Below are 72,089 nucleotides of genomic sequence, written 5' to 3'. Positions count from 1 at the left end.
AAACTGAAAGCCATCAAAAGGCATGGCATGCCATCAAGTGCAGGGACATGGGCCAAAGCTTGCCCAGTTGATCCCCATTGAAATCGCAAGATTTTGTTTCCCTTCCCGCCTTTTGGACAGGGAAGCGAAATCTTGCGCAACAGAAAAGAAAGACTTACAAACACTCTGGAAAGGAAATACGATCAAATGAAATGCAATTGAAAAAAAAAAAAAAAAACAAAACCCCAGAAAATAGGAACATTTAGTGATTACAAGAAAATGGTCTGGGAGGAGATGATGTGCAGTGCAAAGGCCCAAAACATGCCAAAACTGACCTCACAGATGCTGCAAAAGCAAGGGAAAAAAATTAAGGGGGAAGACACAACTTGGAGGGGAAGTTATGAGTGACATATCATGGATACTAAAAAAAAAAAAATCTCCGCCAAACTGAAAGCCGTCAAAAGGCATGGGATACCATGAAGTGCAGGGAGATGGACCAAAGCTTGCCAAAACTGATCCCTATTGAAATCCTGGAAACAGAAAAGAAGGATTTACAACCACTCTGGAATGGAGATACGATCAAAGAAAATGCAATTAAAAAAAAAAAAAACAAGAAAATTTGGATATTTAGTGACTACAAGAAAATGGACTGGGATTACATGAGGTGCAGGGACATGGACCAAAACATGCCAAAACTAACCTCACAGATGTTGCAAAATCAGGGGAAAAAAAATCAAGGAGAAAGACAGAACTTTGAGGGGAAGACATGAGTGACATGGCATGGATACTTAAAAAAGAATAAATCTTTGCCAAAGCAAAAGCCATTAAAAGGCATGGGATGCCATAAGTGCAGGGGCATGGACCAAAACTTGCTAAAATTGATCCCCAGTGATATAATGAGATTTCATTTCCCTTCCCGAAAGGAAATTTGGGGGCTATAAGACATGTACATTGAGAAAATTGTAGTTTCTGCCACAGCTGTGTGGCTCCCCACAGACGAAGGAATGAACAGAGCTTGTTAACATTAGTACAGAAGCCATAATATCAAGTTTTATTGAACTGGACTAATCTGCTTACAGAATAGCTTTGCCCCAAAGAAAGGACAGCTCTGTGTAAACCACACTCTGCTGTTACTGCTCGAGACAATATGCACAGACAATCTATTCCAGAACTTCACCATTCTCCCTTGTAGAATTTTTCTTACACCAGGGTGCATCTTGCAATTCAGATGCTCATTTAAGTATACACAAAAGAACCATCTGCATTTGAGCAGCTGTTATACTCAGTGAAAATCTAGTGAATAGAGTCAGTAGAGTACAGGGACTTAGTCAGCTGAGCACAAGTAAATGTCAAGTTTTGGCTAAGATGAAGAGCTCTCTAAGTTCTGAATCTGAATGTGATGGTAGCAAAGCACCCAGCTGAGGTGTGGATGCCTGTTTTCACCACTGAAATGTAAGTCTGTGAAGCAGAAGTTGACTCTTACCCCTTCATATCTTACATAAGTCAGCATTTCTGAAAATTTCTGAACCACCTGTTTCATCTAAAGTAACCACAGGGAATAATTTCTTTCCAGTATTTCTCACATTATTTTTAGAGAGTTGCAATTTATAGTTTTTTGGGGGTTTTTTTCGCCTAACCTAAATAACCTGAGATTGCTTAGTATCTCCATATATTTTCTAAAGTTCTAGTTCTTCTTCTTGCTCTCTTCTGGAGTGTGTCCAACATCTTTCCACCTTTCTTGAAGTGCATTTACTAAACCACATAAAGTGCTTCATCTGAGGCTTGACTGTGGAAAGAGTTTTAAGTAGATGTCAGTCCTCTTTATTCAACCTAGTATGACAAATGAAATGCTTTGAAATTAGTTCCATGAATACTTTATTCCCCATGAAGCAAAATTACTTCACTTGAAGTATCTTTCTTGCTGACGTGCATTTCAATATAGTGCATAATCTCATTTCATTATTTCATTTACTTTGAGAGTGGTGATTCAAGTTGTAGGTCCTTGAGTATGGCCAGAAATTTGAGCTACATCTCCAAAGGTGTTGAACAATTGGACCGGAGAAGAACAAGTTTATTTTCTGGCCATGTTGAAATAGGAAGGGTCGGCTTTTGCTGCTACAATTTGAGCTGAATACCTTGACCAGAGGGACAATTTGCCATTCAGCTAAATAAGACACTTAATCTGAAGAGACGTGAAAGTGAACACATGCTCCCAACATGTCCTATCATCTGTACTAACATAATTTATAACATTTCCTATCATCCTAGGCACCTTCCTGTACAATCTGGGTGATGTGAAGTTCAGTGTTGCTTAAAAAAAAGAACTAAAGTGAGAAATACCAACACACCAGAATCTAAATTATACGTCTGAGTCTTGTGTTTCTTACTGAATCAAATATTTGCCTTTAATATTATACACATTTTAAGTATTTTAGTAGTCAATGGAAAATTCAATTAAGTAAAGGTTGGCCTGCTGTCATGCTGACAGTCTTCTGTCTGATAACTAAGACTGCTACAAAATCTGTTTTCAGCAGCTGATATGCCATGTCTTAGATGTAAAGACCATGCTCTTCTTGGGGTATTTCTAATGAAATCCTTCAAGCTGTAGCACTGATTTCTATCTAACTAGAAATATCCATTTGGCATCTGTTTTGGTTCTATTTGGTGCCCCATGATGCCTTTGCATATATAGAAATATGAAAGGAATAAAGAGGCAAAACCAGAAGCTATATGCAGAGTCAACATTAGAATGAGAAACACACAGTAAACAAAATTGAAGCTGAATGCATTGCTCTGTCTATACATCAGCTTTCTTATTCAAATATAGTAAGTGGTTTTCTCTTGGATATATTGTATCTCCTGTGAAATACATGGATTTAAGGTTTACTTTAAAAAGTTAATACCTTTATCAGAGAGGAAGTTCCATAAAACCTTTGAAAGTCTTTCATGGTTATAATGGAAATGAGAATGTGTTTAGTGTAACCAATGACAAGCAATTTAGCAATTAAAATACAGCTTCAACAAATGGAATGATACATTGCTAACAAGATTAAAAAGCCTGAGCCATTTTTCATATGCAGAAATGTGAAAAATAATTTCTAATCTACAAATTGCATGAAGGCTGTATTTATAGAAAAATAAGGAATAATGGTTGTGTATTTGCAAATATGTATCTAATCTCTTACAGCCCAGACTCTACAGTCTTGCTGTAAAAAACCCCTACTCTTTTGGTACTGAATATGAAGCATTTTTATTCATGCTCACTCTCGGATGAATATGTGCATATATATAATTGTCCATAACAGATATAAAGAAAGTTATCTACAGCCGTTTTCAATACTGTGATCAACATGCATTTGATTTCTATGTTTTGGATTTTCACTCTTTGTGGTTTAAATACCATATTTATTAGCAAGCAATTAATCAGGACAAAACATCTATTTTTCTCAAGAGCTGCCTGAGGGGGCAGAAATTTTAAGTGTTTAAGAGGTTTTAATGAATTTTTTAAAAGAAAATTATGGCAGAAGAGGTGGATTGTGAAAATGGATAGTGCTGACCCACAGTACAAATGTCAAGAGAGCTCCCAGTCCCATCCATGTTGTTTCTGTGGGAATTGTAGTTTTAAGAAAAAAAGGAATTGGCATCTAAAAGGAAGAAAATAAGGAAGGTGGGTGGAATTTCTAGGGGTCCATCAGTACTATTATTTGCAATATTTCGGCTACTGAACAGCCACCATGTTGTTATCTTCTCCATCTCATTAGGGACTCAGAGTAACCTGGTCTAGTAGAAGTTTCCCTGCCCTGCCATGACAGGTGGCTTGAAGATACAAGGCCTTTTTGAACAGTAATCATTCCATGATTTTGTGATTTTATGACTGTTTTAGCACCATGCCTAGAGATCTTCCCTACCAAGGAAAATATAACAAGAAAAAATTAATAACATATGTTGGTGATAGCTTCTCAATAAAAACTAGATTCCTGTTGAATATTTCTGCTAAATGCACATTAGCATTAAATGTTGCTTAAACAGAAAATAAACAACTTTTCCTTCTGTTTCAATAGGTTAGAGTATTGAAGTTAGCTTGTTCTTAGGATATATTTCTTGTATGAGAACTTCAGTGAATAGCATTTTCCTGTGGTCTGCTTTAATTATTTCAAACCATTAAAAGCTGTGCTTGCTCATTTCAAATTTTTCATGGGGAAAAAAAAAATCAATGGCTGCCTTGCAACGCATTTAAAATTTAGTATTTTTGCTGAAATTCATAAATCAGATATGAGTCAGCATAAAGGTTGTTAAAGGTTGATAGTTGATCTTGGTGACTCTATCTTCACATAGTCATATGTCACTTCTAGGAAAGGGAAAGTGTCTGAAAACCAAGCTGTGTGCTAAAGGACTAAAGACTGTCATATAAGTAAGGACAGGTAATTTACAAATTATTTCTTTCTAACCTTCCTGATTCTAGAAACCAGTAGCAGAACTCCCCGTTTACTATAATGGGGTTATAAAAAATAAATAGTTACTTCTCTAACACCCTTCCATAATTTACATGAACGACAACTTCTATTTACAGTCATGTCTAGATACAACTAGATTTCATAGCACATCAGATTCTCACTTGTATCCTGATTCCTGGTTCTCCAGATCTGAGACTGGGCTTCACCATGGTTTCCTTCCAATATTTGATTTCTATGGAAATCAGTGGATAGAGCCATGCAGGATGTGTGACTGGGGCTATGTATTTTAGATATTTTCCTTTTACAGTTTGGAATGAAGCTGACCCGCACACTGGTATTCAGATGCAAAGTCTCATCATTTTAGTAGTTTAAATGCAACTCTTCCCACATGTGCAGGTCCTGTAAATTTTTTCTCTTTTTATTTTATGATTAAAACCCACCCTCACTGGTATTAGATTAGTTTTTAAAATGTCCCACCCTCACCTGGAAATGTTTTATTATTTGTACAAGGCAAAAGTTTTTCAGGCCTTATGACTGAAGAGCTTTTCTTACTTATTAAGCAGCATCTGTTTTATCAGCATTACTGTACTTCCAGCATAAATTTACTTTCTTCACTATCACTGGGCAACATTTTGCATATTTATTAAATCATGGGCAAAATGAAATTAAACGTGCTTGCAAAAAGATCATAAAACCAACCAGGAACTAAGATTTCTAATAGCGAAATGGAGTGTATTCAATGAATTAGAAAATTAAAAGGATCTTATGCTCCAAAACCCACCAGAAGCATATTATGGCTCTAATCCAACAAATATTTGTGCACATATCTAACTTTCCTCATGTGAATAAGATTAATAACATATCTAATTAGGATTTGCAATTCAGGAATCTCTGGGAAAGAACTCTTAAGAGACAAGGCAAACAAAGATGACAGTAATATTTTCTGGGATATCACAATCTTTGACTCCTTTATGCTTATATTCACCTAAAAAGATACACAGTGAGGATTATATTTTGCTTAAAACTCTACTGGAAGATTGTCTTGGCTCAATAATACAACTTCTTTCTTCCTTACAATTTTCATTTTTAGATCTCTGTTTTCTGTTTTTGTCATAGAGAGCACTTATTCTAAGATCTGTGCATAATATTGAATAATTTCATTATTTGTTCAATTTTCATTATGTTTGATAAATCCCACAAAGTGAAATTCTGTGTTCTTATTTAAAGTATTGCAGAGTAAAACATACTAGAAGTTATGGTGTTACAGTTCAAAGATAATATTAATGTTTTATAATCCTTAATTCAAACTAAATCCTAGTATCCTCTTGGAATATGTACTTCTGCAAAGAGAAAGTATAAGGCAAGAACTACCAGATAAAATTCAATCTTTATGTTATATAAAATAATCAGACTATATAACTGAACAATCCATTAAGTTTTAAGGATTTACATTTACTTACTTATTTATTCACAAATATCTGTGTTTTTTTTCTAGTCAGTCAAGGCTGATAAGTGACTTGATAAGGCATCTCAGTACAACCTGGAAAGAAGAAATTTGACTGTTTCTGTGAACACTACCATAGAGTGAACAGAATAGTGTATTGTCAGATATCTTTATGTCATCCAAGTAGTTGAAAATTATGATTTGTTTCCAAGGTCTCAGCTAATGCTTTTGCAAAGGTATTTCAGCTCAGAGATCCCAGCTGAAATTCTTTCTTAAAGAATTCTGGTAATAAAACTTATCCATAATAAATAATGCAGCAATGGATTTATACAAATCAATAAGAAATTGTACATATGTGTCCGGATCTGTTCTAGTGAGCAGATGACCTGATGGTTTGTAGGAGTGATCTCAGAGTGCAAAAACCAACACGGTACAAGGGGGTTTGCAGTGATAATCAAAACAAATGCAGTTTTATTGAAATAACCACAGCAAAAATGCAATAGAGGGATTAAGGGAGAGAAAAAGATAGAGATGGAGAAGGAGAGAGGAGAGAGAGAGGGAGGGAGAGGGGATATAGCTACCAACGCAGAGACGAAGTCCTTTGGTCCAGTCCAGTCGAAGATCCACCTGTTACGCTGGGGAGATCTCAAAGGCTCTGGCTAACTCAGAGGTTTTTATTACTGAAAATTGTGAGGAGGGGGAAACAGATACAATAGGGAACAGATGTAACAGGTAGTCCGTGTTCTCAGCAGTAAGCGAGAGCCATTGTTTTCTTGGTTCAGTGGTCACAACCTGCAGGCAAACATCTCCCTTTGGCCAGCTTGCCTCCCCACACACCTCCCCCGGGCTGGGGGTTTCAGTCCCAGTCCTTGGAAGGAGCAGAGGGGCCTTTTCACATTGCAGTTTCACGTCTCAGTCCTTGATGGAGAGACTTCTTACATCCCAGTCTGTCTGTCACAGTGGTTATAAAACAGGTGAGGGTCTTCTGTGGGAGACCACCTGAGACTCAGGAGAAGTCCAGCCAGGCCGAGAGGTGGGACAGCTTCCAGAGCCGCTATTGTTGCAAACGGGGCTCGGTGCCCCCTTCTTAGCATACAGCAAACACTCGTGTGAAAACAAATAGCTTAACACTGAACTTTCAGGTCTCAGGGCCTTTGGCATGTGACTTTTCTCCTTCAGAGCCAGATATTCTAGACAGGGGGGGTCTTCTCTTCAGTGGTCCCCCAGTGACAATCGTGAGGCAGATGAGGGAAAATTTGGACAGACACTCACAGTATGACCACTAAAAATAAGTAGGGATTTCTTCTCATCATGGATATAGATTTTTTCATGTACACATCAAGAGTCCTTTCTAGGAAAATTTAGCATGTTTTGCATGAAATATAGGGCCAAGAATAATCAGAATACAATTTCCAGAAAAAGCCTAATATAAAAAAAAACAAAGCAAGTAATGTTTCTAAAGTCAGACCCTTAAGATTACAATCCAACATGCCAGGCAGCTAGCAGAAACCAGGGACGGTGCCAGCTGAATTTTGACTGTCACCACCTATATGCAAATTTTGTTTGCTTTCTGTGAATATCTTCATCATCTTGAGACTTTTCATGACACATCCTCTGGTGAAAAGCTAACCAAAAAGGACTTTCCTCAATGAAGAGTTTAACTGGGTAGTTCTAGGGACCAATTGCTGGAAAAGCATAGTGGAGCTGACACTGAAGTCTTCACTTTTGCAGCTGACAGGTCATTTGGATGTATAACCCCATAGGATTTTGGAGTAACCTTGCCTATCAAGCATTTTTATGAATGTGAAAACTTGTATTTGTGTGGAGGAAACTGTCTGTATTCAGAAAAGTTAATGGGTATGCACCAAAATGAGGAATGGGGTGACATAAGAATGGAAAAGGTGCATCAGTTCCAGAAGCTGATCTTCATCCCAGCTTAGGAAGAGAATTATTGCATTATTTTTTTTTTTTGCTTAAATATTTCCTATTTTCTGCACTTGATCCATAGCTTATAAAACTTTATAAATATTTTCAAGTCCTGTTGAATAAAGAGGAGCTATGTCAAATTAATCCAGCTGAGAATCTGGCTGCCCTGTGCTCATCTGTGTAAGAAAGGTGGACACAGCCTTCACCCACAGGGTTTAAATGTCTGGCTGCATTTGTTGGGTTCCTCTAACATACATGTGCCTTAAAATAGCCTCTCTCCCTCTTAATGAATTATGTTGCACTCTTGTTTGGGGTCTTTCAAAGATTTTGTTTTTTTAATTAAAAAATCATTTTTTAATTAAAAAATCATACTCAAAACCAATTTTGAAATAAACTTTGAAAATGTTGACTTCAGGTTCTTGATATCTATTATAGTGGTCTGTGTCCTTATAAGCTCAACCATCTGTGAAGACAAAAAGGGACAATAATTTTGTATAATAATCTTGGGTTTATGTACTATTAGTGACACATCATATTTATTGCCAGGTCAGCTAACAAAAGACTGAAGATGCAATATATTTAATTTAAAAAAAATGTCTAGTATGAAATACAATGCTGTGTTACTGAACATTATGTTCAACTGACTGATTAAGGTGCAGCTTGATAGTTTGCCAGTGACACTTTAATTTCTGTATCAGTGTACTTTTGAATAATTTTTAGCCACTATAATGCATTTATTCTGTGTTTAATAGGATCATTACTATTTTTCAGCAGATATAATTTCAAATTATGGACAGTCAAAGGATTACCAAATCACAGCATGTTCTCTATCTTTCTTCATATGTGAGAATTTCAGTAGACATATTCACTGTGGTGGTCAGATATTTTATGATAATAAATGACAGCACTGGCTACCAGAAATTTTACATCAATAAAAATCTTTAATTCTTATCGTTTGCATTATGATATTATTTTGCAATGTAAATAATTTGATTTTCCCTTGCATTAAGATGTGAGATGATTTAGAGAAGCATACAGAAATGTCCTAGTATCACACTTTAACCATTTGTCACCTAAAGAACAGAATTTTTTTCTATTACTTTTAGTAATGACGTGCCAACACTTAATTTGAAAGTGTGGTGGATAATGTAATACTAGATAATTTATGTAAAACTGATGTGTACCTATCGGCATTTATTTTATTTTAGGGAGGACATTAAAAGAAACAAAAGAAAGCATCAATTCAGGAAATGCTGTAATGATGGTTTTCTGAAAGGAGTTCATTATTCTTCCTGTATGCTTGCTATAAGACATAATTTAAAATTATGCAATAGTTAGGAATTGATAAGAATTCTGCATTTACTTAATTTTCAAGAGAAGAAAAATTATGTCATTTGTCATGGTGCAGTGATTGGCCATGAATCTCTTAGCAATTTGTAACCTATTATCTGAAGCAATATAAAGTAATTCTTTTCCTTGAACAATACATGTACACACACGCACACACACAACTATATAATTTGTATATACATGCAGAATTGTGCAATATAAAATTCACATGACAAGAGTCTGTTAGGAAAAAATGTTTGGAATTGTAAAATCAAGAAAGAGGTATAATATTCCTTTATTTGATATGTTGTGGAGAAAAAAAATCATAATTTTTAAGCAACTGCAATCAGTTTTTAATTAGATGGAAAATCTAAAGTTGAGCAGCTACTGTGTTACCTTGCCAGTGATTTGCAAAACCATCTTCCAATAGTTATTTGAGTACAACATACTCAAAATGGCAACATTTCACTTTTTTAAATTGTTTCATAATAACTGAGAAGAAAACTCAAAAAAAAAGGCCTCCTGGTAATGAAAAGATACTGGTAATTGGCCAACTGAACCCACCACAGATACCTATGTCTCACTTTTGTCTGAACAAAATGGTGATATTTTGCAGAATGGCAGAATGGCTTTCTGGTTCTACTTCCTAAGTGTCATGTCACGTACATATGTGCTTAAAGACCAAAATGTTTTTTTTTTTTCCCCATTTAACTATGTGTCTTTTTTTTTTGCTATCATTTCATAAAAGGAATTTTATTTTCAAACAGAACTGTGGAACAGTGGAATCAATCAAAAATTTTTATCTCATTTGCTATGAAATAATGGGGTTTTGGATATTTAAATAGTGCTAATAATGACTTGATAATATACATTGCTAGGCATTAAAGACCAAATTCAGGGTCCCCAACCCAGGAATGACATGGATTTGTTGGAGTGAGCCCAGAGGTGGCCATAGAGGTTCTCAAAGAAGCATGTCTCCTCCTGTGAAGACAGACTGAGAGAGTTAGGATTGTTCATCCTGGAGAAGGCTCAAGGAAGAGCTTTAAGTACCCAAAGGGGCTACAAGAGAGTTGCATAAGGATTATTTACAGGAGCATGTAGAGTTAAAACAAGGCAGAATGGCTTAAAACTAAAAGAGGATTGGTTTAGATATTAGGAAGGAATTCCTCACTATGGAGTTGGTGGGACACTGGGACAGGTTGTCCAGAGAAGTTGTGGATGCCCCATTCCTAGAAGCATTTGAGACCAGGTTGGATGGGGCCTTGTGCAGCCTGGCCGAATGAAGCAGAGGGTTTGGAACTAGATGACCATTCCAGGTGCTCTCCAACCTAAAACATTCCATGATTCTATTAAATTCACCTTGTGTATTGTGAAACCAGAGTAGATATATTGATTTCAGAAAAGTTTATTCATATTTATGAAAGTAAAAATGAAAATATTTTTCCCTCTGAAAGCCTTGTGAGACTGACTAGAAAATTAATGAGGGTAGGATTTGGTCTACTCTGTGAAAAAAAATATTTTGGAATTCACACATTTGTAATGGAAGAGGAAGGAGGTATAATACATGAAAATAAATTTGATAGTTTCTGTGGCAGGAGGAAGAACTAAACAAGATAGCTAATGCATTCTGTTGATAAAAAAAGAACAGTTCTGCAGAAATGTCATACTGAGATCAATGTGACAATTTAAATATCAGCATTTTTGTGTGCTTGGCACATTATAAATAATTGCATATGGTAATCTTTGCTTTTATGTGCACCTCAGTGCTGTAGTAGTGCCATCTAATGTTCTAATTAATCTGCAATATCTCCCAAGTCAGACTTTCAACAGCAACAAAAAAATGCTTCCAGGAACGATGAGGTTGGCCTTACTCCAGCTGATACTGTGGCTATAACACAAAAAATCTCTTGTCTTTTATGGCAATCATATCAAGTTAAGAAAATCTGGGCAAGATATTCGGAGTAAATCAAGTACTTTACTTTACTTTAAAATGCTGAAGAGGTGCAAGCGGGATACATTCCAAATGGTCATTAGGCAAAACTTGCTTTGAGGGAGCTAGAGCCAACATCTGTGCTTATTTTCACAGATACAAAAGAGCAGACTGCCCAAGAAAATGTGAACAGGATCCAAATGGATTAAGCAGCAGGACTGAATAAAGCATTCTGATTTAAGATTTTATCTGTTTATAGTCATTAGCATTTAAAAAAAAGCGTGATCAATCTTTTTAATCTCTGGGGTAAAGAAGTAGGAATCTGATTTAATTAAGAAGGACATTAACTCGGGAAGAGGAAGGGAATCTTACGATTTCAATGGAGACCAATAGAGGAATCTTTGGTGCATGTCCCTGCACTTGATGGCCTGCCATGCCTTTCAATGGCTTTGACTTTGAGAGAGATTTTTTTCTCTCTTGTTTTTTGTTATTACACTATCCATGCCATGTCCTTCATATCTCCCTCTCCAAGTTGTGTCTTCCTCCTTGGCCTTTTCCCCTGCTTTTGCAACATCTGTGAACTTCGTTTTGACATCTTTTGGTCCTTTCCACTGCTCCTGATATAATTCCGGTCCATTTTCTTATAGTCACTAAATGTCCCAAATTTCCCCCCTTTTTTTTTTCTCCTCCAATGGCAATTCCTATGATGGTATCTCCATTCCAGCATGTTTGTAAGTTGTTCTTTTCTGTTTTGGCCTTCAGTGGGGATCAATTTTGGCAAGCTTTGCTGCATGTGCCAGCACCTGATGGCATATGGCCTGCCTCTTTTGAGGGCTTTGACTATGAACAAATTTCTTTCTTTTTTTTTTTTAAGTATCCTTGCCATGTCCCTCATATCTTCCCCTCCAATTTGTGTCTTCCTCCTTGACTTTTCCCCCTGCTTTTGCAACATCTGTGAGCTTAGTTTTGGCCTCTATTGGTCCTTTGCAATGCAGCTCATTTCCTCACAGACCATTTTTTGAAGACACTAAAACTCCTGATTTTCTGGGTTTTTCAATTGCATTTCATTGGATCCTATCTCCTTTCCAGAGTGTTTGTAAGCCTTTCTTTTGCGGTTTGCAAGATTCCTTTTCCCTTCCTGAAAGGAAATGAAATAATTTCCTTTTGGGAAGGGAAAAGGAATCTTGCGATTTCAATGGGGACCAAGAGAGAAATCTTTGGTGCATGTCCCTGCACTTGATGGCATGCCATGCCTTTCGATGGCTTTGACTTTGGGAGAGATTTTTTTCTCTCTTGTTTTTTGTTATTACACTATCCATGCCATGTCCTTCACATCTCCCTCTCCAAGTTGTGTCTTCCTCCTTGGCCTTTTCCCCTGCTTTTGCAACATCTGTGAGCTTTGTTTTGGCATCTTTGGTCCTTTGCAACGCACCTCATTTCCTCACAGACCATTTTTTTGGGTACTAGAACTCCCGATTTTTTGGTTTTTTTGAGTTTTTTTTCAATTGGTTTTTTATTGATCCTATCTCCTTTCTAGAGTTTTTGTAAGCCTTTCTTTTGGGGTTCGCACGATTTTTTTTCCCTATGCATTTTCCTTATCAAATATTAACGATATTCAGAACAAGCAAATGATAATTGTTTTGTAGTGATTTAAATGTTTTCCTCTATTGCTTCATGGATCTTTTTCACAGTGCTTTTTTTTTTTTTTTTGAAACCCTGGTCTTATTTTACCCTTTATATATTTTTTTGTTTTACAACTATCTGATAGTGCTGTCCAGCAATATATATCTTTGTGTCATAATTTCTTACTTTATATTCTTGAAAAAGTAAATGGATTTTTTGTAACTGAAGTAGAAACAGGTGCTTAATTCATAATGTGACTGTTTACACTACCCATCAAATATCCAGACGAAAGCTGGTTTTTATTTTTGACTCTCTTTTCAATTCTAAGAATGACATTTCATTTCATGTATTGCAATTTTGTTTTCTTCCTCATTTGATCTCAAATGACCTTCCTCATTTTTCAGTTTAAAGCATACTCTGTACCAAGTTTATCTGTCATTGTTTTTAAAATTCTTTATATATGATTTTGTTGGTTTTGTTCTAATGCTAAGATCTCTCCTTATGCTCCTGTCCTGGCACTGCTATGAATGCTCCAGCGATGTCTGGTTATATGGGAGCACAGAAGAGAGCCAAGTATAGGTGGAATGACATTTATACTGGAAAATCTGCTAAGGACCCTGTCTGGGCCTGCTTCTGGAAGTGTGCTGTATGCAATATAAGGACAGGCAATTATTCCTAGCTTATATGGTAGCGTTGCATTTTGTATTTCCATCTTGCAGAAATAGTAATCAAAAAGCTGTTTTTCTGTCCTTAGTAGGCCTGGACAGGACAGTGGTTTATTTGGAATTTCCCAGTTATACATCCTTTCAGCATTCAGGAGAATATGTGTAATACAGTCCAAGACTGTCAGCACTTCAAGTCTGAAATTCCATCATAATTTTGAAAAAGTGGCTCCCTTGTCAAATTGTTCCTTCATGCTGCCAAGATTTTTTGTTTTACTTGAATTGTACTATTTGTCAGTAAGTTTTGTTCTAGGTTTAACATAGTATTCTGGTTTTGAGACCTTTTTTTGGCTTGGTTCTTTAACACTGATGTAGGTTAAAAATTCCATTTCCAAGTGTCTTCATATTACTAACTGACGATAATCTTAGCAATATTGAATTTTGGTTTTATGCAACTTTTACACCTTAGAACCTTCATAAACATTTATTCCACTTCCCTTTCAGATTAAGTATACCTTCATTCTTTATAGTTTTGGTAAAAGAGCTAGAATATATATTTAACACTTGTCTCTGGGAAAGATGCATGTTGTCACTGTTTCAAATATGAGAGGAATTCCAGCAGAATTTTTAGTGTTACAATTCTTTAGTCCACAAATATATTTTTGCAAGTAGCCAAAATAGCCCAGATATGACATTTGGGATGGGTTACAAAATTCATCTTGCATTTTGATAAGAAAAAGTATGCTGGAGGCTGTAATTTCAGAACAGCCATTCACTGTTTTTTTTTTTTAAACTCTAGAGACACCAAATAAGACACTTTCCATTGTGGTAGGCAAATGGAGTAAAGAATCTTAACATTCAAATAAGCAAAGGATATAAGGTAAGAAAATTAAATTTTATTCACCTCACACTATTAGAGAGGAACTGAGGCAAAAACTTGCAGGGTGATCTTTGTGTCACATTATACCTCCTCATGGTTTAGAAGTTATATTGACTTATATGTCAAGAGCAATCATTCCTGTTCGAATATGTATGTGACCTTTTCATCTTTGCAAGTAGAACACAATGAAAAGTAAAAACACATGCTCTATTTCCCCCCCCTCCCCCATTTTAACCATTATCACAAGTTTTCTGACAAATGTTACAGCTTGGAAATCACTTCTGAAGTTAAAGCACCATTTTCTCTGTGGTTAATTTCTTTATTTCTACAGGGGTTCCAGACTTGCAATGGAACAAAATGGTGGCAAGCCCAGCTTTGGAGCATGCAGGTGTATCTGGATGCTCTGGATTTTTATGGAAAACTGCAGGCATTTAAAACCAGTGAAAATCTCAAATTATTCCTGGTTATGTTAATGTTCCTTTCTTTCTTCTCAGTTCTTTGGGCACAGAATTGGTCCTGGTTTTGGAAGGACAGGAGGAGATTTTTTTTTTACTGGTTAAAAACCAGAGCCATGGTCTATACTCAAATATAAATCTATGTTCTTTATTCTGAGACTTTTCCCCAAATCAACTCTTTCTAAGTCCTTTTCTTACTGGAGGGTCATCTTCTCCTCACTTTTTGTAAGATGGAAGAGTTGGTTAATCCCAGGTTTCTTTAGGGAGATAAGTCCTCAGACTCACCTGTGTTTGAGATGGACTGACAAAATCCTCATGCACTTCAAAGGGAAGTGCAAAGTCCTCTAAGTGGGGTGAAACAATTCTGGGCACCATCACATGCTGGGAACCACCCAGCTAGAAATCAGCTTTGCAAAGCAATGACCTGGTGAGCCAGGCTCTTTCCATTGGTGCACAGGACAGGAGCAGTGGCAATGGGCACAGACCTAAACACAGAAGCTGCTGTCTGAACTTCAGGAAACACTTCATCACTGTGAGGGTGTCCCAGCACTGGCAGGGGCTGCCCAGGAAGGCTGTGGAGGCTCTAGCCTAGGAGACAAAAAGCATGTCTTGACATGGGCCCAGACAAACATTTCTGTGTGGTTGTACTTGATATGGGAGGCTCGTACCAGATGACCTCCAGAGATCCCTGCCAACTTCATCCATGCTGTGATCATGCAATAGATGTCTCTGAATCCAATCTTGCAGAAAATAAAGGGACTGGCTTGCTCACATATATGTCAGTGCAAGCTTAAGAAATCAGTACAAGGTCTACAGATTTGAAAATATTAGTATTGGGACCAGTTTCTTGAAAACATTTTCAGTGCTGTATTCTTATAAAGAATGCACAAGGCCCAGGAAAAATCCAGCTATTAGCTACTCAATTTTTTTTTCACTGAACCCAATTTTCTTTGCAAATAGAATGATATATTTTCTGATTTATTTAGTGTCTTTAAATTTGTCAATTTCCTTATATGGGACTATAATTGTTTTTTTCCTGAATAAAAATTACTCATCAATAGAATTTTTCACTGAAACTGGAAAAGCACCAGTCTAAATGGTCCTTTGAGAGAGTATTTATGTGCTGCAGACTAAACTGGATGTTTAAGAAGCTAGTGTGTCACTACTCAGTCAAATGTAATTATCTCTCTTCAAAGCTAGTTTCACCTTCTCATTCATATATGTATTTGTTTTCTCTGCTTATGTGATTGATTGCCCAGAAGAATGAACCTCTTTATCCACAGGCCACCTATGCTGTTTGTCACTTTTTGACTTTTGTGCCTCCCTATTTAAACCTTGACCCAGCTAGATAACAACCAGCTGAAGACCTCTCTTTAGACTTGCATACATTCATCACTGAAATGTACCAGTTTGTGCTCAATATAAGAGGAAATTGTATATCTTCTGTGTGATAGTGAGAATGCAACTTGATATGAAGGAATGCAAATATGCTCCTATAGTTAATTTTTTTCTGGACTTCGGCAACAGCAGAAGGATTATCATGGACAGTCTGGTCTTTTGAAACCTTTATTTAGTTACTTGTTAATAAGAGTGTGAAGGATCTAACTGTTGCTATTTCACTTTGTTTCCTCATAAGCTTCTGAATTATATGTATCAGCATTAAAAACCATTGAAAGTTTTATTTTCTAGGAAAAGTGATTTAAGTGTGTGAAGTTATATTTGTGTGTACTGGGGAATGTTTCTACAGTTATGTGTGTGTGTGTGTGTGCGTGTGTGTGCATAAAGATAGACATGTATCTGTGGATAGACATATATCTCAGAAATGAGAGGGATTTTGATATTTCTGAATTTGTCCTATTGAAGCCAGTTTTTGTAAAGTGTTTATACAGATTTTGAAAAAATCCAGAGAGACTTCAGAAATACATAATTCTACAAAAGGTAGTCTGTTTGGGGGGAGGGGGTGGTTGAAACACAGCTCTAAAGGGATATACAGTCAGTTATACCAAGGAACTTGGGGATGCTGGCATTTAGTATCATCACACATTACATTGAAGCATCTAGATAGCTCCTCATCTAGGTTGTTCTGAGCCTAAAATCTAAATTATTTCTCTAAATTCCTTACATATCTAGACCCCAGAGCAAGCTATGGATGTCCAAAGGTAATTCAGCCAGCACTTGAAAAAGATGTCAGCGGCAAAGATGTGCTTAAACTGCTCACAGGTGGTGCCAGGAAGTGACTGGAACCCTTCTCTTTTGAGACTTGCACTTGGATTTACACCCTAGTAAACTTTCCCTAGTAAAGAGGGAAAACCCTCTTGTAATTACATGCCTATAACATCCTGACAAATGAAATAGTCACCTTGAATGCAAAGCTCCAGGCTCCAGTACTCCTTCACAGTCAGAGATCCAGATCTCTGTACGCTTGAGCAATGGATCTGTAGCTTTAACTTTTCCTAAGTCTCTGTATATGAACAGAAAACAATTCAAGAAACAGGAGTCAGAGTAAGAAAATTCAAGAGCAGCAGCAATTCTATAATTTTCCACTGTCAAACTCAGAAACAATCAGTGTTCATACTATGGACCTGAGTTACTACTGCTAGACTCCATTGTTGCACCAATATGATCCCATCATACTACATGAGTTTTGAAAAACTTTTCTATTCTGCAATGGTTAAGGCTGCGATTTAAAATTACTTTAGTCTTATTGGCACATTAGTTGTGACAGCCATTTCTATGTTTTTCATATGAAGACTATGAACAATGACCTAATGTAGAAAGACACTTCTTTTTTCCTGTTAAACACAGACTGATAGACATCAACTTGATGAGACCCTAATGAAATACTGTACAAAAGAAGTCTTCTGTTGCTTTTTTCACTCAACTTCACAACTGTAAAAGGCAAAATTAATGGAGCTGTGTTGAGTGGAAAATGAACGCATCACTGATTAGATGCTTGGTTTTGTTGTTTACAGAATTTAAATAATACAATGAATAGGTGTTCCTCATGAATCAGTTATGACACACTGGTGTTTCTGAGGCTCAGTAGTCATGGATGTTATTATTATGGTATTTTTATGTAATTTTACAAAAGTTTCTCGATCTTGTTTTCACAAAAATACCTGAATTTTTCCATAACAAATGTGAATTCTACATGTTAAACCGGGCCAATTACTACAGTCACTGAACACTAGCTTGTACATATCAATTGTAGGAACAAAAAGCCACAACTAATGTACCCACAAACATAAAGGCACCTGCATGGGACTAAGTGAGTAAAAAACCATGTAAGACTTGAGTGAACATCAGCCTCAAGTAAGGAGCTGGGGGTGGTTTGACATTCATTTGCAGTGCATTTGTTTACAACTTACCTCAACAAATAAAATTTATGAATCCAGCCTTCAATATAGTGCCTGAAAATACTTTTGAGACAGATAGTTTAAAATATTTTTCCACACACTAAATACATATTTAAATGTTAGTAACATAATTGAAATAGTTATACAAGGCAAAATAATTTTATTTATATTTAAACCTTTTAGATCTAGAGTTTAGATGGCTTTGCATTTAGACTGTGTGTAATAAAGTTTATTTCCTCATACTACAGGTGGATAAAGGAATTCTAACAGTATAATTAAAGTATGGCAACAACCATGTTGCTATCAGATTCTGATAGCTATCAAGAGAGAGAGGAAAATACAAAGAGTGGAAATTAATTCACACACTAATGAATTTTTTAATTAGTATTTAAAAACCCAAACTTCAGCAGTATATTTCCCTGTAGGGAACAGTATAGAATCATCCAGGTAATTAGACCAAGTGAAGATAATAAAACAAACTTATGGATATATTGTGATAAAAGATGTTTGAAGGTCAACAGCAGCAACCAAAGCAAGGACAGAAATTCACTAGATGAGGATAAGGTCTCAGTACCACTACGCTCTTTCCCTTCCATTTCCTAAGAATTCTGCAAATGTTCTGAATTCAAGTTAAATAATAAAAAAAAATCTAAATATATGGTGGCTGGCATTTCAAATCAGTGTTCAAATTCATCTAAATTTCGTAATTATTTTTTATTTTCTTCTTATTATCATTGGTCAACAAAGAAAATGCTTCAAATACTCTGAACCCCACATTTCTTTGTTTCCCAATCATGATGTTTACGTTTTTGCCACAAAGTGTACACTGCCTACCCAGCATATGCCAGTATACGCTGGCATATTATGGCTGTGCAGCAAGTGAGGAAAGTCAGAAAAAGAGAAATAGCCTCAGGATGCCTTTGCCTCTGTATCCCACTGTGACAGTTTGGGAAGTACTTTTTCTTGCATCTTGATGCTCTAAATGCATTTCTTACTACAGTCAAGATGGATGGGAAGAGGCAGAGAAAAATGGGATAACCCTTGTTTCCATCCAGAGCCCTCCTGTTCCCTGCCCAAAGGAGTAGGTTGACTTTGGGTCTTGGAAGTGCAAATAGTGACTTATTGCCTCCCTGGAGTGGAACGAAAGCAAGGAAGGAGCGAGCCTCAGATTTTGTGCCACCCTTAGCTCTCCAGGCATGCAACGAACTAAACCAAATTAGTCAGAATTAAGTTTTTCTGACACTAAATTAATCTTTATTTGAAGAGCTTAAATGTTTTAGGCCTACAACTCATCTTCCTGGTTGCTTTGAATTTGGCCACTTCAGATTTCATACTGGTTTACAGCTATGATGGTGAGTTTATATAGAGAAGTTCTAGGGAAACTCCAGGGGGCTACAGTGATAAAATACAATGTGTTTACAGCACTGAAGCTACTCCTCAGTACACATATAGACTAGGAAAGGATGAGACAGAAAGAAAAGCTAGACCATAAATGTTTATGGCAATGTAAAGCAAAGCCATTCTGTTGAATTGCAGCCCTCAAATTCACCCAGGCCCCTGGCCCCAGTCTGACAGTTCACTGCCTGTGAATCAACCCCTAAAGGCAGTGAGTTTTAGGATGACAGGCCTTTGTCTTCAAACAGAAATATGTTATTGTACTGTGATCTCATCTGTGATATCCACAGCTTGTCCTGGTTTCAGAAGCAGACTGAGCAGAAAACTCCCCCACAAGCTAAAATGAAATGCACACTATTTTGGCTACCCCATCTGGAGTTTTGACAAGATTTAAAGCAAATGTTCCTCTCAAACTGCTTGGACCATTTCTTTTCCCTAGAGAAACAGTTCTAGAACTGTCTTGTGAATTTTCTTGGCACCCAGTATTATTCTTGTCACATATTCATTACGCCTTACATCAGTACATTGTTTTATCCCAAGAATATCTGTAGTTGCCATCTGTCTAGAAAACATGGGTTGATGGCAGGATAGTGACCTGAACTCCCAAGTCAATCACCAATGATTTAGGAAGAAAGCAATGACATCCTTGATTTCCAAACACTGGAACTGCTTGTTTATATTAATAAATGGTCTTCTAATAAATCTATACAGAAGTCTGTTTAGAGTACTTGGAATGTTACTACAAATAAAATAATTTATTTTTCATATTTTGTGAATTAATATGTTTGGACAAATGAAAATGACTTTCAGTTTTATTTCTTTTACTAAACTTTATGTGCACATTGCAAGTAGCTGTTTGTTACTTACCTGAATACATACTTCATTCCTAAATATGACCAGTCTTAACTCCCAAACAGAAATATCTTTTCACAAGAAAGAAAACCCCTCTGACCTTCAATTTTTTAGAAAACTAATCTTAAATAGAGAACTGTAAATACTTTCTTACTAAAACCTTTTTTTTTTTAGTTTGACAACTCTCAAAATTTAAAGCTAATTTAAATAGAAGGGAATTCTGGTGCACGAAGTGTCACTTTTTACTTGAGTGTAATTTTGTACAGGCTTTAAAGTTAGATCTAATGCTCACAATGAAACAAAAATGATCAATGCTTTCAATTTTTTATAATTAGAGACTGGCCTCTAACTCATTATGAGCTATTCTTTATGTATTTGTCTGCAGCCAGGTCATATGCAAAGAAAGCAAGCAAACAAGTATATATTAATATGAAAATATAATTTATTTGCTCCACTGTGTCAATCTCCACCGTTTCCTCTTGACAGTGTTGCAGTTCTCTTGCAGATTATTCTATATTAATGTGAAACACATCCTGCTAAGGAAGAGTGGGAAGGTTGCTTCTGAGGTGCTACTGTGATTTGGCACAAGCTGCTATAAAACTCAGGAATTCTCAGCACATGCTTCTCAGCCTGGAATAGACTTTTTAAAGCTTTCTGCAAGAAATACAAAGCTTGGTTCAAATTTTATTCTAGATTTAGGAGAGTGTTAATTTGTCTTATAACAAATTTGAAAGGACAATTTAGCTCAAATACTTAATTTGTGATTGAAGCAAGTTATATCTGGAAAGGGAAACCAGTGAAACATTTAAATCCTGCAATGCATCACTAATGAATATTGACTTCATGACATGAAAAGGACAAACAAAAAGAGAAAGCAAAATTGGTTGTGAAGACCACTATTTGATGAGCTAGTTTCTAAAAGCTAATGCATAGTGGTGTTTTGAAACACCATGGGAAGTATCAGACTGTGGTTTAGTCTTTGAGGCCAAGAGGTATCTCTGACTACCTGTCTAAGGGAAATAGCAGCTCTGTGCCTTGTCTTCTGTGGTTGCTGTGTGTCATCAAAATATACAGACATGGAATGTATGAAGAGTAACAAAATCTGCAAACCCATCAACACCTCTACGGCTTTTGCTGGACTGTAAGCTAGCAGCTTCTCAGTGGCTGAGGCTGACGCCACAGAGCACAGCCACGGGACAGGAGGGACTTCCACCCTGGGTGATCCATGGTCTAGCTCTTCTGTGGAGAAGCATGTGGTTCCTGGGATGCAGAACAGCCTCACTGTCTTTGCCACCTCTCTTTGACTTTTTGCACTAGATGTCACCACCAGTCAGTTGTCTCTGTCACAAGGGATAGTGGGGCAGGAGGGAAGCATGGTGCCATCCAGCCATGGCAGGAGCCTTATATCTGGGATGTGAAAAGAGTGGGCTGACAGTACAAGCGTCTTCCTGCTTATGTGCCACTTAGCAGATCTCTGTAGAAAGCAAAAGCAGCAGTTTTTTCAATCCATCTTATAAGGGAATAAATGCAAAAAGGCAGTGACTGAAGCCTGAGGTGGGTGTCTATCCATAATTATAAACCATAGCAGATCATACTGAATATCTGTTATAATTCTCCGCCACTGATATTTAATAAAGATATTAAGAATGTGAAATTAATCTTGTAATTACACCATACCTTTCTATATTTGCAGTGAATATTTCCTACCAAAAAGTTCCAAGTATATTTTATTGACCAAGGCCAATAGACTTTATAAACAAACATTCCTATTTTTTGGAAACAGATGTCGTCTTCACCCTGGTGGAAGATGCTTCTTCTGTCCTTGAAGTCACGCACTGGTGGAAAGTAGCCTAAAATATAGTATCATTAACCTACTAGAGGCAGGGAAATTACAGGCAAAATTTAGGCATATAAAATTAAATTACTCATATTACACTGGTCCAGGGTTAACTGTATGCCTAATTACATAAGAGTTGCATAATCACCACAAGATTCTGCATTTCAAAATATTTCTTTACATAATCAAAAAAATTTTTATGGGTTTTGCTACTGCTTAAAAGGTGTTTTGATGTTAGGTATCAATATTTCTGCCTTACAGACTGGTTTAAACTGTACAACTATCATAGCACTCCTTTACCAACTTACTTTAGCACTTAACAGATTGTGTTGGCTAAGTATTATTTAAGACTTTAATAGTAATAATGGTTCTTTTAGGAAATGCTATTAAGAATGGAAGTTATCTTAAATCATGGTAACTGTCATTGAATGATAGTAACCCATCAGTGAGTAATAGCAGCAATAAATACTGTAAAATTATTTTAAAGGCATAAGGTAAGGTCTTAGTTTTATCTTTTGCAATAGTCAAAATATTCATGAATTAAATAAGATATATATTCCTACTCTTTGCAGGATTTTTCACTAGATGATGGCTCAGTGTATTTTGTGAATGGGTTGTCGGCGACCCATTGGCAAAAAAGTCAAAGTCAAAGCACTATTAGTGAAACTAACCTATTGAAATCATTATACTAAAATAGTGCTATTCCATAATTTTTGATGTGTTTAATCAGTTATATAATGTACTGTGCATTCTTACTTACCACAGGAACTTAGATAATTGAACTATTTGGGCATAATAATAAATCAAAGAAAGGAGACTATGAAGAAACCTTCTCTCTTAAAATGTGTATTTGCTTCCCTTCGGGTATGTCTCTTTCACTTTTCCCCTACTTTTTACATTTCTGTGTAGAACACTTTTTTATTATTGGACATAACATGGTTTTATTAGATAGTTTATTGCCAATTAATCAGTTCAAGTGCTAGAGAAGTTGCATATTTCTGCCAAAATACCTATTTCTATATTCAGTCTGTACTTTATAGTTCCCTTAAATTGTTAGTGTCTTTTAAAAAATCACTAGTTACTGGATAATGAGAAAATATAAAGCCAATTATATGATTTGATGAAGGTAGAATTAGTTTGGGAGGGATTTTAAATTAATTTAAAACACTTGTTTAGAAAAGTAATAACATTTTTCCTTTCCCTGAAGGACTTTGTACCTCAGATTACTGTCTTATACATAAATACAAATATTCCATGAAAGCCTACTGTATGTTCTCTGTCACATGATGGAATTAGTGGTGGGATACACAAATGCAGCCAGCAGATGTCAGCCAATTATGTCTTTCTCCGAATTGGTGTTTTTTGCCTGGAGTGCTGGAACCCATCTGGCTGCAGAAGTCATCTAAAAGACACTGCAGTCCTAGTCTATCATTCAGTTAATGAAAACCTGACAAAATTTTAGTGAAGTATAATCCTTGTTTTATTTCTTACCATCCTCCATGTTCAAAATCCTTTGAAGAGAAACTCTGTACCAGACAAATGATGTGTGTTGTCTACATTTTATGACTTTCTGCAAAATCTGTAGAAAGACCCATTCAGATTTAGAGGAAATATCAGCCAAGGGGGATGCCCTTGTGCCAAAATAGAAGATAACGTTGGAAAAGGAATCTTTATCACTTGAATATAATCCATTGGGCATTTACCACCAGAGCAAATATCAAGTAACCAGAGCTGACTGATGACTTTGGAGTCTGGCCTTGACTTCATCTTTGCTGCTTTACTTACCAGCCTCTCCTCTCACGCTGCTATTGAGTTATAACATAAGTAGCAAACCAAATAGCTGATCCAACAAAACAGTAATACCTTGGGCAACCTCATTTGTTGCCCACTACCTGCAGGTTTAGCAGCAGGTGCTTTGGGAGGAGCTGGTGAAGTCCCCTCCTCTGAGGGCTCCTTTCAGAGGCAAGGCCACCCAAAGAGCCACAAATGGTCCAGAGGATGCTGCAGCAGCTGTAAACAGCACAGATTTGTAGCACCCTGGGGCTTACCCTGACTATGCCTATTCCTTGCTGACAAAAACCTGATTGGCATTTAGGACTGCAGCACTAGAAGGAATAGCAGGTGCCCTGCAAGGGATGCTCAGCTTAGACAAAACCACAGCATCCCTATATCAGGTACCATTACAGTGCAGTTGCAGTCACAAAAATCATCTCAACATCTGCTTTCAATCAGCAACTGAAATCCCAACAAGCCATAATTACAACCTGTCAGAGGAAGTGAACAGAGATCAATGATCTTGCTGGGGTTTAAGTCCCTACATAAATGTAACTAAAGTAAGTGTGGGAAAGATTTTGAAGAAAAATTATCCACCTTGCTGTCCACTCTGGAATGAGGCTGACAACTGGACTTCATGGTTAATTGTGAGGCAAGGGATAAGGTAAACTTTAATGAAAATACTTTGAAATTTTCATATTCTTAATTCTGGGGAAAAGTGTATTGGGTGACTTATTCATGAAGCTGTACCTTTGTGATACATTTTGAAAAAAGTCCTTTCCAATATTTGATCACAAATTTGTACGTTTCAAAGAAATTGCTCCTGCCCAAATCTGCAGATATGCTAGGAGGAGTTTGGAAAAATCTTGTTTTCTGCAATTGCCATTTTGTATATGTTGGCCAGGATTTTCCAGGTCTGGGATATGTTTTAAGTTGTATGGAGAGATAGAGATGGTCCTAGGTGATTTGTCAAACTGTGATCTGCAACCAGAGTGACGAGGGTCACTCGTGGCTTCTAGAAATACAAACCCCATTGACTGGTAGCAGAGGCAGTAATGACAGCTGTAGAGAAAGGAGTGCTGTAAAAAGGAGTTCAGCACAATCTGCCAGCCTTTCTCCCAGCAGTGGGAAAGCCCTTCTTCTTGCTTTTGCCAGCCTCGAGTAAGAGATGTATTTTATTTAATGTTTGCAGTCTTCCTTAAGCATTGGTTCTGAGTCTGTAGCAAGAATTGCAGAGAAAAATGAGGACACATATTTACCTTTTTATGAAGAGCTCTTCTCAGTGCCTTGGTTCATTAAACTCAGGGAGGGGATTTCAGTTTATGGGGGCAGATTCAGCTGCCTGAAGTTCATAATGGTGCTCTTCTCAGTAAGGCCCCAGAAGTGGCGTGATATTCTAAAGTAAGCTCAGCTAATTTTTCACTATGTGAAGTTAGTTTATTGGGACAGAGATTAGGAGGCAAGCACTTTTATAATGTGTATTATTTGTGTCTTGACAAAGATTTTCACTGCTTTCTTCCTAATTTAGTATTTTATTTACTGTAGAGGGGGGAAATGGCAATAGAATTAGGTGTATAAGTGTTCATGTAGGTAGAAAGCTGAAATGAATTCTACTAAGTTTAACAAACAAACTTTTTAAAAATGTTTTCCAATGTAGAAAACAATGCTTCATGATAGAACAGAAACAAGGAAGCACAAGAGTACTAAAAGATTTACTCAAACCCTGGCTGTATCTTGCATGTCACTTACCAGCTTCACATTTAAATCTGTTCTCTGAAGAATAACTATTTGCTATATTCCTTTCTTAAGAGTAGATTGAGCACCTAATATTGTCCACTATTTTAACACGGATTTTTGTTTTTGCAAGTATATCTGCTGCAGATCAGTTTATTTATCTGCTGTAGTGCCTTGTGAGACCAGGGCAGTGTGGAAAGGTCGGTCTGTGGCAGGCACATTGACACACTCAGCTGGTACACAGTTTGCTGTGACACTGGAGGGGGCCAGCACACTGTTTTCTGGCAGGCACCTTCTGCTCTCTGGAGCTGGCAGACAGCTCAGTGTCCATGAGTTACCCCAGTTCTCACACACAGGCTTCTCACTGCACATTAACACCAGGCCACTATCGTGTTAGCAAATAACCCTGGTATTCAGTGTTTGATAAGCCAAATATTTGAACCAGGTGACATTTGAGCATTTTCACAAAGTAACACTTTGAATAAGGCAGCTCTCACCGTTGCTGGGTTGCTAGCAATTGATTTCTTGTCATGCAAGTGGAATGTTATCTACAGCTGTGAAAAATCAGATTTTGGGGATGTTCTGAAAATTTAGATTTATACAGATTTTGCACATATGTTGGAACATACATACCATTTTTCTCTATAAATAGGTGAAAACACTTAGACTTGACTGTAGTAAATATATATACTTTGCTTAAGTGTGTTGTTTTACAGTTTGTGCTTTGAACAGCTGGAATTATAATATATGTTTCCTTACATCTTGCTAATGTACTCAGAGATTATGCCTTCAGCTTGACTCAGAGAAGATTGAGACCTAACTTCTTAATCTGCAGCCTTTTCTACTTCTGCTCATGTCTGTCTCTTTTCAGTTTCAAGTGTTCTTCTGTTTGCTCTGCTTTTAATTGAGTTTTGTCCTCTACCAGTGTCTAGTTATTTGGCTTTTTTGGATCATTTTTTATGATTCTAAAACTGCAAGAACTGTTTCGCACAGCTGCCAACCATTTGCTCTCATCTATGGTTTGTTGCACAGTGTTACTTACAGATATTTATAAAGAGTGCTGTAAGTACCTATATATATCAGAAGTGAGCAATCTAATTATACAGCTCTGTCACTTTAAAGCTACAGTGATGTGTGTGAAACTGGTCAGATTTACTGCCACTTCATGAATTATCATCTGTTGGGTGACTTACTGTGTCCCTTGTCCTACACAGCTGCGGAGTAGTGTTATGCTAAATTTATTCAGCTCTAGCAGTTGGATAATTTTGAAATGCAAGGACTTAAACCGTTTTAGTTAAACAGATATAAGTATGTTATTGTTGATATATTAGAGGAAAATTGATATAATTATTCCCAGATGGAAAGCAAGAGAAACTATGCTCATATAACCTTATAAAATCCCTTCTTTCCATTGTCTAAACCAATTTGACTGTTTTAATTCGAGTGTTTAAATTGATGATTAAAATACATGTAAGTTCTCAAACCGCCCCCCTTCCTGTTCCTAGGCAGGGATGGGGACTCTATGACTGTTTCTGTAACACCTTGTCCACCTCCTCTTGCAGGCATCTATCCCCTACAGACTTCACTGCCTTTGCCCAGTGCACTTTAATTACTGTGTGCTGATATCACATCAACCTGTAATCCTAGAAGTACTCCCTCAGTTGCTCTCTGTTTTCTTTCCTTTCAGTTAACATGAACAAACTAAGCCATCTAATTAAAAACTCCCATTCTCCTAAAAATTCAATATGTCCTTCTAGCACAAAAGAAAGGACAGCAAAAAAATATTGGTCCCATCTCTCTCCCCAGTCTAGCAGAGATTCAGTCCCCCATGGTACAGGATTGTTTAATTTCAAAGCTTTAAACATGTTTAACATAATTCATGTGAATACATTAAAGAAATCAGAAATTTCAATGCTCTAGGCACTCTGCAACACTGAACTTCAAGGTGGTCCCTTAAAAAACCTTACCACTGATAGTCATTTTGTAGAAGGGGACAGCTAGTTATACAGATTAAGACAGACAAGAAGTCTGAAATGTCATGAGTAGATGAAATAAAATAGTTCTGTAACTGAACTGACTAATGGGGAGACAAAGCATGGTATTTGGGAGTTGGTAATTTCAGTGCTCAATTCTATTGTGTCTGTGTTCTCTGAGACAAAGTTTCAAGAGAACACATTTTTAGTAGGAGAAGATGCTTTCAAAAGAGCATTTCACAAGTCTGTTAAAAATTGAGAATTATAAAAAGAAATATTAGTTTTCTTGCTGTTTTCTTCTGTAAATTAAAAAAATCTCTACAATAAAAAATTTCTGAAAATATCATCAATTTCAGTAGATTAATTAGCATCTAGACTTTTATAATAGCATCTCAATTATATGACATTAATTAAAGTCTATTTGGTATTAAGAAGTAAGGTTTGGAAAATCATCTGCAGATGTTCCTGTGAGACCCCAATTTTGTTACCATATAGCTGTGATTTGACTGTTGCCCTGGGTGTAAAATGTTTTGGTGTGGGGTTGCTGCCAGCTCCTCACAGCACAGACCAGAGCTGCTGCTTCACTCAGACCCCTCTGCTGGAGCTCACACACTTGGAGCTTGCAATGCGGGTGGCAGCTCACTCTGCCACCAGCTATCTACCTTTCCCTGATGTCACTGTGTCATGGTTTGAGCCTTGCCGAAGGCCAGACTCACTCACCCTCCCCTGCCACTGCTGGGCAGAGGAGAGAAAAATTAAATTGAGGGTTCATGAGTTGAAATATGGAAAAGGAGAAAACTCTCCAAGGGCAAAACAGACTCAAAAACATTATCCTCCTCAAAATCAGAGGAGGATAATGAGAAGTAAAATAAGCTCTTAAAACACCTTTTTCCCCCAGCCCCTCTCTCCTTCCTGCCAACAGTGCAGGGAGACAGAGCGTGGGGGTTTTGGTCAGTTCATCACCGAGATTTTCTTCTGCTGCTCCAGGAGAGGAATCCTTCCCCTGTGAGACCGTGGGGTCCCTCCCATGGGAGACAGTTCCCCGTGAACTTCCCCAGCATGGTTCCAATCTCATGAGTAGTAGCTGCAATGTGAATTTCCCCCTTGGGCACAATGTCCTCCCAAAACTGCTGTGGCATAGGTCACTATTCCAAGGGGAACAGTGTCTTCCAAGGACAAGCTGCTCCAGCCTGGAACCAAGGGCCTTTGGCAAATCCTCATGCTCTTCCCAGTTCTTCTGGTGCTAGGTTTAATGGAAATTAAAGGTATGTCCAGATGTGTTCACCCCATTTGTATCCCCAGAACAGACATTTAATTAATGTTAATATAAGGCAAATAAGGCATCTCAGTCACTGTCCTTATGTTCTGTGCTATAATAACTACTTTCAATACAATTAATTAGTGTACTGACTAGAAACGTTTTCTTTGCAAATGGTTTGGGGGTAGACAACGTCTCATCTCATAAACTGATCTTTATCTTAATGAAAATTTTAAGAGTCAAAATGTCAATGACCTTATGGAACACCATGAGTAAAATCTTTTAGTCAATATTGCACACAGAATATGCTGATTTTTTTTTGTTTTCTTTTCTTTCTTTTTTTTTCTTTTTTTTTTTCTTTTTTTTTTTTTTTTTTTTTCCCAAGAAAACTGTAGTGGAGGAGTGATCCACCCATACTAGTTTTCATTTGGTTTTGAGTATTCAAGTCCTATTCCATTGGTACTGTATTTTTCCTAGATATCATTTGTATTTGTTAGGACATGTTTGAGAAGTCATAACATTTTCCCTTTCTCCCCAAAAAAAATTAAAATCCTATTATTTAACCTGCCAGACTGAGTGTGAATACTTGATGGACAATATGGATCTGTCTCACTTTTATTAGTGAAATGTCACTGGTTTATTGCCGTAATTGCCACAACTTTATTACATTAATTGTCACTATTTAACATTTAAATAAACAGTTTTTTACCAATAATTATGGAACAGCTCAGAAAAGAGGGACAAACAGAATCATGACAGAAGTGTGTTTACTTTGCACTCATATGCCACTCTGCCACTTTTTCTAGAGACACAAGCAAGATTAATTAATATCCTGTAGATTGCCTTTAAGAAGAAATTATATTTAAATTATATGGCAAACAAAATATTGTTTATTTACATAAATATAGTATTCTGTCATCCTGAAGAGGATCAAAGAGAAATGTTTTTTGTTCTGAGTGCTTTAATGCCTTTTGGATCTTGAGTTCTCTGCTGAAAGTTCTTTCCAGGTGTGTGCCACTGTAATTATAGTTTAGGAAAGGCTGAGCTTTCCCAAAAGGTTCTCATGACTTGTCACACAGAAACTTCAGAAACTTTCCCTGGTGCACTTAAACTTACCATACCTTTTTTTTTTCTTTTAAATGTTGATGTTATTTTAACTTCAGCACAAAAGCAGTATGAACAGTATAAAGAAGAATCAACATTTTAATTTTAGGAGACTATTCCTTTAGATTGAGAACAAGAGAAGACAAGACCAATACACAACTTTTGTGTTTACTCTCCTTGCATTGACATGGCTGTCTTTTCTTGCAGAGTATTTAGAGATCTAATTAGCAATGATCAAGAAAACACTCAGTGTTTGTGTAATGGAATTAGAGTTAAGCACTTGGAAATCCATAATGTAATTCAGATTCTCCTGTTCCTTTAAAGTCACCTTCATTTGTTGCAGTTCTTTTTAACACATGTACACCAACTGAAACACAAAATGTGCATTAAATATTTTCCCTTAACTTCAGTAAATATGGACTATTGGAGGATTAGCACATAAGGAAATCCACTGTATAGAAAAATGCAAGAATGTTGTCAATGGCCTATTGTCCTCTCCTACAGACATAACTATGAGAGATAAAAGGAATTTTTCACACTTTTTGTAAGAATAAGCGGTATGAAGCAATTTAGTACCACATTTTCTTGGCAAAACAGCACCAAATTTCAGACAAGGGGTCAATCATCTGTGGATGAGGGAAGAACATTGAACAGTGACTTAGTACCTCAAGTATGCAGCCAACTGAGAAAAGAAACAGGTTATTTGTCTTCTGCTTTACTGAAGCACCACAAAAATTTTGTGCTTGTCTGCTTTTTCTTATGATCGATTTTATGTATTGTCATGGATCCCAACTATTTCATGTCTTAAAATAGACCCCAATGATCTCCTTTACCTAGAGTTGGACATCTTCACACTTCTGATGCTAGCATCTGAAAGCATTGGATGTTTCAAATTAAGCTCATAGCTGTCAAAACAGGTATAGAACAGGTGATTTTCCTCTGAACAAAACCCAACCTACTCCCTCCTCACACGCAAGATTGTAGTTTAACCAAGAGAACTAGACTGAATTAGACCAAACATATGAGAGATAAAGTTGGTAAACATGGTTTTGATGGTCATATAGGAAAAAATAATTTAAAAACCCAATGAAAACTTCCCAAGAAAATCAGAAATGCAGCAAAATCTGTATGCATTTATGACAGCCATGTATTTCAGTAACTATGTATTTTTCGTGCCTCACTTTGTCATTAAAGGGGCCCCATATAATTTAAATTCATAACAGGAAACCACACATGGGAAAAGAGAATACAAATACTTTAAAAAGGTTGTATAAAGAAGTAAAATTATATCAGTGAGTCCCTTACTTATATCACTTATGTTGTATCTTCTCCTGTCTTTGCTTCCTGATTATTGGCTTAATGCTGTTTTAAAGAAAAACAACACAGAACATTAGTTATGTTTAAATATCATTAGACTTGCCTAAAGATACTGAAAATTAACCTTAGTTTCATAATAGTTTTCAAAGCTCGTTTAGTAGCCTTGTACAAAACACACATTGATATGCATGTTCTGGGACCAATCAAATTGAATATACCACTTAAGCTGCCTACAATACCCAGATATTTTTGCAGGATAAATAAATATCATCAAAATTATCTACAATTAGTTGATTTTTTTAATGTTTGGTCTTGATTTTAAACTCTTTATCTTCATTCTCATTTGTGTGATCTCATTTAATACATGGAAGACCTTTGAATGAAACGTCTGTTCAAAAAATATGACACTCAGTTTTTCTCCTAATATCATTAATAATCGTGTCCCTGATTCCATCCTACTCTCAAATGAATGCTTTATGCTTTATATAAGTGAACCCAGAGCTGTATTCAATACCACTCAACATTTCAATGTACTGCATTTTGTTCTGAACCAGAGACCAGATTAATTAAACTTTAGTTCTGTACTGTTTCCCAATAAGACAAAAGTATTACCAAACCCACTCTTCTGGAGAACTTTGAAATTGTAGAGGCCAAAGGTATATTTATTCATGTTTGCAGCAAAAGACAATTTTAATTTGATTTCAAAAGGTTAGATAGAGACAAAATTAAACATTAGGCCATTATTAGGCATTATGTTTACATTTATTCATATAATATTACATTCATCTTTAATGTGTGGTAATGCATTCTGTACTAATTACCTTTCTGCTCATTTTTATGACCCTTGTCAGAGTTTTATCTGGACCTCTTGTAATCATTAATGGCTTTTTCTTTACTTAGCACCTAAAAGGTAGGGACATAATGGGCTCTAAAACAATAAGAGTAGAGATAGAGAAGACCATGATTTATAAAGTTAAATAACTTCTGTCACACAGAAGTGAGCTGCAATTTGAAAGTCTATATCTAGAGTAGAAGCCTCTAGTCTAGTCACTAATTTATACTTCGCTAATTTATTATTGATTGCTTTACTAGCTTTATTATATTTTTATATTACATATATTTTATATTTTTATATTTTTATTTCATTGTTATATCATATGGTATTTGATTATATTTTTTATATTTTTATTGATTAACTTTATTATTGTTTGCTTATTTCATCAAAGAAATTATTGAATTACAAGATTTATTCTTTTGTTCAGCAATTAGTTTTACTATTGCCTTTGGTGCCAGTACATTTTTCTCTCTTAAAAGCAGATTTTACTAGGTGTTTCAGTTGAAACATGAAGATAGCAATTGCCAGTGTTTGCTTTTCATTCCTCAAACTTCATTACTGCAATTTTCCGTAGCATCTCCTTAGCCCTCCACAACTTTTTCAAAATCGTTTAATAAATGTATTTCTAGTAATTCCCTAAAAAGTATGGGATGATAAGTGGACAGGTTTTCTTATGTGTATATGTTTCATTTCCCAAAATACTTTCTTTTTCCATGAAAAACTTTATATTTATTGTATTTTACTCATGCTAGAAGACTGGGTATAGATGAAAAAATATTAAATATTCATATGTTTTAACACCTTTTAAGAAAACAGGTTCACTAAAGAACAGATCTCAACAACTCTACCCAATTTTGTCTTTCATAAAACTTGAATAAAAATTAATTAAGGAAGTGATTGAAGTCTAAAGCACTCATTGGCTGCAAAACTTCTTAATACCACAGTGAAAATTAATCAAAATACTAAAACATGTTCTCATTGAAGATGTGGTTATTTTTCTCTTTCAGGAGAGCCTAGCATGCAATCACTATTTCAGGGTTAAATTCTGAAGGAACTTACCTTTAGTTTTAAATAAACAAATATGGGAGACAATGGGAGAAAAAAGGTATATACTTTCAGACATATATTTTGGACAGTGTGGGAAATTTGCACCTCTACTCACTTTCTGGAAGATCCAACTATGTCCTCCAAGCCTGATGAGGATTCTCTGTGTTGTCTTTCCATTTCAATTAGAAGCCCTCATGAAGTTTCCCATTCACGCTTTACCAAGGACTTTGGAACCGCTGGATATCTGGAAAAGCAATCTAAGAAAGTGGCAACTTCAATCATAATGTGGCAAGAATCTGTATCAACCAGTGGCATTGGGGAGGACATATGTATTTCTAAATTCTAAAGTGGTCAAAATTCTTCAGACTCAATTTCAGTATTTTGAACATGACATTCATCTTTGATGGAATAAGTGCCTCTTTCACTCATTTGGTTAAGATTCATGACTGTTGGTTGGACAGACAGACAGTCAGACACTCTTAATTTTTTTTTTTTTGTTTTGGAGCTGTGTTCTTTCACATAATGGCCCCTTTCATTTCATGTGCAGATCAATTTGAGGTCAACTTTTGTCTTGCAGAGTTAAGCTGCAAACAAGTTATTTTGAATCACATATTAATCTTTCTCCCTTTTTTACATTTTATATATCTCTTTTCAAATTGTAACAAGCAATCAGGTTGCATAGAATTCAATAGACAAACAATGGAATTTTAGTTTTTGATGTGTTTCTTTCAAATCACAATCATGTTAAAACTTTAGATGCAATTTAAATGAAGGAGTTATTGATTAAAACAAGACAAATTACATAAAGCTGGTAGCTTTTGCAGGCTGTATTGTCAATGCAAATCCATAAATGAAAATCGGATAATATATTTAATTTTGTATTTTTATTTACAATTGTGCTTGATTTGTAATGTGCACAAACTACTTGCACAACTATGTTACATTGGGTGTCTTCTCATCTCACCTATACTCTACCTATGTCATGTAGCTCACCCAAATTTAATTGCATTATTGGGTGAAAAATACATAAGAAGGTAAAAGTGAAAAGAAAGACCCTCTAAACAACAAAGCAGTGATTTTAATCTTCCAGCAGTTAATTTTTCTGGCACTGCATTGTGCTGTAGCTCATCTTGAGATTGTCTTGCTAAATCTACATGCCCTCCCTAGTCAATTAATACAAACTCAGTTAATAAAACAAAACTATTGAAAAGATTTTAGTAAATTGGATCTCTAAGAGTAATACCTCATGTTTATGTACCAATGTCTACTGAGAGTTATTTTGTCTCTAAATCTGAGAAGATATTTCTCTGACAGGAGAATTCTGACTGAAGAAAGAGATTTACCCCAGGAGTTTAAAACAGGTTTTTTGTTTCATAGAAATATAAGGGAGGAAAAAAAGAAAAGAATAAGAAAAAACATGTTACAAAAATAGGCTTGTATAAGCCTGGTATGGCTGGTAAAATAAAACTAAGTTGCTGACATGTTTTTTTGCTACGACATGATTATCAAACCTTGTAGTTTGTAGTACTATGCAGGTAAAAAAGTATGAATTTTTATGCTTTTTTTACTGCCAAATAAAACATTATACTCATTGAATATGTTGAGTTTGCAGGCTCTCACAAGAATCATCAAAGTCCAACTCCTTACCCTGCACAGGGCAGCCCCAAAATCGCACGAGCCTGAGATCACTGTCCAAACACTGTCAGGCTGGTGCTGTGACCACATCCCTGGGGAGTTGTTCCACTGCCCAAACACCCTCTGGGGGAAGAACCTTTCCCTGACATCCAACCTAAACCTCCCCGACACAGCTCCAGGCCTCCGGTTCTGTGTAGGTCACTTCTCAGTAGTATAAACAGCGGGAATAAATCAAACAGTATCTCACTGTGGGAAATTCTTTCAAACAAACAGATTAGAGGAGACCAAGGTATCTTATACAAACAGTGGTGACACTAGAGAGCTCATAGGTCATGAGATAAAGTTAAGATAAAATAGTACAGAAAAATCTCAATGTCCTCACTTCTTCCCCAGCTTAATCTTCACAACTGCTTCAGAGGGAAGTCAGGAATATAAATTTCAGTTACTGTAGTTTAAGAGTTGTTCTGCAAGTCAACCTTTCTGATCACATGTAATGTCACTAAAAGTGCTGTTTCTATTCAAAGTGGTTTTCTTGGACACTTCCTTGCCTACATGACATACAGAGGCACAACTCTTCAAGCAGAAAAAGAGTTCATTCTCCTGCTCGGTCTTCATAGCCAGGCATAAAATTGTTTTAGTGAAGTTATCATTATTCCATGCTTTTCTATGTTTTAGTTAATTTAGAAAGATATTTTAAATATAGTTCTGGAAGGAAAATTGAGACATTTTCTTTATGAACAAAAATTTATCTTCAACTTTTTCCTTGTTAGAGGTTTTCCACATTACATCCAGTTATTGCCTTGCATCCAAATTACATACAGGTCACAGAAAATTCAATTAATTAGTTAAATAGAATGCATTTAATTAACATTTTATTAGCAAAATTTAAAGGAAAAAAATAAGGTTCTTTCTAAGAAGAAATGTCAAAAATCTCTTGATATTTCACTAACCCAAGCAAAATATTCTGTATGGAATCCATAGGTGAACAGTGATGTTCTGTATAATTATAACTTTCCTTTTGGTTAAGATGATAATTATGATGAAAGTATAATAAAATTTTTCTCTTCTAGATAAAACTGTCATAATGAAAATAATATTTATTCTTGAAACAATAGATTATTGTGGGACAGGATGTCAGATATTTTCAGGGGAGATAGAAACAACATACTCAAAAAAAGAAAGAAGGTTTAAAGAAGATAATTTCAAAATATTTCATGACTCACAGCAAAATACAGCATTTTGTTCTCCTTTTATCTTTTGTGGATTATTAATCTTTATTATTCTTATGCAACTGCAAAATGTTAATATCTGCTTTTTAGTCAATGGGTTCAAAGGGATGCTATCTACTGCTTTGCCTAAAATCAAGTTGTAACGGGATGAAAAATACTTTAAGCATAATGCATAAGACAAAAAAAAATATATATATATATATAAATATACAAGTCATTTGGTTAAATTAGAGCACTACAAAGGCTACTCCAAATTAGGCTGATTAGTGAAGGATTCAGAAGAACTCTTGTGCCAGCTCTGAGACTGTAAAAGGTTTCCTAACTTGACAGTATCTTTTGAAGGCTTGTTATACAAATCAGGGCCCAGAATATTTTAGCAGTGTGGAGCAAAGCAACCTCTAAGTAGGCAAAAATCTGCCCTGGAGACTTAAAATTAAAGAAACATATGCATTCTCTTCTGTTTCTCAGGATTTTGTTATTAAAAAAACGGATTGGATTTACTTTTATTCAGTTTTATTGAAAATATTCTTGACCTTTTTTAGCAGATTTGTTTGGGGAGCTGAATATGAGCTATATGAGGAAACAAAATACATTTATGACAGTTCTCTACGAATTTCTTATTTCATGCTTATATAATGCAGCTTGATTGTTTCCTTGCTTACTCTGTTTCTCTCTCCCAATCTCCACCCTCTCACTGTGCCTTTAGTGGAAAATCATGTTAACTAAATCCTGTTAATCTGCTACTGGAATAAAAGTACAGTGAAAACTCAAGAGACTAATTCTGAACTGAATTTGACAGAAATCTTGTACGGATTTTTGAAAAGTTCATAAATATTTCTGTCAATATTGTCAAACTTATGAGACTGTATATTTAAAAAACAGCCTTATTTAATGTATTTCTTTATTTCTTTATGTATTTATTTAATTATTCTTCTGGTTTGGGATATTAAAAAAAGAGAAATTGGCAGATGTTGCAAGAAGGAAATTTTCTTATGCTATATATGTTCCAGTTTTTTAATACTTTTTTTCACTTTTATGCTTTGTCTGATGCTAAGAAGTAAAAAAAAAATATTCATGTAAAGACCATTTTGTGCTGTTTTTCTGCATTATTGCTTCATACATCAGTAAACTATTCAGAACCAAGTTTATTTACCTTTCCCATCGCTGGTTAGAGAGCTCAAGGTTTCAGAAAATCTCTGACTGTACATTAAATCTTAATTGAATGCTAACTCTGCATTCACCTTCCCTACCCACCACCAGTTAAATATTAGAGACTTAGAAAACATATTTAAAGCAAAGATAAGAACTAGGCTAAGGTAACTGCATAATAGCTCCCTCAGAGTCACAGTATTTGTCAGTTAGTACAGGGTGATCTTGCTGCTACATCCTGTATAGAAAATTTTGAAATTTCAGCAATTTCCATAAGCAAGGGAAGAAAGATCCCATGACTTAGGACATTGTTCCCTCTTTTACGTATTTAGTTCCAAAAGCCTAGTGGAACATGAGATCAATGCAACCCAAATACTTTACTGAGATTGTTTCATAAACAAGTTCATTATTCCTTTCCATCGTTAGTTTTCAAACTTTTCCTGGGGGAAAAGATGTTGGACAGATTTGGCACTGAAGTTCCTTGAGATCTTGTTACACTTTGTTGGACTTTGAAAAAAAATTTGAAGGACAGATTAATGTAGCGACAAGAGAATAGGAATTCAGGTTTCATTCTCTTCTCTGATTTCACGCCCTTCTGCAAGCTTTCCTCTCAAAATATGAGTGAGAGCTAAAAGTTTCTGAGAAAACAAATGCAATGTGGCTGTCGCTGGTGAGTCACCATCACACAGTTATCTCTCTTCCTCTGCCAGAGTAATTCATTCCTTTGCACATAGAATGGGGGTGGGGAGGTGGAGCAAAAACCTAAATGACATCATATTTGCTATGCTTGGCAAATATGTAATTTATGCACAGAAAAATGGATTAAAATTTTATTGGGACAGACAAAGTATCAAACATTAGTAGTCTCATTCTGTTTCTGAGTCCTTGAAAAAATACTATATTATCCACTGAATACTATATTATCCATTGTTCTTACAGATGGCCAGTTTGCAAGGTGTCTTTTAAAACATTTTCCTTTTTCTTGAAATGTAGCTTCAATTAATTCCTTGAGTTAACTTCTCAATAAAACAGACTGTTTTAAATGTCAGAAAATGAATTTTTAAGTTTTTATTTAGCACATTCAAAAAGTTAATTTTCCCTCAGGTAAGAAGTAATAACAAGACAACTGTCACAGTGACTTTCTCATTTACCTGTAGGGAAATTAAATAATTGCTAGATAGTAAAGAAGCTGTTCCACTGGAACATACACATCCATGCCTTTTCAGACCTACCAAAAATAATGTTAATATTATTATACCATTATTATACCTGACATACCATGCATTCTGAAGTGCTATTGATTTCCTCTGTCTGATCCTCAAAGAGAGGTGAGGAACTTTATAGCCAGCGTTAGACAGATCCAAAAGAAACTACTGCGAGCAGTCAGCTTTGTTTGTGTACACCAAGTTAGAATATGTCTTTAATATTCTGGGCACGAGTTTCTGCTTGAATAAAATGAAACCTTGAGAAACAGCATGTAAATCATTCATGAATAGAGCTTCTATTTTCTTTTAACTTGTAGCTATTTACTGTAAATAAGGAAGGATAATCTCTCATGTAATGTGATCATTGCCTAATTGTAATACAAAATGGGTATCTTTCAGCATATTGAGGATAATATTGTTGAAATTCTGTAAAGAAAAACTGAGCTAAACTAAAATATCCCTCAGTGCAAATTTCTTGAAATGAAACATGACTTAAGCGGGTATTTAGTTCTTAACAATATGGATGATCTGGAAGAAAAAAATTGTACTGATTTTTTTTTTTCTTGGTGCTGAAAAATTCACTAGTTAATGATAAATACTAATGACAGGCAAATTACACAATTTGGATTAAAAAATCAGATCAGAAATCATATTTTTAGTAAAAAATACTTGATACAATGCTTCTCACAAAGCTAAATTTGACTTAGACTTGGTTTGGGAAAAGTTGTGCAATGGTACTGCACATCCAAGTATGTATGGTGTTAACATTGGCTCTCATAAACTGAGCACTACAGCCTAAAAGACTGTCTTGAAATCAGTTCTTTAGAATGCCTTGGGAGATAGAAAGGGATATCAGGTAGGATTAAAGGGAGAATATCACTGCTTTACACTATATAATGTTGAAAAAAATGAGATGGATCCTAAAGGAACCATAAGAACAGTTCAGAGTCTAATAAAGTAACTTGGGTCTTAAGGTCATAGACATCCTATTTGAAAAAACAAACATTAAGGCTAATATCAAATCCTTAGATGAAATGTGAGCATCCATCAGACTTTTGTGCAGAAATATAATTACCCCAAGAGGTAGGTTGAATCCACAATATTTAAAAGTCATCTAGGGAAGATGTAGTACAGTTCAAGTAGAAATTACAGGTCTAATGCAGAGACTTCCAGGGGTTCCTCATAGGCCTGTTCATACAGGAAGTCAAGCCAGCCAATCATATGGGTTCTTTGGATTTTGAAGAAGATGCATAAGGGCCAAAACTACCAGTTAACTTCAGCAAGTGATCCCTAGAAAAATATTGTAGCTAACAATTATTCTAAGGAGTATGTAGTTTCTTGCTTCCAAGTCAAAAAGAACAAATACTCAGTGCATGCCCATTTGGCACAGCTACTTGGGCTTTGCCCCCTAAGGGTTTTGGAAGCATTATTAGATTTAGAGCTATGACTGTCTGGAAGAAACCATGTAACTCCTGCACACTGAAGCTCAGTACAGAACTTAGAAGTTTCCTTTTATTTTGTATAAATTTCATTAATAAATACACAGTTAACTTTTAAATTCTCAGTCAGAGATTGCATGCTTTCCTTTAATTATATTGTAAATTAAGGGAGAGAATAATCTGAAAAGAGTCCTGGGTTCACCCCACCAGGTAAAGCTGTTTGCTGTTTCAGTTCAGTATCTGCATCTGGGTTTAGAATAGGATAGGAAAGCAGAACTGGATTTTTAGGAAAAAACTCTGCAAAATTTATTCAATTACATGAACGCATGAGATGCTAGAGGGTGGTGGTTATAAAGCTGAGCTCTTGTGGATACCTGAGTTGCAGCTGCAGTTCCATACTAAAGTGTTGAGGACTATTTGCTTTTGCACTGAAGGGGTTCCTGATTGCTCCAAAACCCTGAACAACTTTTTTGGTGTTAGACGCATGGTAGGAAAATGAGATACAAGAAGCCCACCTAATGATTTAAATTAATCAAGGCTCACTATCTCATCCTCAGGACAGGTGTCACAGTGTGACTCATACCCAGAAAATTAAATTATCTTTGCTCAAATGAAAAAAAAACATAGATATCTTAAGTCATACTGATTGCTGGAAACAGTTATTGTGTTGGGTTGTCTTGCCAGACCCTTTCCAAGAAGAAAGGATGAAGAGTCAGGCAGTGTGCTAACACTGGATGGATGACTGTGACAGTGACTAAGCCTGTGTCCTGTCTCTGTCTCACACAGAAACAGCCTGAATGCAGAGACCTGGTCCCAGCCTTCTCACAGAGTGTGCTTAAAATTATGTCTGTGACATATCTGCATGGCCTTTTAGAGACTGTTCTGTGACTTCCCAACAACAGTTCTTTGCACAGACATCTCTGTTCCCAGTCCATGCAAGTCTGTAGTGAAGGGAATCTGTGGACCAGAGAGGAACACAAAGTGACTCAGCCTGGGTGGCTCCTGAGATCTCTCACTTGATCAGGATCTGGCTTTGCCTTGTTGTTGTCAGGGAACAAGCTGGTGTTACAGAAGGTAGAGAACTACTGAATATATGAACAAATCCAGAGCTTTCTGAGAATGAGGAAATATACAGGAGGGCATTGTCCTACAAGGCAGTTCTGAGAAGAAGAAAATGGACTGCAAATTGAACATGAACCATTGATACAGACTAGAGGCGAGACTGGCAAAACTAAATAAACTTAAGGTTCACCCAAATTTAAATGAATCCCTCAATTCTTGTTTTAGGAACCATTAATATGTCAGGCTGATATTAGCTGGCTCAGTACTCTATGGCATGTGGCTAAGAGGCTTTTTATGCTCTAAAACCATTACCCAGGAAGCGCAACCCAAGTAATAATAGTGCATGAGTGTCATAAGAAAATTAGCACATACCAATCATATCTTCACTCTTCATTTAATCTCTTAGTGGTTAGAAGCTCATTTACCCTATCATGTCTTTGATAAGGTTTTTAAAATCTGTAATAGTTTTTATATTCACTAAAAGAAGTTATCTGGAATTTGCTTTTATTTCTCTGTAAAAGTAATCAGAAATATTTTTGTTAGCTCACTTTTGTCTCTAATAGGGTGAGCTGCATTTAAACAGAAGATTGGTTTGGTAACTTGGAATGTTAGTTTATGGTCTGTTGTGACTATATGGTCAGTTTCTTTATACTAACAACAAACTAAAATATTAATGCAAAATCTTTGGGGGATGCTTTAGGGGATTTTTTTATTATTTTTCTTGTTAAGAATAATGAAATTTGGAACTTACATTGCATTAAATGTTTCCAATGCATTTTTTTTCCTACGCATTTATATATGTGTAATGTAATATATATAACAATACGGTTTATAGCTTGTTGGAATCTAAAAGTTATGTGCTTGTTGGAATCTAAAAATTATGTGCATATTAAGCCCAACTTTAAAGCACCAGACATCCAGACAGGGAGGATTATGCATCCAATCTTGAAAAAGTGCAGCCAAAATTTTTGGGTTATCCTTTTTTTTTTCTGAACATTCTGCGTGATTACTCACAGCCACACCACAGGTATAAAACCTGGGTATATGAACATGGGATATCAGGAATGTGTAAGAGAGAAGCTTTGATAAGGAGGAGAGACTCAGAGTGTTAATCTGATAGGTGTAATTACAGATGCACATCATGTTTCACTTATCTCCATGGTAAAGCCTACCTAAATGTGGCAAAGAAAGGTGTAGGCAAATGTTAATTTTTGTCCAGGATTGAGCTACTACTGTCATGGAAAAAGACCAAAGAGAGCAGGAGAACCAGAAGAAGCACCACTTCTGTTTGCTGTTCCTGCTGTCAGAGGTGAGGACAAAGGAGAGCCGTACTGCTGCCTTGGTTCAGTGCGGCACTTTCCATTCTCGGTATTTCCTGCAGCTCCAACACCCTCTTGGTGTTTCCAGCAACAGAATCTCACTAGGCTTCCCAGGCTATACCAAACAGAAGGCAGGCAGTAAAACCTCATCCATTTTGCAACCCTTTTAACAAGGATAGTTGTCTCTTTTGTTTAGGGAGTCAGGCAATACCAAATCTCTTCCTTTCCTGCAGTAACAATAACCTAATCACACACTGATTTCTCAGATACTGGGGAATCATGAAATCAAGCTACTAAAACCAAGAAACATTGGAAGGGCTTGGTTTCTGTTTGGAGCTTCATTTTCTTCCCTTCCTAATATCTGCAGAAACATTAAGGTACCAGGTGCAGGTTCTGCCACACCACAAGTAGTTTATTGAAACTCTTCTTGGACTTAGAGAAAACCAGTGACAATTAATTCTGCCTTTCTCCCCCTTGCTTAGCAGCCTATTTGGTGGCTGACTAAGTACCTGTGGTTCCACAGTTTGTGGAGGTCACTTCCTTTTCTCTCAGCTGTTTTACCAAAGGGAAAACAGAAGGAAGAAAAATAGCAAAGAAAGCATTAACACATAGTAAAAGTAAGTTTTCCCACTGGGCTCAATGTGGAAAAAATATAGCTATAATCTGTTGTTTCTGTTCATAAGAATTTTGTTAATATTTTTTGTATTTTGTGTGTCATCCTTGAAAACAGAGCAGAACACGCAGCTCAAGACGTGGCTACAGTCAGTGTTGTACATGTTATGTGAGAACATAAAAATCAGGACATTTGCTTTTCAGCAGTGACATCACTAATTACTCCATCTTTTGTTGCCCCAGTTCCATCAGCAGAAGCCAAAATTTTGCCTATGTTAACAAAATAGTCACTATTTTATGTTTGATAAACTTTAAGTTTGCTGAATTTGAGTCTCTTTGAAGTTCAATGATTTTCATAAAGGCAATTCTTTTCTTTCAAGACATAAATAACTAATACATAGTAATTAGGTAATTTTTAAAAATGCATAGGAAAATAAACCTTATTAATGTTTAACATTTTCTAATAGACCAACTAATTTTGCTTGGGAAAACTCATTTTTGGACACAGAAGTATTTCTGAAACTCTAGTGTTAATGTATATCAACACTCTTGGCCTTGAAATGGGAAAAGGGTTTTGAACTCATCAAAAAATTGACATGATAAAATGTAACATGTTCATATAAAAACCACAAGCATTTGTATATAGAGATATTTACACTTTTTTTTCCCTGCAGGTATACCATGAGGAAGTAATGTAACCCACTGATTCTTAAATTTATTTTTAGATTTTTACCTTCCACATTTTTTAATGTTGAACTTCTTGTCCCATAAGGCAGTGTTAAGGCCACTAGAACAATTTAAATCTGTGTTTCTTACTGATACATGTTTTGTGTGCAGTTAAGCTGAATTTTCTGGTTTTAAATAGCTTTTCATAACAATTGCAATGCTGCTGTGATTTTACTCTTAAAGCTAAGTATACAGGATCATAATTTTAATGCCAATTGTTTAATTATGTTCTTATATGTAAAAAATACCATAAAATGACTGAATAAGAGCGTGAGATAAAATCATCATGCAGTATTTCTAATAAACTTAAAGCTTAAAGTAATGACTTCAGAAAAGTTAAATTCCTAGTTCTCAGGAAACTTGTTCCATGCCACAAGTTTAATATTGAGAATGGGAGATAAGATCATATTTTCACAAAAACAAAAAGTCTGAATTCCCAATTGAACACAAAAGAAATTCACTTTTAACTAAGGAAACATGAACAGACAGCAAACAGCCATATATTGAGTTTTAAATTTCTTGCCCATTCTTTGCCTGATGCTCTGCTTTAATTGATCTACAGTCCCACCGCTTTTGTCGAAGGACCAGTAAACTGCACCTTCAGCAATCAGCAATCTATTCAGGCTAAGAAATAATTGTTTTAAAATACTGCACAGACTAAGTATTTCCTGTTAAGTGAAAGGCTATTTTCCCTTTCTGTATAAATCTATGACTATTGACCACCTCATAAAGGCTTCTACCATATTAAATACAGCCAGGACAGTGCACCAACTGAGTAATCCATTACTTTGTAACACCAATATAGGCTCTGGGGATGAATTTATTGAACTGTAAAACAGAATGTAATCAACAATCCATTTCATCTGGCTGCATAACACCCTTCTACCAAACACCAAGCAAAGCTGTCCTGTTTCACTTATCCTGTCCCATTCAATGAACTGTAAGTACATCTTTGCTTAATGATAAGGGCACTGGCGGCCATATATAATTCAGAGGCTTCTTGAAATGCATCAGCCAACGGTCCTGATATGTTAATCCACTCACTGGAGGCTTTCATTTGGTGTCTAATATAAGGCTATGATTGTAAGCTTCAGCATCATTATCATTATTGTAAAAGAAGACAAAAATGAAGCGGCAGCAGCAATGGTACCAATGACACCTGACAACTGGCCTTGCAGACTATGAAAGCTAGTTTGCATAGTTCCCAAGTGCAAAAGAAATTAATGACTTTTGCATAGCATTTCAAAACTACAAAGGAATACTCTGCTAAGCTTTTCTTTAACCTAGCTATCTACCTTTAGGAAATATATGCCTTGTTACTAGAGAAATTCAGGTAATCTTGAGAAAACAGCTCTCTTGCAATGGGTAATATTCAGTCATTTCACACAACAGAGAAACAGAAAGCAGAATATATTTGCAGAAAATTTAATTTAATTATAAACTACTATCCGGTCTACCAAATTAAATATTTTTCAATACCTTTTGCACATACAAATAGGAAAGAACGAAAAATGATTCTTGCAAGAAATTTAGGTCAATCAATTTTTACAGACTTTTCTTAGGCTAGCCAAGAGCTTAGTCACTAATGAAACTAGTAAACAGACTATTATGCTTCTAAAATAAATTGAAAATCTCAAATGTTAGTTAAATTAAATCTATCTGTTCATATTCAGTGATCAGTACAAAATTTTACAAAGCATTGTATGATGTAAAATGGTAGATTAATTAAAAGCAGAGCCAAAAATAGCTAGAAATATTGCTTCTGTCTCCAACCCATACTCAGATTCTGTGACTTATTTAGTCCAGCTTGTGTTACCCATCTATCAGAACTTTCTTTGGCCTCCTGGTAGATGCAGGTGCGCTGAAGTTTGCTGATCAGAACAGTTCCAAACTTGAGAGCTCAGATGTATTATCATTGTAAAAGGAGGAATAGACATAAAGCTCCTTTAAACTCTGTGCCAGTCAAGCCCAGCTTTAGTTGTGAAGGTATTGCTTTACCTACAATCCTCATAAAGTCAATTCTCAAAAAGGAGCTTAAGATTGTATAGGCTGGTAGGGGAGCCCCTTCCCAAGGTCATATGTTTCCATGGATAAGGTGCATTACTGCTCCTTGGCATTCTCCGTGCCATGTGCAAAGCAATGGGACAGCTGGTGCAGGCCTTCAACAAAATTCAGGCTAATTCAGCTGAAGATTTTAGGGATGATAGCATTATTGATACAGGGCAAAGAAAACATCTGTTTTTTGTTTGTCTGGTTTTTTTTTTTCTTTTGCTGCTAGGTGATTTTTAAAAATCTCCATAAAGAATATAAACCTCAATTGCAACAAGGACTAAATTTTTACTTGCAAAACATTTTGGGGATATATGTAACATAATGGTAAAGTTGTTCTGCCTTGGAAAAGTCTGTTTATATGTAGTTGCTTTTCAGAACTTCAGTGCAGAACAAGACTCATTAAAAATTTATTATAAGTTAAAATAAGCAGGTAGAATGATTCATAAGGCTACAAGGTGTAAATTTCAATTTGGATTTAAATGATTGATTATTCAATGGCCAACTGAAAATTGCCTTCAAAGAAAACTTAAAATTGCTTTAGCTGAAATTGTATCTTTAAAGTCTCCAGCACGTGTTGGAGCAAAATGTTCAGTGAGATTCTCCCACTGGCAGCAGAGAAGCACAGTCTCTTCTCCAGCTGCCAGCAGAGGATGCAAGTTAGAGAAATTGGAGGTCTGGGAGAGTGAGGAGGGAGAAAGGAAAGAACGGCAAAGGGACACTTATGGTGAAACCAGGCCAAAACTTCATCTGCTCTTTCCGGAAAATAGTGTTCCTGAGCTGTCCCTGAGGGGCTAATCTAATACAAATAAAATATAAATACTCAGTTTGAGGTTGTGTGCAGGCCCTGAGGGATGCCAAGGAGACAGATTAAAGAAGGAAGGGATAGCATGGTAGCAGAATGTTTGAGCCTTCTGGCTACAATCCACAGAATGTGGACTTTCCAGTGAGCTAGTGCAGTAAATCTACAGCTTACCTGAGCTGATCCATCTGTAAATGAACTCCTGCCTGGGCTGAGGATTAAAAATAGCTTTTTGTGATGCTAACTTTACTGTTTTTTACTGACCTCATGTGCTGCTGGCTACTGAATCTTACATGTCTTAATCATGCATGCTAGGCCAGGAGCAGCCAGTTGAATTTTGGGCACACCATTCCAAATCCCCTTCACATTTAGCTTTTGGATCAAGAGATGTGTTGAAAAGATATTTCCTAATGATGTCAAAGAATCAGAACATTCTTTTTGTCTACATGCAGAAAAAAAGAAAATAAGAGATAAATTTTTTCATTAATAGAGAGCCTACAGCTCTATGGCTAGTTACTCAATTCTGTGAGCAAAAATCATTAATGATAAACAGATAAATTAAAACTCCTTATTGATCCAGTTCTAACTCAATGTGATAGGTATCTCCTTTTCCTGAATTTAATGGAACTTGGATTAAACCAGAAATAGATGCCCATCTGATCAGGGAGCATAAAAAAAGAGTCTGGTCTGCATTCATAGCTACAAAAAACTTTACTTTAAGACATTGAGTATCACATGCAAAATATTCCTGTATGTCCCAGGTAGTTTTGAAGCATATTTGGAGAGAAAATTGTAATCTCCTTCCAGTCATTCCACTGCAGCAAAAGTAGGCTAACTTCATCAAGTATGTTATTTGCTGTGAATTATTCACTCTGCAATGTTACCCTGGTTACAGCTGTGTTACTTATCCTCACATCATTATTATTATTATTTTCTGTAGTCATTATGCTTACACTGCAAATAGTATTTTATTTTTTTCTGATCATGTCATTTGCAACATGAATAAGAATCAAGGTTCACAAGAACATAAATATTGATGCTGTATGCAGTATGGCTTTGGCATTGACATTAATGTTCCTCTGCATAAGGGCAGCATGACACTCATATAAAGCACCTGATCAGCCTTATTTGGCTGCTTTTGATTTCCCTACTGGTGTCACTTCATAAGGTAACTAATGAAGGCAACATAAAATAATATCAATTCTTGTATTACCATATTTGCAGTGTACCTTATCATAATTGGAAAATATTTTTTTAGGCGTAATTAGAACCAACTGTGTTAGGATACATGTATCTCATAAGAATATTAATGAGTTAAAAACCAAACCAAAACAAAAAATGTTTATACTAAAAATTGTTGGCCTTTTCAGTTAGTTTCACTTTCCTATTATTCTTTTTTCTGATTGTTTGTTAATATATTGACCTCTCACAATTTGATAAATTAGCTTATTCTTCAATAACAAATAGCTGGTCACCCAGAGATTTTTCAGTTCTTTGGAAGACAAACAAACCAAATGTTGAATGTACATCTTCTCAACTGAAAAGTTGGTTTGTTTTTTTTCCTGGGGAAAAAAAAAGGAAGTCGGGATTCACCACATTATACAGATCTCTGAGCTGAGACAATAAAAGTCCTAATGTAAAATGCATTAAGATGCTGAAATCACTCCTGAAATTGCTAGAAATGTTTTAGGTGTTGCATATTTTGTAATGTCATTGAGAAGTTTTCATCCACTATATGGATATCTAAGTTAGGATCTTCCTTAATTCTTTTAACTACCTACATTTAATCAATTGAAGTCAATGTTAAATATCTAGATAGATTAGATTGTTTTTATTGGCAGAGAAGGAGAAGAATCACATTTGGATATGTATTTATATGTCCTAAAGTAGATGTTTGAAATGTGTCAGCTTAACTGCATACCAGAAATATCTATCTCCATCAAATACAAAAATATCAAATACAAATATAAGATATAAATGCCTGAAGTAAAAGGAGACTGATTCTACCTACAAAATCTGCCTGTCCATAATGAACGTGCTATTCAGTGTTTCATTTGTCATTTGCCTTAGATCAAACAGAGCTTTGAAATCATTATTGCATTGTAATGTCATATGTTTTTTATTGATAGGCTATCAACAGTTTTCTTACAGTCCATGTCTGTCTTTTTTTATTTACTCAATTTGCCAAATCTGCAAAGATATTAATCCATTACAATTAACCAAGAGCAAATTTGATGTCTATGTAATGAGTCCATTTTACTTCTTACTTCTAAAATTTTGATTTTCTAAAAAGTTTCAGCTGAAGTGTTATATATAGTATTCAAAAATTAAGTCACACAAATACAGTATGGATAAGTCTTATAGATAAGACTCTAAAATTCCCATTACAGCAAACTTCAAAAGCCCTCTCTTTGACAAACTTCACTCTGACTTATTTTCCTGAAGTAGGTCCAGGAGAACAAAATGAGGGAATTGGGAAAAAAAATTATGGCAGCAGGAATGGGCCTCAAACTTCTTCACATTAATACCTTGATCTTTGGGTGGACACAGTTTGCTATCTGTGTTTTCAAATAGTGTAGAGGAATAAGAGAGGGATCTAAGGAGGTAGGTGAATTTTGCTGAACATAATGCTTCATTGTAAGTTCAGAAAAAAACCACACAAGGCTGAAGATGACTCAAGAAAACTAGTAGCCTATTACCACTAGGCCTTCATTTTAAGGTTACAGAACAAAATACGATTTTTGTTTTCCCCAAATATTTTTCCTATCCCAAACTAGAAGTGCCCTTATTCTATCTACAACTCTGATTGAGTTTCAACCAGATGCTTTACTTTGAGGAATCAGGAATCAGATATGGCTCAGAAAACAAAAATGAATAAAACATTCAGGTTCACCCTGCCTGCCATTTCTTCCTCTGTAGAAAAAAAATAAAGTAGTCTGGGAAGAAGAAATCTGTAATGTATTGGTAATCCTGTCAATAATTTCTTATGCATGTGTGTGCCAGACCTTTAGTTCCTTGTAGGCCACTAGAAACAGACTGATACAGTTTGATTTCTGAGAGTCTGTACAGCCAACTAAGTTATCAGTCATGACATTTCAAGGGCTGCTTGTTTTCCTTTCCTCAGCAGTCCTCAAACAAGGATTTTAGTCATTTTAAAAGGGATATGTATGTGTGCTGTAGCTGTGAGCAGTTGTCCTCTGAAATGTTCAGAGACACAGGTGGTGCCCCAGGATTTATCTTTAACCTGTGTACAGCTCAGTGGAATATAAATAAACAGGTCAAGGTACAACCTCAATCACCAGCAGGGATCTTCAGTGCATACAGGTGCCCATTTCTCTTGCTGCAGACACTGTCATTGTTCTTGATATCCACCTAGATCCAAAACCTACTCTTTCATTTCCATTCCTTTCTCATGATAGAATGAAATGCAGCTGTGGTAACTTCCGTCCTGGAAATTAAAGCAATCTGCTCTCTACGTGTTTCCATTCAGGAGCAGAGGATAAGAGAGAGACTGGTTGATGTTTGGCAAAGTCAAGAATATTTTCCCTCTGTTTTCCTTGTATTCTAGTATAATTTGAGAAGCCACAATCTAATATCAGATTCTAAAGCCATGGGAACTTCTAGGTCTCCAAAATAAAGCAATATTCAGATTATCTATAATTCAGATATCATAGCTGTTCACCCTCTCTTCCAAGTGTAGCGGTCAGTATGATTCTGTATGTGAATACTTCATAGGAATTCTGTATCTTCCTTCCTATACCTTTTTTAGCTTTCAAGTGCTAACATGTTAATTCTACACTTCACTGCACTGCACTTTAAAATGCATTTGGCATTTGCCAAGGAGGTCATGGCTACTCACAGTAATGGTCTGTGGTCATCATCTGTGGAAACAGGTCTATAAACTTTAGGTCTCTGTCTGCTCTGGCAAATTAAACACCATCAAGGCATGCCTCCAGCTACTGGAATTTTCTCATTAAAATTGTTAAATTATTCAAGTGGTTCAACCATTAAATGGTTAAATTATTTAAAAGGTTTTGGCATGAGTCACTTAGTACTCTCCAAATACATATCAAGCACTGTTTTGGAATTAACTCAATCTGGAGACTCTTCACAAAAGTAGTTCGCCTGGTCATTCTGTGTTGGAGGCTAACAAAAAGTTCAGTGATAGAGGTTAAGTTTGTGTGTCTCTTGTAAACCCATAAACACCCTCATTTTCAAAATTATCTCATCTGTTGTAGCAAGTAAATTGCAAATTTTCTTTTTTACGGTTTTGAAATAGTATATTTATATATATTAATTATTTTTCTCAGAATTTAACAATTAAACCCACTTTTAGAACATGTACCTGTTATTCCAATGCAGCACATTCATTTAAAAATACAAGAAGCTGTGTCAACAACTAGTAATTAATGTTCTACTTGTATTAAGAATCTTAATTTGGAAGATAAATATATAAGATACACCATAGAAAGAGACACAGATCTGGTAGAACATATTTTAATAAATTGTGACCATTCCTGGGAATTTTCTTCCAACAACTGCTCAGTTGTGGTGACAACATAAATATATGTTGCAAGTTTAAGCATAATGCAATCAGTACTTTAAAAGTACTGGGTATGTTCTTGATTACTTCTTGCTTTTGAAGAAGGATTTTATCATGGGCTCTGAAACAGCAAGTGAAACTATTTTTGGAGTTACTTTGTATAATTATTGAATCATTTACAAGAATATGTAATTACTCTGCAGTACATAATTTTTAATATGTTGTGTCTTTTTCTTCCACTTGCCAGAGGTCTGACCCTGTACCCCTGAAATGAAAGGATGATTTGCCAGTGTCCTTAGTGTCATTGGATCAGAATATAATACATTAATTCTCCTTCTAAACATGTCTTTTGGATAAGTGTAGTTCTGTTAACTTTATTTCAATAATTCATGGTAACCAGATAAAAGTAGATGTAAAATGAAACTTAAATTTAGAAGTATGAAAATCAAAAATAAAAATAAAAATAAAATTGAATGTTCAGCAGAACTGTTAAACTTACTGTTTTTGCCTTGGTAGTCTCTAATTTAATTTTTTTCCTGTGTCATTACTCTAGCATACATTACATTATTTAGACAGTACTCATGTTTTCTGTGCAGGAGAATAAACAAAAGAACTGTCATTTATTGAAATCAGAAAACTCTGTCTCAGGATAACACACTTTATCATTATTTTTCTACTGGATGTCCTAGATAAGTAGGTCATTCTTGTCATTTTTCCATTTAACCATGTGCACAGCTGGTTTTGTGAAGTCACAGAGCCTTATTTGTAATGAAGGTATATTTCTTCTTGAAGGAGTCTTTCAGTAAGCGATCATGTCACGGGACTTTCAGACACTTACTAGTGTCTGACAGAAGGGTTGGGACACCTTCCACTGGATCAGGTTGCTAAGAACCATCCATCCTGGCCTTGAATGCTTTCAAGGGAGAGGCATCCAAAGCTTTTATTTTTCTTGTATTTTGTTTCAGAGAAAATATAATTGCCGTCAGAAGAGCAGAATCATTATTGTTCTTTAAGCCTTACTTATTTGCAATATATATGCCCCCAGATTAGAACAGCTAGAAGTATTTGCCCCTTCTTCCTACCTTTGTGGAAGATACTGGTACAGAGAAAGGCAGAAACATCTACTTAAAATAAAAATATCAACATCCTGGGAAATTCCCTGAATCCCATTCAACCCACAACAGCTGTTTAAGTTGTAATTTGTTTGGGACAGATATTTGGAGGTTCTGGTAGACCATTGCATTGTTTCAGGGAATAAGAACAATGTTTATTATGTACATTCACTTTTCAGTATAAGTGTAAAATTCAGTTGGCATCAGGAGTTTTAGGATACAGGTCTTTCTGGAAAATTTGCATTTTTCAGAATGGCATTAACCAGTGCTGAAATATTAATACTCAGATCTTATAGGCTGCTCAGACGGACCTCTTCCTTATAGTATGAACATTGAAGCTGCAAAAGCTAGGACCCATAGCCATTACCCACAGTCATATCACCTTCTCAATGAAATGTTGAGAGGTGAAGTGGAAAGGGAATCATAGTTTTTTATGGGCAAATTTATATTGTGTGTCAGGAAGGTATTATAAGAAAGTGATGAATAATTGGCATAATTTTGTATCTTCTGTAGCAAGGGAACTTTTGGACACTGCTGTAAATTATATAATTTGTCATTGTAGTAAGTGTGTCCTATATAAATACTACTATTAAGAATGCTGACACTGGTTGGCTGAAGGGAATAAGCTTTTCAATGAAACCAAACATAAATTTTATTGAAGAAAATTTCAAAGCACATATTTTGTTCTTTTAATGGTGGATTTCTTTTAATGAAGTTTCTAGATCTTTAAAACTACGCTGAACTTAACCTTATATATACTTAATCATGCAAAAGACCTATCCTGCTTTCCAGAAGGGTGCAGCAGTCAGGTGAGTGTTAGTAAGATTCTCATATTTGTACCAAGTGAGAATACATCTCTTAATTAAAAGCTGAATTTAACATTGGTATTTGAAAGGTGTAATGTGTACTTCTTTCTTTCAATATGAATAACAAACAAAACAAAACAACATGGTCAGAAAAAAGGAACAAAGACTGACAAAATTCTTCCATCTCTATGGAGTCATTTGTAGGCGATTTAATTATCAGTGATTTAATTTTTAATCACATTTTCCACCTCAGGAAACCAATCAGGAAGGAAGGAAGGAAGTGGCGGAAGGAAGGAAGTGGCGGAAGGAAGGAAGTGGCGGAAGGAAGGAAGTGGCGGAAGGAAGGAAGTGGCGGAAGGAAGGAAGGAAGGAAGGAAGGAAGTGGCGGAAGGAAGGAAGGAAGTGGCGGAAGGAAGGAAGGAAGGAAGGAAGTGGCGGAAGGAAGGAAGTGGCGGAAGGAAGGAAGTGGCGGAAGGAAGTGGCGGAAGGAAGGAAGTGGCGGAAGGAAGTGGCGGAAGGAAGTGGCGGAAGGAAGGAAGGAAGGAAGGAAGGAAGGAAGGAAGGAAGGAAGGAAGGAAGGAAGGAAGGAAGGAAGGAAGGAAGGAAGGAAGGAAGTGGCGGAAGGAAGTGGCGGAAGGAAGTGGCGGAAGGAAGTGGCGGAAGGAAGTGGCGGAAGGAAGGAAGTGGCGGAAGGAAGTGGCGGAAGGAAGGAAGGAAGTGGCGGAAGGAAGTGGCGGAAGGAAGTGGCGGAAGGAAGTGGCGGAAGGAAGTGGCGGAAGGAAGGAAGTGGCGGAAGGAAGGAAGGAAGGAAGGAAGGAAGGAAGGAAGGAAGGAAGTGGCGGAAGGAAGGAAGGAAGGAAGGAAGGAAGTGGCGGAAGGAAGTGGCGGAAGTGGCGGAAGGAAGGAAGTGGCGGAAGGAAGGAAGGAAGTGGCGGAAGGAAGTGGCGGAAGGAAGGAAGTGGCGGAAGGAAGGAAGTGGCGGAAGGAAGTGGCGGAAGGAAGGAAGTGGCGGAAGGAAGGAAGTGGCGGAAGGAAGGAAGTGGCGGAAGGAAGGAAGGAAGGAAGGAAGGAAGGAAGGAAGGAAGGAAGGAAGGAAGGAAGGAAGGAAGGAAGGAAGGAAGTGGCAGAAGGAAGGAAGGAAGTGGCGGAAGGAAGTGGCGGAAGGAAGTGGCGGAAGGAAGGAAGGAAGTGGCGGAAGGAAGGAAGGAAGTGGCGGAAGGAAGGAAGTGGCGGAAGGAAGTGGCGGAAGGAAGGAAGGAAGGAAGGAAGGAAGGAAGGAAGGAAGGAAGGAAGGAAGTGGCGGAAGGAAGTGGCGGAAGGAAGTGGCGGAAGGAAGTGGCGGAAGGAAGTGGCGGAAGGAAGTGGCGGAAGGAAGTGGCGGAAGGAAGTGGCGGAAGGAAGGAAGGAAGGAAGGAAGGAAGGAAGGAAGGAAGGAAGGAAGTGGCGGAAGGAAGTGGCGGAAGGAAGGAAGGAAGGAAGTAAGTGGCGGAAGGAAGGAAGGAAGTGGCGGAAGGAAGTGGCGGAAGGAAGTAAGTGGCGGAAGGAAGGAAGTGGCGGAAGGAAGTGGCGGAAGGAAGTGGCGGAAGGAAATGGCGGAAGGAAGGAAGGAAGGAAGTGGCGGAAGGAAGTGGCGGAAGGAAGTGGCGGAAGGAAGTGGCGGAAGGAAGGAAGGAAGGAAGGAAGGAAGGAAGGAAGGAAGTGGCGGAAGGAAGTGGCGGAAGGAAGGAAGGAAGGAAGGAAGTGGCGGAAGGAAGGAAGGAAGTGGCGGAAGGAAGTGGCGGAAGGAAGTGGCGGAAGGAAGTGGCGGAAGGAAGGAAGTGGCGGAAGGAAGGAAGGAAGGAAGGAAGGAAGGAAGGAAGGAAGGAAGGAAGGAAGGAAGTGGTGGAAGGAAGGAAGTGGCGGAAGGAAGTGGCGGAAGGAAGTGGCGGAAGGAAGTGGCGGAAGGAATTGGCGGAAGGAAGTGGCGGAAGGAAGGAAGTGGCGGAAGGAAGGAAGTGGCGGAAGGAAGGAAGGAAGTGGCGGAAGGAAGGAAGGAAGTGGCGGAAGGAAGGAAGGAAGTGGCGGAAGGAAGTGGCGGAAGGAAGTGGCGGAAGGAAGTGGCGGAAGGAAGTGGCGGAAGTGGCGGAAGTGGCGGAAGTGGCGGAAGTGGCGGAAGCGGCGGAAGGAAGGAAGGAAGGAAGGAAGGAAGGAAGGAAGGAAGGAAGGAAGACCTGTATATGAATGGATTTAAAAGTTTCAAATGTACCTTTTCTTTCAGTAGTCCTGTCCATATAAAAATCTTTTAGCTGCATTTTTCACTACTGCAAACAAATTTAAACATAGGATAAGCAGCACAAAACACTCTTTTGAGAGGCAACAGAGCAAAATGTATTAGTAATGGCATTGTTGTAGATTTATTTCTACTCACTGCAAGTGGAATGTAGCTATATATTACGGTCAGATTCTTTTTTAGTTTTGATAGTGGGACAGTTCCTTTGACATCTACTGAAATAGGTAGTGATTTTAAATGCATGGGTAGTACTACAGAGCTGCTTCTGCTTAGTCCCCTGTGCTAATACAGCATCAGAGCCATTTATATGGCGAAAAGACAAGCTTGCTGGAGAATTGGTGCCAAACAAAGACAAATGACAACACTGCATAATGTGAAAATGCATGGACTTCTCAATAGCTTTTAAATTGATACAGAGAGCATGAAGTTTCTGATGTCTCACTTTTATTTACTCTATTTCCTGGACTTTTTGAGTTACTGAGTGAAGGGCATGGATAAGAGTTGGATATTGTGGAGCCCTTCTAAAAGCAGTTATTTTTTAAGGTAACATAAAATTAGACTCGTTAGTAACTGTGTACTCTGTAATGCTTGTGAAGGTTCTTATATCAAAGTCTTAGTGTATCTGTGAACTGAATTAAGCAAAAGGATTAACATCTGTTTTGTGTTTGCTGTTTTGTCTTCTTCTTGTTTGAAAATGAGCAGCCTGGTGTGTTTGAGTTTGAAAGGCATCCAGAGAAACAATAGGTTGGCCAGTACAATCGAGAAAGCAGAGCACAGAGTGAGTGCATCATGAGGGGAAGGTCACAAAATGGTCCTTACTTTCCCTTGGAGACAATTCTGCAATGTTAGACCAAGGTCACATAAGTCTGCACCAACACCTTTTCTAATAAAGAAATTTTTTATGTCAAATGAACAAAGCGGTTTTGTTTTTTCTTTTTTTTCTGCTCTTAGATCAGTGTTTTGGTCCCCTACATATGAGGACCAACTGAGATCTTGGCAACAAGGCTATAACACTTCTGGAATTATTTTTCCTACAAGTCTATTGTCTCAGATGCCGAGATTTATTCATGAGACCATGGTCAGTGGACACATATTGCCAGTTCAGCACTGGCAGGAGTTTGGTATCTGCCAAAGGCCACAAGCTGAAAAGTGATGGAAGTGAGGGATGAACAATAGATCACTGCTTCTTGGTGGAAACAACAGCAATTGGGAGGGTTTAAAAATTGCTCAGGGGATATCCCAGAGACTTTAACATCAGTTCAATGGAGGAATAATCATGGACTGTAGACTAGCTTGACAATTTGGAGATATATTCTTCCCTATGCAAATGATGACAAGCATGGCTTTTGACTTTGAAACTATTTTCTCTGTCATTAACATGGTTCAAGCATTTTAAAAAAAATTCTTAGTCAAACAATCCTTTCAAAGTGATTTGCTGATAGCATGCATCTTCTGTGGTGAAAGATAAGTGATGATAATAAACAGATGTAAATAAAAGCAGCTACATGAGCAAAGTTTTGAACAGTGAAAAATTAACTGATATTCCCTGTTTTATGGCAGAATAGCAGATATGACAACAATAAGACTCTGTGGAGATGTTCTGTGACTTGGAGAATAAACTATTAATTTCTGCTCTCCTCGACTGGATTAGCTACATTGCTTTCATTCTTTCATTGCAGTTTATTTGTATCAAAATTTTCTCAAGCTACTTGACTATGTGAAGAGTGGTATGTAAAGAGTAATCTAATTCTGTAAAACAAATTTAAATACATGGAAAATTCTATCTAAATTTACCTATCTGAAGGTCTATATCTGTTTCAACACCTTGCTGAAGCACATGGCTGGCAAGTACCAACTATTGATATGGAATATCAAATACTTGTGGAGAACATAGGGTCTGCTCTACAGAATTAAGGTATTCCCCAAAACAATTATAACACTTTATGTAGTTTCTGTAATCATGATTGCTTTCCTATTCCCAGAGCATGAAACACTTGATCTGTCAGTTTTCACAACTACTTGTGAATATGTAAATCTTTTTTTTCTTCCATGAAAACCAAGCCTTGTTAGTTTGTACCAATACCAAGCCACAAGAGTGGTGTGTGTTATATAGGACAAGGACTAGAGGGTGCTTCTTGCTCTGCACATAACACCTGGAAGAAAGTGTTGGGAATGAGATTAGATGGTCTTCAGGTGACACTGGTGCTTTGGGGTGGAGCTTAGCCAATGAAGAGTGGATTTACATATGTGCAGCAGGACAAGAAACAAACAGTGTGTTCTGTAAGGTCAGACAGAGGCCAGAAGAGAGCACATCGCGAGCTGCAGTGACTAGGGAGGAGACAAAAAAGTACCTGTTGAGCAAGCTAAGGTAGTCTTGTTCTTGGCAGTGATAGCAGAATCACCAGTGGCCCACAGCCTTGATTTGCAGCAAATATTTCTTAGATTTCTCTTTTGTTCAGATAAATTCAAATATTTTTAACTTTTTTCTCCTAACATCACAACAGAAAACATGGACTGGGTGCATGTTAAGCTCCTTGGCACACATGGACACAAAGAAGCGTGTGCATGTTGGTTGAGCCACCAGTGGTATCAAAACTTACAGAGCATTTCAGGTCTTAAAGATCACACATATAATGCCTCAGGGCATCAAATTGGTGTCTTGGGGTCAAACTTATAATTTTCTATTTAATAATGTCCTGTGAATATTTCTGAGAGATAGAATAAAATTATAGAAATATTAATCAAGATGTAAGCACTCTTTTTTAATGTTTAGGAAAAGCAAAAATAATATTCAGTGAATTTATATGTACAAAATCAACATTTCTAATAAGACTTAGTTGATAAAGTACTGAGAACACATTGCAGAATATTTTCCTTCTTAGTATTCACACAGTTCCATTTTATATTGCATAGAGGGCAAGACGTTGTAAATAACTTCTACTTTGTAATCAAAGCTATTTCTTTAAAATATTAAAGTAGCCTCTCCCATTTAATGAAGCATATTCCTTTAAATAAAGTAACACTTGAATTATATTTCTTTAAATAAAAGCTAAATAAAAGTAGTTGAAATAATTCTCCTCATTCTTAAAATAAATTAAAGCAACATAGTTTTTCCACTTTATATAATCAGGGAAGAATCAGCTGCTTAGTTGGCAAATGAAGGTAGAAGTAGTGTATATGATTCAAACTACTTTATCTATGATTAATAATAGATATTGACTTTTTAGTAGACCAACAACAGTGATTTATTGCTGATAGTAGGAGATTATTTTTAAGGGAGGGAAAGCCTTTTTAAATGTTAGATTGCTATGGTCAATAAATCTCAGTAAGAGTGGCCAATGCTTCATATTATATGTTAATGCAACAAATTGCTTCTCGGATGAAATTAATATTGAAACTTTAAATCAAACTATTTGAGACACACTTTTCACACTTCTAGTCCTGTCCTACAAAACTTGTGTGAAGAGATCTGAGCATATTCTTTTTCTTATCATGTCATAGCCATTCACATTAATTTCAGAGAAAGCAGAGCCTTGCACTTGAACAAGAGCATAAGGGAACTTCTAGAAGTGTAAACAATCCAGTGCCAGTTAGCCAGGAGTATGAGGCTGTTTGTTCAAAAAGTTTCACCAAACCATTTCTCTTCACCATCTATGCTGGAATGGATGCAGTGGGTGAATATTTACATCCCACCAAACATCACCTTAAACAACACTTGACTTTACCATTTTTCATCAATTCCATGCATTTCTAGATGGTTTACCCAGAGATGTTTTAGCATTTGCCTGAGATTGCCTTAGATAGAATTTCTCAATTTACTTACAATGTCTGAATCACAATTTCTGTTGTTGGCATAAGTAGAATTCTCAAATATTTCTCATAGGGATATCATTCATAGTGACTTGTCTTCTAAAACTTTGAAGTTTTGATGTTTTGTTTTCAAGTATTCTGTATATCCAAGGCAAATTGAAAGTTCTCACTCTTTCTCAGAAGCAATTTTTCTTTTTTGTTCTCCCTCCACCTCACCACACTCCCCTGACATGAGGACAAATCTCCTATGTTTTTTTTATAGATCTTGGTTGGTTAATTGCCCTTCTTAGAAAGAAATATAATCTAGCCACATGCCTGCACCCACAGTAGCATGAGAAAATGGAAATGCATTTAACAGCCATACTTTCAGAAATTAAAGTGTTAGAGATTGAAGGGTTTCATTTCAGGGCCGCAATACAAAAATGAGGCTTCATGTTTTAGGTGTATTACATACTTCATGTTTGAATTTTCAAAATAATACTCTTTTGTTCATTTACTTAAAATTTTCTTTTCCCACTTTTCTTTTTCTTTCTTTTCTTTTTTTTTTTTTGTGTATTGCAAAATGAAGGAAAGAATATAGTAGATGAAGGAAGAAAATAAAAGATGAAGCACTATTGGCCATTTTTTCAATCTGCTGTGCATATTTGAAATATTAATTTCTTTCTATGACTATGTTTATACCCCTCTACTTAACTACTGTGATCTCAGACAACCAAATCAGTTTATGTTAGATTTTTCATTCACAGATTGAAATATTAAACTTTCAGAGAATATTTAAAACAAAATATGTTAAAACCCTGGCTTTTTTTCAACCAGAAAATTCAATAATTGAAAACAACTGAAGGGTAGATAATCCTGCATACATTACATATTATTTCCAACTCTTTAATGAATGCATTAAAGGAATGTTTTGTTTTAGTTACATTTTTTTCTGGTTTCAGTGATTTTTTTTTAACTGTGGGTTCTCATTTGAACTTCACTGGTTTGAAATGGGAAAGTCTTTGGAACCCTGCTGTGAATTACATACATTTTAGTAACCTTCAGCCTTTTTTCTTTCTTCTGCAAGGTTGTTGCAATCATTGAGCACACTGATTATTTTAAATGTTGAAGAGTTCAACTGACAGAATTCTTTAAAATTTCATGCATGTGAATAAACTTTGCTTAAAAAGTAACTGCAGAGAATTTATTCATATGTATCTTACACAGTGTCATGGTATTTATGAGGCAAGAATCCCCTCATTATAGAGTGAACACTGGAAATTCTTGGTTTGGCCTTCTAACCCAGAGTTCAGGATAAATAATAATTTATTTTCTTCCCTGCAGTGTACATTTTTTTTTCTAAAGAAAATCTCATTTTAGGTACAGAATCTGGTTTTCAGCAATGTGATATTTTCACACAATTTTCTAGCTGGCTTGACTGCTTCAGATGAAGGTCAAGTGATTAGCCCAAGGTCACAGACTGAGTCATTGACTCAGGTTAGAATTGAGGATTCTGCCTACTGGTGAACTTTATTCAGGGAGACGAAGATTGTAATAAGACAGAGACACATTTCAGCACAGAATAATTTATTTTTTTCCTCCTGCTTAATAGAAGTTTCACTATCTACTGCAAAACATTTTTATTTATCCAGGCTCTACAAGATTCTGGGTATTCTGCTTTTCCTTTGGCTACTGACACCTTCCAGAAGTTCTTCTGGCTTCTGCTGAGAGATAATCAAATATGTTTTGACTGCAGTGGGCTCAGATTCAGATTAAAATTGATTTCATTTCCTGTGTCCCTGTTTGCTTCAGAAGAATAATTTTAGATACCTTATCTTCATTAGGGCCAGTTGCTAAGGTAGATTAATTATGCTATTTGATAAGAGTAGGCAGTTAGGTGAATTATCTGCTGCTCTTTCACTCCACTGTATCCTATCTCTCTCCTGTATGGAGGCCTGGCAGCAGGGAATGCTTTTGTAGCAGCAGAAGGCTCAGCACAGTAGCTTGGCTTCAGGTGGGGGAAGGTGCAAAATGCATCTCGTTTCATCCTGCATTTGCTTGGCTTATTTTCGTTAGTCTCCTAGTTTATTACTACTTCTGCCTAAATACAGCCGTGTCTTATGTCTTCAGGTGTGTGATGTGGCTGGGCTGACCCCTCAGCTCACAGACGGAAATGCAGCAGAGCCCCAGTGAGCTGTGAGCAGCAGAGTCCCTGGGCCTGCTCTGTCTGCCGTGGTGCTCTCTCCTGCGCTGCAGGGATCGCTGCCTGGAGAAGGTGCCCTTGCCCAAGGGCAGGGGATGAGGTCCAGCAGGAATTCTGCAGTTGCAAAGTTTATGTCTTTTAAACTTCTGTCAGGTGCTGTTTTGTTTTCTGTTAAAAAGGAATAGAAATATCCTGCCAGGTAACACCAAACTAAAATGAGTCATAAGAGGACTGACGTCTCTTTTAGGTTTTAATTGGCAAGAGCAGAGCACAGCTTGTTTCTGATAAGAATGTCAGCTGCAGTCTTTTGGTGTAAAATTTTATGGAAAACAAGAAACATAATTTTCACAAACCCTATGTGCAGCACAGTACAATCTAAAATTTCTTTTAATTTGCAAATATATATTTAAACAGCATATTGCATTCTTCTATGAGAGGGTTTTTTATTTCACTCATCCAAAAAGAAATTCCCTAGTGTGTGCATATATTGTTATAAATATTTACTTGGTCATTTGATTTCAGCATACTGATGAAGTATGGGTATGCATAATACAATATAAAATCCTGTGCTGTTTGTGCATGTGTTCAGCTGATAAGAAATATGCTTCTGAATAGTTTAGATACAAGATAAAAAAAAAATGTTTGTTATGCAGAAGATTCAGCTTTTAAGATCTAACGAGCCTCATTCTCATGTAAAAGATGAAAGATTAGAAACAGGGAATAAATATTCCTTTTGGAATATCTTCTTTTGTTATCTGTAGGTTCATATAAGTAGTGTACAGAAAGTTGTTGCCATTACTTAAATAATATTAGCTATACATGTTTTCTATACACAATGCGGGTGAGATGACTATTTTCCAGGGTAAGTAAGTGTTATAGTACAGAGTGAGAAGTAATATGTATCATGATTTTGATACATACATTATCAAACAGAGGTTTTTCTAAGGGCAGTTAAAAGGTCTGACAATCTGATTTTTTTAAACAATAATGAGCTGAGATATAGGTTAATGTATTAACTTGGTATCAGAGATGAAATTGAAGATTTTGTGATCATATCTTTTCCTTTGCACCTTAAGACCTATTTGTGTAATTGCTCACAGAGAGTACTGTTTGCTACATGAAAAAGAGATTTTAATGTTTAGATTTTGAACTCTATTTGGATTTTCAAATATTGAAACCAGTTGTAGGATCCCTATGACAAATTTATTTTCCAATTTTGCAAGAGAACTACTAATGCTCCTAGTCTTTGATAATTTTTCCTAATTTTTGTGTGATCAAGGTCTACTTCACAAATTTTCTGGTGTTGCACATTGTACAGCATGATCTGCATGTTCCGTTTATTTTGAAGTACTCAGGCAGAAAAATTATCTGATTATTTGAGCCCACTAGGGAATATTACATAGATTCATTACCACAGACTCTCTTTTTAAAGTTAGGGTGAAAATTCAATTTCTGTGCTTCAGTTGCTCTTCTCTCCAAACTGAGGACAGCCCTCTTTACCTACCTTCACTAGGTTTTCTCCACTTGGACTGCAAGTATTTTGCACAGTGAGAGCAATTCTATCATTTATCATGAAGCGTTGGTTGGGGGTTTTAATACCCTAACTAAACTATATTCAAGTAGATGGTAAAATATATTTGGTTTGCTGCCATTTAAAGTGACCTCAATGGGCAGAAGAAATGGGCTAAAAATAAAGCAGAACAAAAAGAAAAGCTCCTGGTTAGAAGTAACTCCATGTATTGAAAAGAACAGCGGGGGGACAATGATGGAGAACAACTTGGTGGACATCAAGGTGTCCCTAAGCCAGCAAAGTGTGCTGGCAGCAAGGAAGCCTGGTAAGTAGCATGGGAAGGAGGTGATAATTCCCCTCCTCTCAGCACTGCTGGGACACACCTGGAGTACTGTAACCACTTCTGGGCTCCCTAGTAGAACAGAGACATGGAGATAGTGGGGTTGGTCCAACAAATAACCACAAAGATCATTAATGGGCCAGAGCACTTGGGGAACAAAGGGGTGCTGAGGGAGCTTGAACTCTCCAGTCTGGAGAAAAGATGACTGTGAGGAATATATATCTAAATGAATCATAAAAGTTCATACGGATCTAGGCTCATCTCAGTGATGATCAGTGAAATGATAGGATGCATTGAACAAAAATCCAATATGAGAAATTCCATTTAAATACAAGAAATTTCTTTTTTTTTACCCAGAAGGTGTTCCAACATGGTCACAGGGTGCCCAAAGGGGCCATGGAGTCTTCATGCTTGGAGAGGTATGATGTCTGAGTGGATGTGATCCTGAGTTGTGTGCTGTAAAGGATGCTGCCCTGATCAGGGGTGTTTGGCCCAGACCTCCTCCACAGATACTTCCCAACCTCTCCCCTACTGTGATTCTGTCATGTATGTCCTGTCAATAGTAAGGTTGTGCCGAACAACAATACCACCCATCTGGAAAATAATCAGTATCAAGAGTGTTGAAGTACTGCAATACAAAGTAATACTAAATTATACTATTCATTATATTCGTGTGCAAATATCAAATTTTAAATACTGCAGATATGCAGTCCTTTTTTGCATTTTTGGTTGTTGGGGGTTTTTTAGTGATTTTTTTTTTACCTTTTTATGCTTTAGCTTTAACAGGTCTAGTGGGATCAGATAAAACGGGTCACATGGGCTTGTTGTTGTGACTTTTGGTGGAAGTTTCCTTATTCTTCACATTCTTGCTTACTGTTTCACTTGAAATATTTCTGTGCATTTCCATCTTCAAACAGAAATCTCAGCACAAAATATAATGTCAGCAAATCTAGGTAGCTTTGCACTGCATTTTTAGTACCATATATAGCTGTTTTCATGTCTTAAGACAGTTGTAATGAATATAGACTTCAAAGAATAAGTATTTCCATCTATTTTTTTGGAAAAGAAAAAGACTGCATACTTGGAATCAAACTATATGTGCTGACTTCAGTGGAAGTACCATTTCATCCACTCTTTTAATTATTTCTTGCATGAGGTCAGGATTTCAATTTATTGTATTTTTTCCAAATGCCAACACAAAATCATGCAACAATGGTTACAGTTAGTATTTCAGCAAATTCCATGGTTCCAGCTTCCTTATGTGGGTTATTTATCGGACTAGACTCCATCCTATCTGCTTTTACTTGAGCCAAGTCAATAACTCTGGATTTTGACGGCTGAAGTGGTTTCCTAGTGGGAAAAAGCACACAGATAAGGTCACAGGTAAGATCATTAGGCACTAACTCATCATGCAGAGGTTTTATGTTTTCACCCACTGTGTTGCTTTTAAGTATTTCATGACCCTGCAAGTCCTCTGAAAAAGCCACCCCTCTGCAGGTAGCATGTAGTGGTATTTGGTGTTGTTAGACTATTATTCAGTTCAGTGATTATAAAGCACCTTATTCTACTTCCCTTCTTTATTAAGGACTAGAAATTCCCATCACAAGGAAAAGTTATCTACCCACTGGTAGGTGTGGGGACAGAACATTTTACCTTCTGCTGCAACCTTTTAATATCATCAAAATGAAAATGAAAGAAAAAAAAAAGAGTAAATTTTGAGTCCTGGTCTCTGATCGCTGTTTTAAAAGAATGGGAATCAGTGCAGCAGATCTACTTCCTGCACTGGGCCTGTCCAGGTGAGGGAAAGGCTACACAAAGCTTTGCTTTTCCCTTTGGCACACACACATACAGATAAACACATGCACACGCATGCACTTAACTACTACTACTACTTCTTCTTCTTCTTCTTCTTCTTCTTCTTCTTCTTCTTCTTCTTCTTCTTCTTCTTCTTCTTCTTCTTCTTCTTCTTCTTATTATTATTATTATTATTATTATTATTATTATTATTATTATTATTATTATTTTTGCACCAAGCTGAACTTGCTGTGGTGGAAAGGCCTAATCTGTGAAAACATCTTCACTGACACATGCGAACATTTGTCAACTTTGGCAATGCCATTCAGATTTGTGATGGCAGCAGGACAGACTCAGCTTATGGACATTTGAATAGCTGCATAATCCTCTTTCTGATATTCTACACATTGAGCAAAAAGAAAGCAGAAGTAGTAAAATAAAATCAAACTCATTATTTATGGTTTTCAAAGAAGTCTGAAATATTGAACAAAACTTTTGAACAGCTTGCTGGTTTGCATCACAATGTTATGCTTTTTAAGTTCATATATAAAAAGCAATAGTTTTACTCCTCCATCTCCTTGAAAAAAACATCTGTGGTCTGTTTCTGATAATACTAAGAAAAAAAATGCAACAAACATCTTGATTTAATACAGAAGCCAACAAACTAACATAAGTAATTTTTGTTCTCCACAGCCGAACACCATGGAAGACCATACCAGAACTACTTATCTCTGAACTTTAATTCCAGATAATGTGGAAAAAACAGTCATATTTTAAAGTAATCAGGTTGTTGCTCTTTGTAATAAATGCTTCTTCAGTTTCTTCCTAAGTGTTGCCATCGCTAAATAACTAAACTGTAGCTGCACCCAGGGTGTGACAAAGTGCAGTTTTGGTTCCTATTCTGTTCTTACATCACTCAGTTTTGTGTGTTGGCTGTTCGATTTTGAATGAGATGCATCCTTGTAAACACAGGAAGTTACAAATCTGCACCTTATTACATATGCAACATCCTGCAGTAGTACACGATTCAAAAATTATTCAGCTGAATTTAGGTTTGCTATGGTTTATCTGGGAACCACTAAAGAATTTCAAAACTTATCATGTTTTTCACCGTAGTTGATAAATTTCCATTTTGATTCCTTTTTTTTCCAGTTGTCATCAAAATTTTATTTTTTCATCTAACACTGTTTCAGTTAGCTTTACTTTTCATAGAGTTCCTGAATGTTAAAGAAGATGGGACAATCTTGATGGTTTGAAAATTTTTTAAGCAGTGTGAAACTTTTTATGTATGTACTCATTCCTTTACTGAAATTGTTTGTTGAGTCATAACTAAAGGATTTTGCTTTTCCTGAAACTCATATTTATTGAAAACAAAAATGCAAAATATAAATTCCATGGTCGTTTTGACCATCATTCAAAAACCATTAAATTGCAGGTTACACACGAAAAATATATTTAAAACATATTTAATGTTTTCTGTCTTTTGAAACAGGAATTTGTACTTCATGAGGAAAAACCTTATTTATTAGGGAAAATATTATTTTCCAGCTTTCTCAATTCTGTAGAAGGTGGATCCCACAGTGGAGAGAGAAAGGCTGTGGTGTTTAGGGAAGGGGATTCCTGAGGTGGGGAAATCCCAAGGGAATGCCAAGAGATGCCCAAAGTCAACATCTGGCCCAAAAGTAGATGAGGAGGCACATTTGTGGTGGGCAGGGGTAACAGCAACCACCACCTCCCGCCATACACATCAGGAATCCCAGAGGATTGCAAGTGACGTGGAGCACAAACACAAGCTGGACAAAGAATGGGCATAGGGCAGCCCTGCTGAGAAGAGCTTTGGGGTGTTGGTGGATGGAAAGATGGACATGACTTGGAAATGTCTGCTTGAAGTCCAGCAAGTCAAATGTATTCTGGGCTGCATCTAAGTAGTGTGGGAGGAGGGGATTTTGGACCTTTATCAGCCCCCATGAGACCCCACCTGGAGGTCTGCATCCAACTCTGTGATCCCAAGAAGGACAGGGACTTCTCAGAATGAGTCCAAAGGAGGGCCACGATGATCATAGGGCTGGAGCACCAATCCTGTGAAGACAGGCTGTGAGAGTTGGGATTGTTCAGCCTGGAGTAGACAACACTCATTGTGTCCTTTCAATATATACAAGGGGCTTCTAAGAAGAAGAGATACTTTTTACTGTAGTGGAAGGATGAAATTTTTCATGGGCAGAGTGGTGAGACACTGGTACATGTTGGCCAGGGAAGTTATGGATGCCTCACCATTGCAAGTGCTCAAGATCAGATTGGATGGGTCTTTGAGCAATCTGAGGTAGTAGAAGGTGTCTCTGCCTCTGACAGGCAGAGGTTTGGACTAGATGATGTTTCAGGTGTCTTCTGACCCAAACCATTCTATAATTCTATGAAATGAAGAAATATGAATTTAAAATGTTCATGAAAAAAGAAGAAAGAAAAAGGAAGAAAGAAGCTTCTTAATTTTGGAAGAAGGAGTGCAAAGGAATATAAGGTAATATCACTGATAAGGTGCGCAAGAAAGGGGAACCATTACCACAAGTAATAATATAGGGTCAAGAAGAACATGAAGACTGGATAAATATCAGTGGTATAAATGCACTAATGAATAGAAGAGCAACTTCACACAGGATAGTGTTACTCACAGAATATTCTGAGTTGGAATGAATCATTGAGTCCAGCCCTTAAGTAAATGGCCCATATGAGGATTGAACCCACAACCTAGATGCAATTAGCACCAGGTTCTAACCAATTGAGCTGATCTCAGTGGCAAGATTGAAAGCTCTATGTTTGACCCTCTAAGATAGAAATGTAACTAAGATTGATGAATTAAAAGAAGAGAGCACTGGATAACCACTGAAGTTTTCTGAATGCATTTCCCCTGTGCTTGTGGTTTCCTGGGCCATGCTGTCTGCCACTGAGAAGGTTTCTAAGTTACCATGTCTCAGTTTTCTAGATTTTTTTATCTGCTTTCTGCATAGCAGGTTTGTCAGGTGTGAGATGGTTGTAAAAACTGTAAACAAACCTGTAATAAGCTAAAGGTGTAGTAACCACTGCATCTGGAGTAGGACTGCAGGAATTTTTCACCACCGTATATTGCCATATGGGATACTGTCATATTGTGCTGGAAAATTTTCAGAGAGCCACAACTATTATTAAAAGGTATCCTCATGCCTTAGGAAGAAATGACAACATTCTCAGCCCTAGCAGAAGTTATACTGAATACCTGTCAACACTAAGGAAGGTATTTCAAAAAATGGCAGCTAAATAGCCTCAGGTACTTTTTTTAATGAGACAAAGAATTATGTAGTTGGACTGCAGAAAAATCAATGAGTATATTCACTCTATGGCAAAACTTGCCAGTTCTCTGGGTTGAAGGCTCCAAGTTATAGAATTGTCTCATCAAATTACAACACATTCCTCCCAGAGTTGTTGATTTCTTCAGTGCTTTAACATTAACAACAGAGGATCTGGAGCCTTTGTAATATTAAAGATATAAGAAAGAGATTTCTAGATGTCTGAAGAGCTACAAAAGCCCTTTGAATTTTTGTTTTTACTTGACAATTTTATCTATCATACTCCATTTAGTATAAAGAAGCCTTTGTTTGATAATATGCTTCCTAAGGAAAATTAAACATGTTTTGTTCTCAAGTAACAGTAAAATCATTCAATTAAAATATTATTTTCAAAAGGGTGTTGAAAAATTTTTGTACAATAAGATTTTCTACTGCTGCTGCTGTAATTTGGCTTACCACCACATACATATGAGCTAAAATAGAACTCTAAACATGGTATCTGACCACTGCAAAAGAGACCCAAGCTCTTCCTTGACATGTGAATCACCTGGTTCTCTGTTGCACAGCTTACAGAAAAAGCTGGAGTTTGGTGCTTCACATTAAAATAGTAGTAAGAGTGGAGGGAGATGGAAGAGCTTAGGAAAATGACTGCTGGAAAACTCAAGTTCTTTCTCAGGCTGGGGATATATTATATCATGCAGAAAAGTTTCGAGAAAAGATATTGTTTCCCTGAAGATATTGTTTCCCTGGATTGGTTTGTCCTTCAGGGACTGAAATCTTGCTTGCTTCCATGGTCAAAGAGGGTGACCAAAAATAATATAAAGGGAAACTCAGCAAAAGAAAAATACATCTTTTAGTGAACCCATAGGAAGAACGCATTTCCAGGGCCTAAAAAAATGTGTCTGTAAAGTACTTTTTGTTGCCCAGATGAAATGTGCTATGCAAGTTCATGATACCATTATTTTGCCCTAACTCTCCATGATGCATGTGATGGTAACTGTGTTTTATGTATTGTTCTTGAAGAGGATGTTGGGGTTTTTTTTGCTGACTTTCATTACCCAGAGCAGTTGTGGATGTCTCATCCCTGGAGGTGTTCAAAGCCAGGCTGGAACTCTGAGCAAGCTGCTCTAGTGGAAAGTATGTCTGCTCATGACAGTGGAGTTAGAATTAGATGATCTTTAAGGTCCCTTCCAATCTAAACCATTCTATGATTCTTTGACTCATCCCCTCTGAATGCCTTACCCTAAATTATGAATGATTATCTGTGTTACAGGATGGAAAAAGCAAAGTCATATGTCTCCATTTCAAATAACCCCAGCTTCTATATATGTCTTGAATTTCTACATGCTGTAGAATGGATTTCTAGTTTTCAAAAGTCTGACTGAATGATTAGAAGGTAGTGTCTAAGTAAGAAAACAACTTATATGTCCTTTTCCTTTTTGATTTTAGATTTTTCAGTATTTACCTGCATTTTTGTAATGGAGTCTGATAATTATTTGATTTTGATAGATCATTAAAGTCTGTGGCAGGGGAAAAATTCTGGAGTATAAATAAAAAAGTTTGTTTGCTAGCAGGTTGTTACAGTTGCTAGGGCAGTTAACCTACGAAACCAAAATTCAGGTGTTCCACACAGATTGACTTATTTTGTAAGATGACACAAAGTTTTCTGTGTTAATTTCTTGTCCAGAAATTGCATGCCACCTTTGTGGATGGTTGTTTTTAACTGAACAAGTGAAAAGAATTTAATGAGGTGCCATATGTCAAAACCAAATAATTAAACTATATCCCTTTCTTATCAAAACAGACTGTGATATATTTGTGAAAGGAAGCTGAATCTGACATACTATGTTTTGACACACTTTTGGGACAATGTTGGGATTTAATCCCAGCCAGCAACTAAGCCCTACACAACCTCTAGCTCACTTTCCCCAGTGGGATGGGGGAGACAATAGGAGTTGAAATAAAGACAGTTTAATAGGTAAAGTGAGGCCACGTGGGCAAGCAAAGCCAATTGAGGAATTAATTCACCACTTTCTGTTGGCAGGCAGGATTTCAGCCCTCCCCAGAAAAGCAGAGCCCCATCACATGTAATGGTGACTTGAGAAGACAAACACCATCATTGCAAATGTTCCTCTTCCTTCTTCTTCAGGGAGCTGGGATTATTTAGCCTGTGGAAAGAGAGATTCAGAGGAGACCTTAAGGCTTTCTACAACTGCCTGAAAGAGGCTCTAGCCAGGTGGGGGTTGGAGTCTTCTCCCAGGTAACTTGCAACAGCACAAGAGGAAATGGCCTCAAGCTGCACCAGGGTAGGTTCATGTTGGATGCCAGAAAGAATTTTTTCACTGAAAGGGTGGTTAAGCATTGGGTCAGGCTGCCCAGGGAGGTGATGGAGTCACCCTCCCTGGAAGTGTTTAAGAAAAAGCTGGACATGGGACTTCATGCTTTAGTTGGTTTAGTTGGAATGCTGGTTCAGTCAACGGTTGTATTTCATGATCTTGGAGATCTTTTCCAAATTAATGATTCTGTGATTCTCTTCATACAAAACACAAAATTCAAGCTATAATTAATTCATTTTTGCACTGAGAATAAAATCAGTCACACATTTCTGAGTGTCTGACAGGGTTTGAAATCCTTTTTGCTATTTATTGGTTTCAGGCATGTAATAGAGAACTCTGCTTGTGCAGATAATTTGCAATCCACTGACTCCAAGTGAGAGTGTTTTACAAAGTATTTTTTGCAAAAAAGTCACTTCACTGTGTCATATGTCAGAGGACGACATGCAAAACCATTGGAAAATCAAATTTTCATAACATAATTTTTGATAATGTACAATATGTGGGTGAATTGCAGATATCTTTTTAACATAAAATATCAGGGAATACATGCTCAACTGGCAAAGATTCTGCCTATTCCTAATTGTGTTGAAAATTTACCTTTGTGTATCATCTTTGTTTATCATTCCTGATGCTGAAATCCTTGAGGGTAGGATCCTATTAGTTTATCACAACAGAATATACAGTCACACCTCTAATGATAGTTTGGTAAGCATAGATGTTCAGAAAAAGTGAAAACTTTGACTAGTGGACTCTGTAAGCCCAACTCTTCCAAAAAAAGTCTCAAAATCCTGAACAAACAGCTGTAAAGGCAACAAGTATGCTTTATGTCTGCATGCATGTCAGGTTGGATAGCAGAACTTTTATAAGATAATTATTTTAACAAGGACACCACCATATTCAGAAAGACTCCTGTTTTTTTGAAATGCTACAAATTTTTTGTATGTTTTTTGTTCACTGATTTGAAGGTGTGAATGATTAAATTTGAATAATCTGAAGAGTTTTCCAAGGTAAACTGGATAGTTTATCTAAAGAGATTTCCAACACAAGTTGTCCAACTGCACCTATCAATTATTTTTCTCCATCCAGTAGCTTTCTAACACTTAAAAAAAACCCCAAACAATTGGCTTGTCTAGTCTTCATAATCACAGACAGCTTGTTTTTTGTTTTGGTCTTAAGAAATTATTTTTTCTTGAATAAATTCTTCTCGGTGGTTTTACATTTTTTTATGTTTTTCTTCTACTTACTTGTTCTATTACTCTATTGGGACATGAAGTTAGGTTGTTTCTTGTTATTTTGTCCAATCAGGATTTCAAATAGCATCCTAGATTCTAGATAAATGTGATTATAACATCCAATAAAAGATTTTTTTTAGCAGAGCATACAAAAAAATCTAGACAACCAGTACCATAAGTGCCCAAATGATTAAAGGATCATTTCATTTGCAACTGATGCATATACAGTTTCTGATACTGTAGCTCTTACATCCTCTGTGCAGTAATAATTATATGGTGTATGTGTTGATCTCCATTATCTACCTAACAGTTTACTATTTTTAAGGTATATGACTAATCATAAATTCTAACAGCCTATATAATCCAAACAATACCAAGAAATATTTGCATTCAACATCCCATTTTATACTGTAAAAAACTGCATGTACACTGTTTATTTCTTTGCATT

This window comes from Ammospiza caudacuta, chromosome 3, assembly GCF_027887145.1.
Source record: "Ammospiza caudacuta isolate bAmmCau1 chromosome 3, bAmmCau1.pri, whole genome shotgun sequence".
Lineage (NCBI taxonomy): Eukaryota > Metazoa > Chordata > Aves > Passeriformes > Passerellidae > Ammospiza > Ammospiza caudacuta.
Note: the sequence above shows the minus strand (reverse complement) of the source record.